The sequence below is a fragment of the Dipteris shenzhenensis genome, chromosome 4 (genome assembly GCF_047967505.1).
Source record: "Dipteris shenzhenensis isolate YYH24624 ecotype China chromosome 4, Dip_SZ_1.0, whole genome shotgun sequence".
Classification (NCBI taxonomy): domain Eukaryota; kingdom Viridiplantae; phylum Streptophyta; class Polypodiopsida; order Gleicheniales; family Dipteridaceae; genus Dipteris; species Dipteris shenzhenensis.
The window spans coordinates 33,845,734-33,917,822 of record NC_141599.1 but is presented as its reverse complement, the minus strand read 5'-3'; the positions used below and the strand labels follow the sequence as shown (position 1 = coordinate 33,917,822).

The following is a 72,089-nucleotide window of genomic DNA, read 5'->3' as shown; positions in this document are numbered from 1 at the left end:
ATCTCTCAATCTCTGAATCTCTCACATTCTCTCGTACGGATCACAATGCCTCAACAGAAGGTAAGGGAGCTCTGATACCATGACAAAATATGAAGAGGGGAGAGGAGATGAGGAGAGAGGGCACAGCTAGAGAGCACACCACAAATGGCTAACTGTACACTAGATTTAGTTGAAAATGTAGAATATATACAAACCCATTTAGGGTTAGGGTTAGGGTTAGGGCATCTAACCCTTTCCTTTATAGCACTCTATTGGGTTAGTGCTATGCACATATGATCCCAGGATGGTGCTATGCACACATGATCACATGATGCTGAGCGTGAACTCTCAACACCTCTCAGCCAACAAAACTAAAGAAATGCAAGAAGGAAAGAGTTATATGCTTTAATAACTATAACACGAATGATGATCTTGAAAACCACTACAAGGAGCTATGCACTTTTTTCTACCATACCACATTCTTGAACCATCTCTTGATGACATAAATACTACATGGCTTGACAAATACAATGATAACAAAGAAGTCATAGAAAAAAATAAAACACATTTTAACAATTATATGAATGATTCCAGTAATGATTGTACGAATTGTACAAATGATTCCAGTACTACAACAACCTCAAACCAATCCCACAATAGAAATTTAAATATGTACGACATTGCTGTTGATATGCCAAAAATAAGAAAAGCAAACCCAACACCAAAATCATTCCTCTTAACATATAGGCTAACTCCACAAAATGACTATTACACCACATTCGGACAATTGAACGAACAACAACGTCTAATTGTGAATGACATCATGTTAAAAAAAAGATTGGAACCAACACAAAAAATTCATCTGTTCTTGACTAGCAACGCAAGTACAGGTAAAACTTTCGCATTGCTACTCATTGTATAAGCGCTTCTAAGGTATTACTCACACAAGCAAACTACCAACATTGAATTGCCGAAAGTTTTGTTGCTTGCCTATACTGGTAAGATAGCCTTCAATATTGGGGGAATAACTATTCACTCAACACTCCATTTGCCTCTAATGGCATCCCATTACACAACCCTTTTAGCTGAGAAGCTCCAAGAACTATCACAACTTTACAAAGATCTCCAACTAGTGATCTTTGATGAAGTCTGTCTAATCGGCCATAGCATGCTAGTCGCTGCAGATTTGCACCTTAGGGAGATCAAACATAACCACATGCTACCATTTGGGGGGGTAGACATACTGTTGTGTGGAGACCTATGCCAAGCTAGCCCCATAAAAGATTCATGGATTTTTATGGAAAATTTAACAAACAATTCAATAATGTCTACCTATTGGGAAGAGAATGTACTCCTCTATGAGCTAACCACACTATGCGTCAAACAAATCAATAATATATACAAGTGCTAAACAAAATAAGAGTGGGAGAACACACTCTCGATGACATAACATACATAAACAAAAATTTCATTCACAAGCCTATACACAAACAAGACATACCTCACCTATTCTACACAAATGCAGCAAAAGACATTCACAACAAAGAAGTATTTGAATTGCTAACAACAAACCCATACATCATTCGGGCAACTGATAAAAAACTCAAAACATGTAGCAAAAAAATAGCAATACCAGCAGACCCAAAGAACACTGCTAGACTACACAAATTATTTCACTTGAAGCCCATAATGATAGTAGAAATATGCTGTGAAAATTTGGACATTTTAGATGGCTTAGTCAATGGTGCAGATGGAATATTCAAAGACTCAAGTGAAAATACAGAACCACATGTTCTTTGGGTCCTCTTCAACAACAACATCGGCAAAATGGCATGTCTCAACAACAAACATATCCACAACAACAAAATCCCATCCACTTGGACACCAATACATGTCGCAAATTCCAAATTGGGAAAAACCACTTGAATGCAATATCTAGAACACAATTTCCAATACAACCGGCAGTTGTAAGAATAATCCACTGTTCTCAGGGCCTATTTATGGACTCACCTGCATCAAATCTCATGGCCTTGCACACATGGCCCTATCCCGCATACGCAACCCCCAAAATTTGTTCATCATCAATCCAATAGAAAACAACACATCAAAGTTGATCCCAATCTTCTCAAAGAAATTAAGCGCTTGAAAAATCAAAGATCATGGAATACAAAACAAATTGACTTCTCCAACCATAATAACAAAGTTAAAACTTTGCAATCACTCAATACCAGAGCTCTAAAATCACACTTTCAAGATATAATTAATGAAAAAAGTCTACTAAATGCATGAATACTTTGTTTACTCCTCAAACATCCTCCACTTGCCAGAATTCAAATGTTTGCAAAGAACAAATGGCATTGGAATTGCAACATGTTACAAAAACGACCTCCATTTGTTAAGAGAACAATATATCAAAAAACAAAATTGTGAATGCTTACTAGCAATTTTCTCAACTAAAAGAAATGAAGAAATTGCTATCATCAATGTATACAATTGCCCTTCAACATCAGCCGCCACAGCACTTAACTCTTGCCTTCATGCACTACCAATCGATATACACACATCCACAAAAATAACAATTATCGGAGGCTCCAACACAAACTACCTCAGATCAAACAATGAAACAAAAGAACTCTCCACATTCATGTCCAAATGGAACATGACCCAATGAATTCAACAACCAAAGACAAAACAAGGTTAGAAGATAGACAATGGTTGGACAAATAAACCTAGATTGCACAAATTTTATTTAAAGGAGAGACGATGCACTAATTTATACAAACATAGAGAGACAGTAAATAGCTGGAGGGCTATTAAAATGTAAGTGACGGGAAAGGGCAAGAAGTTAGGGTTTGGCAGGGTGGGTTCTTGAAAACCCCCAGAAAGCTTCATGTCGCCATAGCCATTTTTCTCTCATCTATCTGCTGCTCTTCCTGTTTCCCCTTCCCCTTTCCATGTCGCACTTCGGTCGCTCCGGTCCTCCCGACATCAGGGATACTTACTCCCTCCTCGTCCTCAATATCACTTTCCGTAAGTCCCCCTTCCCCTCCCTCCTCTTTGCCTCGCTTGTACGTTTTTTGGCCTTTCCTTTGCTTGCTGCAATTCGCGCACCTCTGCTTCTTGGCTTCTCCTACATCGGCCCTGCTGCCGAGCTGCACATAGTCGGTAGCATGGCTCTCCAACGATTTTAAGCTCAATTTTGGACCTATCCCTTTTGCGGATATCTCCGTGCTTCTGCTTCTCCTTCCCTCAATGGCGCCGCGCTGCCGATGACGCCGCACAGTTTTGAGTCTCATAAGCTTGTGGATGGCGCGGGAATGATTTAGCCAGGTTTTGCGTGAATTTTGACCTAGGGTCTTTTCTTTCCAGGAACCAGTGCCGATGATCTTTTCCCTCTGTTCGACAGATACGGGAAAGTCGTGGACATCTTCATACCGCGTGATAGGAGGTGAGTGTGGGTGCTGTTGTTCGGTTTTTTAAATGTGGTTCCTCTGGAAAGCTTCTGGCGAGCGCTAAGTTTTCTATTCGCTTTCTTCAGGACTGGGGACTCTCGTGGTTTTGCCTTTGTCCGCTACAAGCACGCGGATGAAGCTCAAAAAGCAATCGATCGCCTGGATGGTAGGGTGGTAGTATGTGTGAATTGTTCTGAACACTCAAGCGGTATTGAAGACTGGTCTCAACTAGTCCCAAGTCTGAACCATTTTTCCTGCAGGACGGACGGTCGATGGGCGCGAAATTATGGTGCAGTTTGCCAAATACGGTCCGAATGCAGAATCGATGTGAGTCCAAATCCATGCATACTTTGTGTGGTGTGTGAGTGATATGTTCTATAACGCGTAACGCATTCTCATCTTTATAGTTTTGACGCTGCCTACGTAGCTCGCAATTAATACTAGCGTTGATCATCTATGTCGATTCCAATATCACCTTAACGGTGTTTTGGCTAATTCTAAGCAAGCTCTATGTTACGTATCGCCACGAAGATGTTCTGTATGTTCCCTTATTTTTGAAAGAATTATCGACTTGTAAAATTATGGTGGCTAGGAATCTTGGCTTCTGACGTGAATATGAAGCCATTGTGTTTGAGGAATGGATCTTCTGTAGTTTTTGACAGTAAGTATTGATCGTTGGTTACATGATCGAGAAAAATGGTCAGATTATGCTCTCCTGCAATAGAAATCGTCGCAGGTTGTGTTTGTGACCACTTTGCCACTGGTGCTCAATTATACCTGCTGGCTGAATGAATTGCATTGAAAGTTTTCCAATTCTGGACCTTTCGTACATTGTCTCTCTTCTGAATTTGTAGGTGTTTATTTCTGTAGGCATGGCATGTTGATCCAGATGACTGTTTGCCCTGAAGCTAGTTGAACTAGTTATATGTCGCAGCTGACATGTTCTCATATTTGCCAAGGTCTTTAAGAGTGCCTGCTTTTCTGTTTGGTTTGCTTTAGTATCTCTATCAGGAATTGGGAAACTTATAATGCACTGTCTTGCAGTCAGCGTGGCAGGATTTCCGAATCAGCCAGTCGAAGTCCAAGGCGATCAAGGTTGGTTCGAGTCCTCTTAATATGCAAAGGCTAGAAGCAATGCTACTGCAAAGTAGTTCTTTCATTGAGTCTCACTGATAAGTTATAATTCTGTCTTGTTGTTAGTGGTTTTGGTTTGAGCTCCCATTTCCTGGGTGTGGAGCTGTTTGTCTCTTGAAGATTAGTAGCGTAAGAAGTGATTGGTTGAGCAGAGGAGTGTACTGGTGATAAGTTAACTCTTTGGTCTCCTCCCTATATCTTTTGCAGTTTTATTTCTGGCATGTTGGATGTATGAGCATTTATTATTCTTCATTGCAGGTACCGGGATGATTACTATTATCAGGACAGAGATTACAGGAGACAGAGCCCTAGTAGGAGTCGGGACAGGTATGAACGGGACAGGTATCGTGAACGGGAGAGGGACTACCGTCGCAGGTACAGTCTCAGCCGGAGCCGGAGCCGCAGCCGCAGTCCCATTCAAAGCCCCAGCCGCAGTTTAAGCCGGAGTCCCAGTCGCAGCAGAAGTCGAAGCAGAGGCTATGAGGATCGTCCTAAGGGTTCTGGAAGCAGATCCATTGAAAGGAAAGGACAAGCTTACACGAAAAGGTATGGCTTTATATGATGGTGGTGTGATGATTCATTAGAAGGCACAGGATCGGATAGTCATTGACTTGGTGCCGCATTGCAAGGATGAAATGGGTCCTACTTGTACTATAGGTCCTACAGGTTTTGTTTTGTCACCAGTTTCTGAACGATTGAGTGGGGGACAGGACACTCTTAGCGTAATGAAGGTCTTTGTCAATCTTTCTTGAGGAATTTATAAGGCAAGTACTTATTTGGCATTCAATTTTCAGGGGTAGTGGTTTATCAAGAGACCGGAATCTTTCTCCAGCTCGCAGTCTGACTCCTCCACCCAAGACTCGCAGTCTTTCTCCAGTACGTAGTTCTCGTGGTGGGAGAAGTCTCTCTCCGGATGAGCGTGATCTTAGTCCCAGTCACAGTCGTTCTCCTGAACCTCGCTCTCGCAGCATATCACACAACTCAGATGCTGAGGTCTGATTTTAGTTGGAATACCCCAATCTCTTTTTGAACTGCTTTCATTCCGGTGAATTTGGGTATTCATCTAATCTCCTTTAAAAGAAGTTTGTTTAGCCTCTTAATTTTAAAAAAGAATTTATTCTATGTAATGCAAGTATGTATTCCTATCTGCATTTTGGTTATACAGGGTGTGATATGTAGGACTTTACTAAAGAGAAATTGAGCAGTACATTCTACAGTAGATGTAGGGGACAGTTGTAGACCCTTCCTTATCTTAGTTCTGCTGCCCTTTCTCAAGTTCAGTGAGTGATAAGTTTCTCTAACGCACTGATTCCCAATTTGTGCATCTGAGTATTTGGCTAGGCCCTTGAGAATTTGGAGGGTGATCAGATTTACTCGTGAATTTTGAGGATATTCTGCTTGTAGGAGAACATAGACGAGCCACCTTGAAAGAGCTATGACAGTCCTCTAAAGTCTTTTGGGATCAAGGGATTTGGTACCCTTCCCTTCTTGACACATCAATTTACCTTCGTTCAAAGCATTGGGCCCACAGGGGGAGGGCTGCACATTAGCTAGATGCTATTTACATTCCATGGAAGGTTAGTTGTTGCCTTCATTAACTGGGGCTTTGCCTAGAACCACACCCTTTATTAGGTGTCGAACAGTGAGCATGGTTAGCTAGACTGTACATATGCTAGGATCGTCTGTATCTTTTGATTCAATATGCATTAGGATCAGCTGCATCTTTTGATTCAGTATGCATATGGCTTCCCTGGTTTTTGGTCTAAAATCAGGCCACTCTTCTAGATTTGTGGGATTCTAAATTTTGGCCACAAATTCTAAATTTTGATAGGACCTTCTCATTCACTTGTTGGTTTTCCTTTGTATGTTAAGTTATTAACCAATGGCTGTTCCTTGAGGTCGAAGATAAGAATGGCCGTAGTTAATTGTAGTCTGTGAAGTGTATAACAATGTCTAATATTGTTGCGATAACTCTTTGCATCAGAATTGATTTCTTCTTGTTGTCTTTCTCAAGAATGTTTGGGTGGGTTGACTCGGGTATCGATGTGAACATCAGGGCTAGTTTGCTTATTAAGTTTATTTTACTTGGATTGCTTTTCTTTATATCAGCTCTCTTTTCTGGCTAGCCTGTCTCACTTGCATGCATTTCCTTCCTCTCTTCTACTTTTTGTTTTCATATCTTGTTTGTCAACTTAAATTGGATTTATGGTAGTCTCACAAGGGAACATGTAATTAATGTGATCATTTCTTTTGCAACTCAGTTTGATTTTAGGAGTTGCCTTTTTTGGATTCTGATGTTATCTTTGGAATCCTTCTTTTTTCTTTTTCTTGCAGGACCCCTAGAACTGCCGTACAAAGCTGTAGTGAATTAAGCTACGCCTTAAAGAAGTGGTATTTGGTTGCATGTTATAGTGAGTACGTGTTGTCATACAGCCGCCTGATGACTCACCTCGGTGGCGGACAACAGTTTCTCAAAATGATAAGCAGATAGCTGAATGTCCTGGATGGTTAGTCTGTCTTCCTGAAGCATGCTTTTTTTAGTTAGCTTGATTGTCAACAATGGTATGAGAGATGGACCTTACTGTAAGTGGGGTACTTCCCACTTGTTGCTGAGTAGATGCATGCTAAATTGGCAGTTTAAGGAGTGAGCGAGTTCTTTTTGTCTCCCTTGAGAACAAGGGACATAAAATTGATGAAGTATTTAAGACAACTAGTACTTTCTGACTTGCTGGCATTATGCACTGGGTTGTGGATAGTGTTGAGTGGGGCCGTGGTACTGCTGGTAGCTGTGGTGGTGGCCACTTGATGGTGAAGGTGGGCAGGGGTCGTGTTGTTTCACCTGCTGCTCGTGCTGATGTGGATGATATTGGGAAAGAAATGGAGCGGTTATTGCTGTGCATTTTGATGCTGGTTTTGATCTTGGTGTTCGGCAGTGCTTGGAGACCAATTGCAGCTGTGCGTGTACTTGTTTCATGTTGGGATGCACCGATTTAACTCAGTATGGAAAAATGAGAAACACTTATTGCTTGCTTTAACATTTCACAGACTGGCCTGTTGAGTTTGTCTCAAGGGGTCGTGTGAGTGTCCTTGTGAACTTAGGCAGAACTGGTGCTGTGTGCATGCTAGCTGTTATCAAAAGGTCTTTGTTTGGGGTCATCCTCCAGTTTCAGCTCTTCCCATGGTATCCCGATCAGGGAGAATTCATTTTGTTCTGTCTGCAATGATCTCTGCTTGAAGTAAAGTCCAGCCCCCCCCCCCCCTGGCCCCCCTGACCACAAACTCCCACTTAACAAAAAATCCTCCCTTCTGTCCCATGTGATTATTTTGGGGGTAAGTTTGCAAACCTGTTACACATTTTGTAGCAAGCAAGGCTGTCAAATTTTTTTAAAGGCTTGGAATAGCATATATCTGTTTTCAAGTTGATTGGGTTGTGTGCCACTATTTTCTTTATTTAACGAGCCTGAGATTAATAGGTTTTCAAATTAAGTCTTAATTTTTGTAGATGTATGAATCCGCAAAAAGGGTATTAACTTACTATCCTTTGGTACTGTCCTGGATGCATTTCTTCTCTTCAGCAGGAGTGACTGGTGGCATGTTCCTATGTTTTCTGCTTGGTAGTGACTCTCGTTGAATTGCATTGATACTATTTGACTGAGGATAGGTATGATAGGTATCAGTTAACATAATTTTGTTTTTACGTATTGGTTTAAAAATTTACTGTAAAAAAGTTAGTGCTTGTTGAAGTGGACAAACTGTTTTAGCTATCTGCCGCGTGCATTGGCTGAGGGAGGCTGCCGTGCTCATTATGTTTGCTTGCTGTTGTGTTAATTATGTTCGCTTGCTGCTGCTGTTTGCAGCTAATTCATAACTAAAGATGTTCCTACTTATTGTATAGATGATGCTTTGAAGAGTTGGATAAGAGCTAAAGCTATGAAAGGGAAGTGACTAGGCTAGCCAGTGTGCAAAATTTCAAGGCTCTCAAATTTGTAGTAGGAAAATTAGATTGGAATGGCAACCTCCAACTCGAGGTTACAATCATGTTCTGTACGAGGATATATTCATGTCAGGGTCTTATATTATTGTGATGTGCTTTTTCCTTCTTGAAAGGCTTCAATATAGATTTTTTTCCGTAAGTGTTGGCAGTCGTCACTGCAAAGCGAAATACTAGTCTTCACAGCTTGAATGAAGAAAATGTAGACTCCTTTTTGAATAGTCTTCTCCTTCAGTGCTAGTCCTTCAGTTTACCTCTGGAGTGTTGACAGAAACTCAGTATCGTGTCAGTGGGGATGCCATAGTAGCTAGCCCCCGCATGTTTTAGATTCATCTAGATAGCTATACTGATTCTACACAAATTGGATTGCCAAAGGTTAATTGGGTGCTATTGCCCAAGGTCAGTGTGTTCTGGCACGAGTGCTAAATCCAGTCTTAGAATTCTAAGATATTGATGATAATGGATGTTTGCTTGATTGTGTGCATGGGTAGGTTAGTGTGCAGATGCTTTTTAAAGAATATGGAGAACCTATGCATATTTCTGTAACTGAAGGGGTCTCAATCTCTGCATTTATTGAGGGCTTTCATTCGTCTCACCCATGGTGTCCCTATCTGCTTGCAGCCGTGCAATAAATGCTTCGGTTTACTTAGAAGAGAAGAAAACTACTTGTCTTCAAGAGGCTAAAGCTAATCAAGTATCTTTTGGGCAGATTAACCAACGGAGATCTCTAAGGTTTGCTTTAACAGCTGCAACAATAGTCGGACTCTGTGTGTGCCAAAGGAATACTCTAGTTGATAACACAGCCAAGGCCAGGGCTGACAAGATAGTCGGTAAACTTGAATGGTCACCAATAGGGGAATTCTCCACTGCATGTTAACAACAAACTTAGTCATCAGGTGGGCCTTATGAATGGCCCCCTCCACTCTATGCCAAACTGCACGGATCACAAGACATAGCTAAAAGATATGATGAATGTAGTTAACTGATTCCCGACAAATTGGGTAGTGGATTCATAGGAATTTTCTTTGAAAGGTTCTTCACTGATAGGCAACCACTGGCGGAGCATTTTCCACAGGTCAGGAACAACCAGGCTGAAACCACCACCTCCACCAAGTAGAGCCGCTCTGAAGAACCCATTTCTTTGTTTAGCTGACAAAATGGAGGAGCAGCATCAAATAAACTCCCATATGCAACCCTGGCAGAGAGTTTACTGAGGCATGTTTTACCCAGCAGCCACTCTTTGACCTTTTGGTCCTGTGATGATATGAGGACCAATCATTGGGGATGGATCTATGATTGTATGTAACAGAATGGCTTCCCCGTCTGTTAGAGAGAATTATATACTCAAAGATTCAATTGGCGTCTGAATAGAGATGTGAAGTGGGTATTTCAAACTCAGTGCTAGCCTTGGATAGGTGTTGTTCCCTGGGATGATCATGAAGTGCAAAGGCATCCCACTCAGACGTTCAACTTTTCTCTGTCATAACATTTACACACTAAGTGGGTGCCACATGGCCTGAGATTGTGAAATTATTCTTGGAGAAAGCTAAGGGTATTGGTTGATTGGGTCTCACTTGGTATGACAAGGTATTATCTGCGTTTCTTGTTCTGATATTAGATTCTAACGTATTTGTAGAAAGTTTGTGTGGCTAAGCTACCTTGGAGGGGATGTAGTGGATTGAGACGTGAAGCGTGCTTGCTGGAAGGGATTTAGGAGTTGGAAGCCCCCTCTACTTTATGCAACTTGAGAGAGTTAAAGAAATTGTGTGCATATTTCTACGGCCACCCTCCTCAGCTCAAAGGAAGGAGTGAAATAGCTCAGTGCGATTTCTTGAAATGCCAATAGGTAGCTATATGTCGTTGACGTAGCTAAAACATGCTGGAAAATAAGAGTGAGTGCATTCCTTCCCAATCTTCTCCTTGTCGGAGAATCCCTTGGTGTGACCCTCCTTTGCAACATTCCGGTCTCCTCTAATTAGCTCGTGTTTGCCAAAGATAGTAGATTTGAATCATCTCCAACAATCCCCTCTTTTGAAGCCACAGTAACTTGAAGTTCACCAGAAAAAAGATTGCCAATAAGCATTCCGAAGCATCCTTGAACAATGTGTTGGTTGTAATTTCTTTGTAAATTTTATTTTGTTGGTTGTATAGGATTCCTTTGCAAGGATTTCTCTTGCCCCTATGTGAGCAATCAGCAAACAGTAGAACCCTCGGCTCTAGCAAGCAAACCACAAACTCTCGGCAGCACCACACTTCAACTTTTGTAGAAGCACTATTGAGAGTGAAATTTTATTCTTGATCCCCTCGCCTTGCTTGGTCGTTTTAACCTCATTGTGCAATGGAATTGTAGGCATTTCCTTTATTTGCTCCTCTAGTGAACTCCTTGTTCTCCTTATTGAGATCCTCTTAGTGTAACAACATGGAGATGGGGCATTGCTAATTCCTTTATTTTCCTCTATTGGGCTTCTCCTTATGAGGCTTTTTCTAGGGTGAAGGACTATATAGCAATTCCTTCGATTGGAAGACCTTTGCTAACCACTTGTGAAGACATCGACTTAAATGCTTGACCATGGACTTAAAGTGAGCATATAACACCACCTCGTTACTAGTAGTGTTGTCAAAAGTTGGAAAGTCAATTGTAGATTTACCCTTTTGATTAAGAAGATTAGAATTTGGGATTGCTTTCCCTTGCTTTCCTATTGTTTTCCATTGAGAAAGCGCCTTCTTTTGCTTGGTAGGCATGTCATCCACTTCTTGAGTCAATTGAATGTGCATTGTATTTGACTTGAGGATACTAGATTTACTCTTTTGATGAAGAAGAAAAGATTTTAGGCGATTTCTCAATGAAAAATGATAGGAATGCAAGGGAAAGCAATCCCCCTTTTGCATGGTAGGCATGGCATCCACTTCTTGAGCCAGTTGAACGTGCATCGTATCCGACTTGGAGCATACTTGCTCCACAATTGCAACTTCATCACACTTATCTCTTGATGGCAACTTCGACAATTTATCCCCAAAGTTAGAGAAACATATGCAGCCCTTGTCGGGCATACTCTTTTAAAATGTTCAACCTTCTTGCCAATAGAGCAAGCGTTGAGAGAGGATGACCAAAAACCACTTGTTGAACAATTGACTTACCATTAGATATAGCCACTTCAATGACATCCGGATCTTCTTGACCGTGATCCCAGAGGACTCTTCCATGTTTCGACTTGTAGGAGTTCGAGCCGAATGAGGAATAAGCAGCACTTTTCGAAGAGCGGCAGCCACCTTCTCGATATAAAAGTCCATCCACGTTGGACAAACGTGGTATATTAACTCGTCAACATAGAAAGTAGGGCCCCACGGAACTACCAGAATTGAAAGGCTTACGAATATAAGCATCCGATGGTTCGCGAGATCTCTCGAGGAAGGTAAGCCAGAGCTTACCAGGCTTGCCAAAGGTGGAGTATATCTCTTCTTTATGGGGCATGTCCCCACGATGGATGAATTTTGCAATATAAATGCGAACTCCCATCGTGCTCCTACTCTAAGAGGTTTATCCAATGTCTTGGAAAAGACCATAATGAGATCATCTGCATCTTGCTTCGAACCAACCTTTGCGTTGCATATCCTTCGCTTTACATTGAATCTTTGGATGTTAAATAACCTCACAAAAAATCAGAGAAAATCTGTCATGGTGCTTCTTGGATAGAATACCAGCATAGGAGGGAATCGAGTCCTCCTTGTCCATTGCGAGAATTGTTGAGGACTCATAGTTGAGGTAGATACTTTGTTCCCACTCCAACCATTCATCACCTCGTTGACGTGCGTGAAGACTATCTCGATATGTGTGTAGCGGCTTCAAACCACCCCCTCCATGAGAATTAAGGGGGGTGTTTGTGCACAACAAGAAGTCACATTTGAGCTCAAGCGCATTCAAGAAGGTAAAGTTTCATAGATTAGGGAATTTCGGGTGCAGAACTTTACCTTGAGTGTCGACTTGGATGAAGTAGTAAAACACCAGCTCATAGGATCAATGCATTTATAAAAGATGATTTATGGCAAATGTTGAAATATGCATTGTGTGGGTTGAGTACGGGAGTGAATGCATGAATGTATATATGCACCCTCATCCCACCCATGCTTTAGAATCATCCCAAAATTCACATCGCTCATGGGTGGATAAGAGTGTTGAATGCCATGGATATACATTTTTGGAAAAAGTGGACAATTGCCTTGCAATTAATTAACGTTAAATTTACCTTTGGTAATTTGTACTTGTGTTAAAAAGATTGATTTCTTGGTTAGAATCGTTATTGATTGCTTTGCTGGCATTCCCCATAAATATAATACACATCTTTGTAATTGATACAAACCCTATGCCTTCTTCATGTTGTTGTAGGATGGTCTTCCCAATTCAATCCAAAATTGGTTTCAAATGGTTGGCATTTAGAAATGGCAAGGCCCTTTTGGAGCAAGAAGTTGACCAAGTCTTCTCATTATATCACAAACCCTCCTTTTTTCTCTTTAATTGCGTAAAGATGGGCAATTTTACTTAATATCAATGTTAAGGCTTGATAGTATTCTTGATGATGTTGTAAGATGGTCTTCCAATTCAATCTAAACATCGTTTCAAATGGTCGGAGTTTAGGAATGGCAAGGCCTTGTGGAGCAAGAAGTTGATCGGTTCTTCTCAATCTAAACATCATTTCAAATGGTTGGAGTTTAGGAATGGCAAGGCCTTGTGGAGCAAGAAGTTGATCGAGTCTTCTCATTATATCACAAACCCTACTTTTTTCTCAGTAATTGGGTATAGAATGGCAATGTTACTAACCATCAAAAAAAAAAAAAAAAAAACTTACCATCAACATCAAAAAACACATGAAGATCTGTTGTTGATGGAGTTTAGGAATGGCAAGGCCTTGTGGAGCAAGAAGTTGATCGAGTCTTCTCATTATATCACAAACCCTACTTTTTTCTCAGTAATTGGGTATAGAATGGCAATGTTACTAACCATCAATTAAAAAAAAAAAAAAACTTACCATCAACATCAAAAAACACATGAAGATCTGTTGTCAGCCCCTTTTTGAGTGCAACTTGTGTAAGCAATAGTTGTATTGACTTGTTGGGCCTCTTTTCCACACCAATAATTTAATTTATTTTTTCTTAAAGTGATACCATTTACCCCACCACAAGTAACCCCTTCCACATGATTACATGGCTTTTGTAGGTTGGTTTTCTCAATTTGATCCAAATAGGATTTCAAATGGTTGGCATCTAGAAATGTCAAGGTCTTGTAGTGGAAGAAGTCTACCAAGTCTTCTCATGATATCATAAGCCCCTTATAAAAAACACTTAATTGGGTTACGAATTGGAAATTTTACTTACCATCAATGTAAAAGCATTTTTATGAGTTATTCTTGTTCTCCGTTTTCTTGTGATTTTTACTTTGCTTAGGATGCATTGACTTGTTGCGCATCTTTTCCAAAGGGCTTAGATACATTGATGATATCGTTATCCTTCACAATCGTTTTGTGTCAAGTTTCTTTCATCCTTTAGCACCAAGGTTAACCCTTCTAGATACATCTACATCTTTTCTACACATTTATAGGACCTAAAACTCCCATTGATTAAAGTTTTCAAGTGAAATTCCATAATAAGAATTTAATTTAGAGAAAAACATGCAAATACATTGTTTGCACATGGACTTTGGGACATAGGTACACCAAGAATTTATTGTTTCCCAAAGTGATACCATTTACAATAGTGCAAATAACCCTTGCTACACGAGTCCATGGTTTTTTTGGGGATGGAAGCCCATTAGTCCCCTCATTAAGAAAATAATGTAGAACTCCATATTATTAAATCAAGCAATGGGCTTGGGAATATAAAAATTTGAACTACCAAAAGTAGTGGCGTTATAATTTATTGAGGTGGTCATGTTGAAGAGTTGTTAATCTATCGGTAAACCTCTTAAGATCAATTACAAGCATACATGAATATCAAACAAAAGACAAATATGTGATGCCCAATCATGCATAGTGGCTATTGATGTGTTACATAATGGGACACTAGCATGTTTAACGAATGCCTTTAAAATGCGTTATTGATTAAGATTAAAATCAAAGTTGATAATCTATAGCAGTTAAGAGTGCATAAAAAATGAAGATTCCTTGGTTTAGGATTGCTTTGTTAGTATTCCAATAAACTAATACACATCTTTGTAATTGATATAAACCCTATATTATGAAAGATTCTGTTGAAAGGGGTTGATACTCTTCTTGATGATATATCCTCTCTTTACGGTTGGTTTCGATAGCTCGAGATCCAAATAGGGTTTTAAATGGTCCTCTAGAAATGGTAAGGCCTCCTAGTGCAAGAAGTTGACCAAGTCTTGTGATATAACGAACCTACTTTTTTCTCATTAATTAGGTTACAGATTGACAATTTTACTTGCTTTGAATGTAGAAGCATACCTACAAGTTATTCTTGCTCTCTCCTTTGTTGCAATTTTAATGTTGCTTGGTATGACTTCTAGTTTTTCTTGTATTGCTTCTAGATTAGGATGTATTGATTTATTGTGCATCTTTTCCAAAGCCTTTAGATACAACGATGACATTCCTATTCTTCACAATCCTTTTGTGTCAAGTTTCCTTGATCCTTAAAAAATAATTATAAGAAGAATAATAGTTTCATTGGCCTTTAGCACCAAGGGTTGGCTATAACCCCTTCTCAACACATCCACTTCTATATTACACATTACTAGACCTAGAACTCCCATTCATTAAAGTTTTCGTGTAAAGTTCACTAATAATAGTTTAAGTTCAAGGAAAACTAAGAAAACCAATGCTTGTACATGGACAAACATATGTACACCAAGAATTTATTTTTTCTCAAAGTTACGTAGTACAAATAACCCTTGCTATGTGAATCGATGGTTTAGACTTATATATATTTTGGGATGGCGTGCCCACCAGTCCCCTCATTAAGAAGATAATTTAGAACTCCATATGATTAAATCAAGATTGGGCTCCGGCATATTGAAAACCAAACTACCAAGAGTAGCGTTGGCATAAAATTATTAAGGTGGCCATGTTAAATAGTTCCTAATCTTTGGGTATATCTCCTAATACAAGCATAAATGAATTATCAAATAAAAGGCTAGTAGATGATGCCCAATCACACATAGTAACTATATATAATGGAGCATATGAGACATTAAGATGTTTAACTAATGCCTTTAAAATATTAGAAGAAGGGGTTCCTTTGTAATGCAAAGCAATGAATATCACTTTCAAGAAATGAGAAATTGATTAAGATTAAAATCAACGTTGATGTTCTAGAATTGATTGCATCCTTTTTAACTCCCATAGACTAGGTCCAACTTCCTTTTGTGCACGTTATCAACCCTTATTGGGAAGGAGGGTATCTTCCCTCCTAGTCTCTTTATGTAATATGAAAAACATTTCTCTTTATACAGGTATTCTCTAGCTTGGGAGAAGGGGGGTTGGGTGTTTTAATTTAGAACTCTTTTGTTTCGAATTTCATTTTAATCACATTGTACATAGTCATCAACACTTCTGGTAAATAGAAATCCACGCTCGTGCATTCTTGTGAATGTATATAGAGACATTTTAAATTCAATATGCAAAGATGAATACTAAAGAAAGGGGGTTGATAATTGTGTAAACAACCAAATTCTATTTTCAATTTCCATGACTGCTCCATTAATTTTTTCAATATGTTCTTTGGTTTTAACCAAGTAACTTTCTTTTAATTTATTAAGTAGTCTATGCAAATGAATGTCTTCTCATGTATTTAAATGCCATTTACTTTTGATTGTGCCAAGGGTGAATTTAAAAATTAGCTATCTCTTAAAGTCCAAATTCTTGGTATGGTTGCCAGAAGAATTGGAATGATTTTAACTAAAGAGGCATGGTCAATGTTGTTTTAATGCTTGTTGAACAAAGTATTCTTCCATAGGAATAAAGAGAATTGCAACATTATGTAGCTTCAGTATAATAGTTCCTGTGTAGGTTTCGGGATTAGTTGCTTGGAACCCAACTGAGTGATTTTCACTAGTGGCTCTGCCAATTCCCGTTCACCAACTACATTCTCTATAAAATTTCTCGAGTAAGAATGTTGTTTCTCAGCTAACTTCTCGACCTTCATCTTTAGATCGACAGTAACTTGGAACACAGTAATTCACAACATTTCAATATTTGAAATTCCATTAGCCATGATTCCACATCTTGTGTGAACTAATCTTTGACCTCTAAGTCTTTTGGTCGACAGCTACTTGAGACCTTGCTTGAATTGGTGGGGATTTAAACTTCAGTGTGTCTCGTCTTGATGGCTATCATATTAGATCCCCAATCATGCAGGGCTTTGGTGCATTTATTCCATGGTCGTCCCAATAAAAATAGATATTTTCTTCCATAAGAATAACCAATAGACTAATTGTATAATGAATTCCACCAATAATAATTAGAACATCTTGAAGCATACCTTTGGGTTCGATCAAGTGTTGATCGGCCATGTGGATCCAAAATGGAGAAGGTTTTAAATGCTTAAACTTAAGGTGATGAGAAACGGCTTTAGAAATGATACCGAGATTTGCCATCAAAATAAAAGAAGGTCTGGGCTAGTACAAATAGTTAGGGGTTGCATAGACACTCGCACCTCAGCTCGAGGTAGAGCACTCACTCTAGAAATTGGACCACTCACTTTTCACTCACAAAAGCAATGAAGCAAGGAAAATATTCACTCTATTACAACCATCCATTACTTATAGCTCATTGGTTCGCTTCTACGAGGTGGTGCTATCAACCGGCTTCCTTATTCCTACCTGAGAACCTCTCTAGATGGCTAACTCCTATTGGACTTTCTACTTGGCATCTTGGTGATTGTTCCTTGTTGTCAGGAACCTCGTCGCTTGGTAGCCAAGGTGCCCTATTACGTGCTACCTAGGTTGGGTCTTGTTTAAGTGGGGGTCAACAAGTTTCCATTTTATGGTGAAGAATAAGGAGCTTATAATAACAAATACATCTAGAGTTTCTTCCAATAGATATTGGTGCCAAAAGACATAGGCTCTATAAGAAGAAGTAGATCTAAAACTTTTCTAGCACATATTTCATGATCTATATGAAGAGATATCACATGAGTAGGATTATATACAATATATGTTCTGGAAATTGAGGAAGACCATGCATGGTTATTGTGAGTTCATATTTACTTGGTGATCGACTCAAAGTATTAAACGAGTTGTTTCTACAATTCAAGGAACTTTTTCATGGAGTTATACAAATCTATGCAGGGTCCCACCTGAGGTTTGTTAGCATCAAATTTCACTCATCCCAGATGGCAAGTCTATGAGGCAACAATGGTACCGCATGAATCCAAACCAAGTCAAGGCTGAGCTTGACAAGATAATTCAAGTAGGCTTCATTTATGCAATTGACAGAAGTGATTGGACATCTCCTATTGTGTTAGAAGAATGGTGACTCGGGTTTGTGTGGACTATAGGAAACTGAATGCCCAAATAGTACCAGATTCACTCCCAATCCCATTTATAGATGGAACCTTGGAACAAGTTGCTGGTCACGAGATGTATTTGTTTATGGATGGCTATAATGGCTAGAATTAGATATCCCCTGCCCCTGAGTAGTCATTAAAGACTACATTATCTACAAAATGGGGTGTGTATGCCACCAAAGTCATGCCATTTGCTTGCAAAATCTGCCAATAACTTTACAAAAATTCATGGTAGAAACTTTATGAGACTACTTGACCAAGTTCATTGCTATTTTCTTAGATGATTTTTGGGTGTACTCAGTAGTGTCTACATATCTTGGATACTTGGGAAAAGTCTTTGACAAGTGCAGGCAAGTATTCGGATTTCTAGCTCTCCACTGCGCCCAGCAATGTTCCCATTCGCATGAGGGGTTCGTCATGGCTGGCCAAGGAGACTCAAGTGCCTAGAATATAGGAGATGAAGTTGGAGGTCTGCAGTAGCAGCATAGCGGTGTGGCTATGGCGGATACAGAACTAGGACCTTCGTGGGCTGAGGTTGACGGCTGAGGTTGGCAGCTATGGACTTGTCTCTCTCAAATTCAGCATCGGCTCCTCCTCCAAGAATACTTTGAGCTGCTACGCTCATTGGTGGTGTGTTTGCTCGAGCCGTCTGAGAGGCTATGTCGGCTGAGAGCTATGAGCTTTATGTTGGCCGCCCTAGAGCTTTGGAGCTATGAAGTCAAGGCTGGAGTAGCCAAGCCCTGCGGGTGTTGATCGATGGCTGAGAGAAGAGGCTTAGGAGTCGTAATGCTTTGGAGCTACAATCCATCGTTGGCTCAGGAGAGCTTGGCGTTGGTCATTTGCTGTGTCGTCTGGAGCTTCAATGAGGCTATGTGGGTTAGCGTCATTAAAGTCGAGTATTTGGGGTGCACCAGGGAATCGCTTATGGAAGAAGCTTGCTGGAGAGAGCAGCTTATGCTGTTGTGCGGCTATAGCGCTGTGTAGGAGCTTGAGCCTAGAGCATAGGTCGTAGGACTTGTGTAGCTTGTCGATGGTGAGGCATTGCAGACTATAGTTTAGATGCCCTTGCTTGTAGCGAGCTATTTGGAGAGTTGTAGAAGCTTAGTTTACTCCCTCTCTCTCTCTCTCTTTCAAGCAGTATAGGAGAGTAGAGATCTCTCCTTAGATCTCTCTCATAGAGATTTCTCTTGTTGAAAGAGCTACGAGACTTCCTATATCTATCTTTCTCACTCAAAGATGGAAAGAAATCTCACACTAAACCTTCAAGAAAACTCTCTCACTCAAAGAAGATCTCTCACAAAATCAGAAGAAAGTAATGAAGAACTCTCTCAAGTGTAGACGGAAATCTCTCAAAGAACTCTCGAAGGAGATGAACGGAAATCTTTATCCAATGGACGGAATTTTCTCTCAACGGAAGAGAATGCACAGTCAATCGCTCTCGATCTCTTAATCTCTCAATCACTCTCACAAGGATGGCGCGGATGGCGCCTCACTTGTCAAAGACTTTTTCTCATCACTATTATAGTCGTCGACTTTAGTTAGAGTCTCTTACTCCTCTTAACCTCTCTCAACTACAACAAGTGAGAAAAGGCAAACTCCATAGCAAGCTTCATGACAGGTAGCTCCTCTCAACAATCCTCTCCAGTGAACCAAATGCCACACTACAGTAGCCTCTCCAAATAGAGACCAAAGCTCCCACACAAGGCCAACTCCAAAGGCTCAGCCCATCAACTTGGATTCTTGGCTCTCCACAATGCCCAGCAACGTCCCCCTTCACATGACAGCAAGCTTCAAGCTCCAAGAAGCTCCAAGCACTCACCGGCTAGCTATTCAGTAGCCCAAACAGACTCCCATGACGACCAAGCAGTTACCTCAACTACAACCTCTCCAACACATGCTACGAGTACAAGGCACCTTCGCCATCGGTTGCATGCTCACCTCAACACCGTTGTAAACGACCTTGTACCAAGCTTTGCCTATGCTTCTAGTATAGCAATGACACAACCGACTCTAGCTCAGCGTGCACTAGGTACCCCAAAAGTAGTCTAAAAATCTTAGAGATGTGTGTTGTGTGTGTGCGTGCGCGCTTGGGGGGTTCACCTCTCAAAACTTTAGTGTACCACATGCATTCAAAAGGAGGGCTAATTTAATGCCACTTTTGGGAAAAAATTAACAGAATTATAATAATAGGAGGGGGTTTTGAAATCAAATTTAGAAAAAAATCCGTTAGTCCATCAGTAAAGAGGGATGTTTTTATTGGGGGGAAAATTTTAGTTGAGGGGTTTTTTAAATAACCCATGAATGGACGTGATACCTAGGATTTCTTTCTAGGGCACCTCCCGAGTGTGTGTGTGTGTGTGGCCCACCCCCAACCTAGAGGGTAAGACCATATGGTGGGGAGTATGCTTACCATGGGGAACTCACTCCCCACCTAATAGAATGCTAAATGAAATGTACAAGCAAGAAAATGGAAATGTAAGATAAGTGGCAAAAGCGTTCTTCCAAATTCACAAGAGTGTTACTGCACAAGCAACCAATAGTTAGAAATAAGAAGGAAGAGTATCCATTACTAAATTGGAAAACGATTGTATGGTACTAGCCTGCTGACCAAGGGCTAGTTGGGAGATTAGTATTTGTGTTGAGATTCAATAATCCTATCAACAAATGAACCATAAAATTGATTCATTCATAGAAGCTTTTAAGAAATAAAATAAATAGACATGCTATAGATATGGCAAGTAAATAATTGAAGAACTCAAATTATGATATGGCCAATCACAATAGGGTTTCATAAATATGTATATAAGTGCTGAATCCGTTAGGTAGTCCAGGTTCTTAGGTCAGGGTCCACTTACTTGCCACCATCCAAACAAACGTAGATGTCAAAACAACAAAGATTTGGGAGGGAAGATAGGTAATGCATGCACACCCGAGCTTATTATTGCTTATACCAAAGATCGAGACACCCATGAAGATTCTAAAGTAGAAATCACACAGTAAAAATAAGGGGGGTTGTAATCGACCCCTTACAAGTAAACACTTCAACGTCAAGGGTGGTATTCCTCACCCTTCAGACCATGGACCTCTGCTCTGCTCTCCCTCTTCATCTCCTCCTCCTTTCAGTGTCTCTCTAGCCCGGAGATGAAACTGCGACAGTGTCGGTGTAGTGTCATGCACCTGACCTCCTGCTGATTGTGCAAAGCATGAACTGGCAGGCGAGGTGGAAGTCGAGCCCCTCGTCGACCCTCTCGACCAATTGCTCCTGGGGGTTGGAGATCCTCAGTATGGCATAGGCGAGGGCGGCAGTGGGGAGCAAGACGAGGCTAATTGCAGGCGCAGTGTATAAGCTTGTGCTATCTTTTGTAATACAGCTAGCTGTCTTTCCTTCGGTTGTCTCCTTCTTTTATACTAGCAGATATATTATGCATACCTTTTTTGCCGGAATAACTGCTAGGCAGCGCTTCCTCATGAGGCACCAGCTTCACTGATTCCTCGCCCTGTATCTGCTCTTTCCCCCTTTTCCTAGCTCTTCCTATGTACGGGCCGGGAGTCACGCTTTTCTTTTCAAATCTGTACTAGCTGCATCCCAGGGACCTTTTTTTTAAATGTAATTACAAGCTGCGCCGCATACTCCGACACTTGCTTTTGTGAATCAGAAGGATTTCGACATTTCTTCTTCTGTCTCTCGAATGATGCAGGTTTTCTGCTTTGGCTTGAATTAGTTGCACTAGGCCTTTAGGTTTGTAACAAACAAACCTGAATTAGGAATCCAATTCCATGGGTTTTAATTTCAACTGAATCATCGTTCAGCAATATAAATCGGAAGATTTCCAAACATCTCGTGCACTGTTGGAAACACTATCTGAACAGGAATCTCAACAATTTTCAGATTTATAAGATAACGAAAGCTCCTCCCTTTTTCAACGTGATGACTGAGCTCTTCCCATTATGTTTCTTCCCTTTCTGAAATCAAGTGGCCTTATTTTGTGTTAATGGCTCGTGGATTGTGCGCCTACGTACGTAAGTAACATAATTAGGTTACGTAAGGACTGAGGGGTTAATTGGCTGAGTTCAAGTTCATGGAATCTGATATGATGTAGAGGGGCAGTACACCCCATCTTCTTTTTTGGGTGTTTAGAAAAGTTGCTCACTGTTGTAAGGGATGTTAGGAAAATTCTTACATGCACAATGTACATGATGCTTTTTCGTTCCTTTTCTATCACAGGTAATTGAATTTAAGATGATGCACAATGTTTGATTCTACCTTCACTTTACCACACGTTTTTGGCATGGATGAGTTGCATGATGAGCATCAAAAAGTTTGGACAAGGCAAGGTGAGAGACTCAAGGACAAGTTTAATTGAGATTATAAGATCCCCAACCTCTTAAAAGCATAATTCTAATGATGAGTTTGATATTTAAAACTTGTAAAAATGTCATTTATAATCTTTCAAATGAGTTTCAAACATATTTGGTTTAGATGATTGGGAAGGGTTTCTTATGTAAAGAGTTTTATTTTGTATCGAAATTGTACTTGTTATCTCTCACGTACAACTTATCGAAATTGTATTTCTTAGAGTCTCATGTTAAAAGCTATTTTTGACCTCTAGATACGCCTTTCAAATTTAATTTTGTCCCTTCTTATGATACCTGGAATAGAGGCCATGGAAAACCAAAACCAAAAAGTATCAATGGCTATTGTAGGTGAGATGGAGGGTTTTGAGGAGCAGTTGCCTCACAAGGAGGGCTGTCAAGCTTGGTATTTGTACATGTCTTTTTTTGGAGGAAGATGGGGAAGGTTTAGAAGATCGAGGATGCCTTGAAGTAGCCTTACTCCAACTTCTCCTAACGAGGATGCATTTCCAATAAGTGGGTGTGGGTGGCGAGTGTGGTGTTACAGTAGGAAATATGGAGCTTTGACTGGCAAAGGGGTGGCTAGGGATAGAGTTACGTGTGCATGGTCATTATATCATGGGTCGGGCGAAAGAATTTTCCTTTTTTATTGTTGTAAGATGTTTGCCAATCCCAAGGGGAGCTCCAACTAAACATATAATAAGGATGTCAAGAGGCCCCAAGTTTCCAAGGATTGTTCCTTTATTGACCAGAAAAGGATCAATACATTATTGGGATGCCACTCAATGCCAACTACGTACATAAGTAACATAATTAGGTTACGTAAGGACTGAGGGGTTAATTGCCTGAGTTCAAGTTCATGGAATCTAATATGATGTAGAGGGGCAGTACACCCTATCTTCTTTCTTGGGTGTTTAGAAAAGTTGCTCACTATTGTAAGGGATGCTACCAAAATTCTTACGTGCACAATGTACATGATGCTTTTTCTTTCCTTTTCTATCACAAGCAATTGAATTGAAGACCTTGTTTCAATTGCAAGCATAGGCACAACTAGAGTGTGTGTATTGAAAGAAGAGCAAATGCTATTGCTCCATCTCTAACTCCGAAGAGCAGGACAATGTTTGATTCTACCTTCACTTTACCACACGTTTTTGCCATGGATGAGTTGCATGATGAGCATCAAAAGGTTTGGACAAGGCAAGGTGAGAGACTCAAGAACAAGTTTAATTGAGATTATAAGATCCCCAACCTCTTAAAAGCACAATTCTAATGATGAGTTTGATATTTAAAACTTGCATTTATAATCTTTCAAATGAGTTTCAAACATATTTGGTTTAGATGATTAGGAAGGGTTTCTTATGTAAAGAGTTTTATTTTGTATCGAAATTGTACTTGTTATCTCTCATGTACAATTTATCGAAATTGTATTTATCAGAATCTCATCTTAAAAACTATTTTTTACATCTAGATACGCCTTCTAAATTTGATTTTGTCCCTTCTTATGATACTTGGAATAGAGGCCATGGAAAACCAAAACCAAAAAGTATCAATGGCTATTGTAGGTGAGATGGAGGGGTTTGAGGAGCAGTTGCCTCAAAGGGAGGTCTGTCAATCAAACTCTTTCTTTCCCCTTCTTTTATGGGCTGATTTAGTCTGCTTCCCATAGAGACAGTGCTCACAAAATTCAAAATAAGAGAAACTCAAATGCGGTACATAACCCAAACGGCATAAGAGTTTCATTCCATTCTGGCTCATATGGCCCAACCTGCAATGCCACAAAGAAGTGCTTGGCTGCTCAGTTATTGCAACAACATGATCAAATACCCTTGACACATGTAAGGGATACAAAGTCCCACACTTGGCACCCCTGGCCAAAAGCATAGAGCCCTTCTGAATTTTCCAACTCTGAAAGCCAAAAGTGGTGTGAAAACCAGCATCATCTAGTTGACCCACTGAAATAAGACTCTTGGTCAACTTAGGCACATGTTTCAAAATAAATGCAGACCCATTTGCAAAAGAAAACTTTATGTCACCTACTCCCACTATGTCACATGCATAGTCATTTCCAAGATGCAGACAACCTGTCTTTCCACTATCATAAGTGGAGAACCATTCCCTATGGGAAGTAACATGGAACGAAGCACCAGAATCCAAAATCCAATCTTGGGAATATGCATCATTTGAAGTGGTAAGCAACTTGGCAGATAAACTAGACATGAAGAGAACGTCATTGTCACTATCATGTGTGACTGCATTAATCTCCTCAATCTTCACTTTTCCTTTGTCCTCCCTTGGACTCTCTTCCTTTTGATTTGCACCCCAATTTGCATTCTTTTTCTTATCCTTTTGCTCTCTTTTTAGCTTGTAGCAATCCTTTTTCATATGGCCCTTCTTGCCACAGTGGTAACACTCAATGTTCCATGCCCTGGATTTGCTACGAGACTTCCCTCTTTCTTAGGACTTCCCCCTGAACTGTGATCTGCCCCTTTGCTTCTTGCCACAGTGGTAACACTCAATGTTCCATGCCCTGGATTTGCTACGAGACTTCCCTCTTTCTTAGGACTTCCCCCTGAACTGTGATCTGCCCCTTTGCACATTTAAGGCTGCATCTTGCTTGTTGCCATCCATAGACTTCTGTCTAATCTCCTCGGCCAACAAGCTACCCACAACATCATCAAGTTTCAGTACTCCACCAGGTGCAGAGTTACTGACAGCTGTACGGAAGGTATCCCATGAGGATGGCAATGAACATAAGAGAAATATTGCCTTAGTCTCCGCATCAAAATTCATCTTTTGAGCCTGAAGCTGGCTGAAAATAATATTGAATTCATTCAAGTGAGAAGCAATGGAGATCCCTTCCTTCATTTGTAGCTCAAACAACCTCTTCATGAGGTAAACTTTATTAGAGGCAGTTTCCTTTTCATAAGTGGCATACAGTTTCTTCCACAAATCTTTCGTAGTCTGCTCATTTACTACTATGAAATAAACTGACTCTGCAAGATGAAGTCTAATAATAGATTTTGATAATGCATCCAACTCATTCCAATCATCCTCAGACATATTTATAGGCTTAGCTTTAATCCTTGCCAAGGGTTTAATCTGCTTCTTTTAAATAAGCACATCCCTTATTTGTTCTTTCCACAAAGAAAAGTTTGTCCCATCAAGCTTTTTAATGTTAAAAACCTCCTTTTCAGACATGGAAGAGGATGCCATGATGCAGATGAAGCAAAAATCCCAAATGTTAGTGCCTACAAGAGAGAATCACACCAAATACCAGGTGCACCCAAATGTGTATGCCACAATAGAGTGAAATATCAAGAAAACTCATGTCTCAAAGCATCTGACTCATGTGCATATACTATGCATCCATATGAGCAAATCTGGCCCAAAAGAAAATGCCAACCGCAATGGTAATCCAAAATGCCAAAAAGTGCCAAATGACTCAAGCATAAACACCATCCACTAGCATATGCATTATTAATATCTCATCCAAGAGAGCATAGCACTATCAGTGCATCACCTGCAATGTGTCAAAGCTATCCCTCAGCAAAAAATAGCATCCATGTGCAAAGCATACATAAAAATAGCATCCCACAAGGCAATTTGGGCCTATCAGCGCATCCAATAAGGACCACAATCCATCCAAATGGCCTATAAATCATCCATTGCAACCCAATGCACACCACGAATGAGCGCACACTACTCAAACTGCAACCAGAGTGATCTGCATAAGGTATGCTCAAGAAATCATAGTCCCACAGTAATGACCGCTACTGAAAATAGAACTTGAGATGCCTCAAAACATGGGCGCCATTGCATAATCGGCAAATATCTCTCTTCTGCCGGAACTCCAAAATCCCAACCGATGAGTGAGAAATGGGAGTCAACACTTATCCACTGCCATGTGGCATAAATCTAAGGTTTCAAAACCTTAGAATGAAAAATGCATGATAAAGAGACGAAATCGAATACACAGAGATCTATAACTCTGAAAATCCTCCACCGAATCACATAAGAACTGATAGGTAGGGGTTTTTGGGCATCCGGAACGCAATGGGACAGACGGTTTTGAAAACCGTTGTCTCAATCACTGGGTCCAACACACGGACTAAAAAACGTTTTTGGAAACAGAGCTGTTTGTAAAGTCCACCAGAGTGTGAATGATGAGCAACATAGAAGTTTTAGGACCTTCTGAGTCCACAAGAACTGACAGATCTGCAAATAGTTGCTCCAAACTTGAGTTCCAACACCTGGGCAGAAAAATGCAAAAACTGACACAGTGAGTAAGAAATCCAATGAAATGATCCCAGATTCAAGAATGAAGGTGTTTCCAAGCTCCTGAAGTGAAGTGGACACCAAAAGCAAGCAATAGTTGCCTCTACAAGTCAATACAGAGTCTCTGTCATCGAACAGAACAGGGAAAAGCTCAAAAAACGACTTTTTCTTTGATAACACTAAACAGGCTCTCAAAACCACTTTGCAAAACCAAAGTGACTTTTCCAAAGGTTCCTCCAAGGTCTCTACACACTCGGATGCAAGTAAAGTCACCCACAAAGCTTTCCATAGAGCTTCTCCTTCCTCCCACAGAGCTACTGAGCTTCAAGCATTCACGCACGCTCAGCTAGATCACCCGGGCTCTGATACCAGTTGAGAGTGCTCTCAATGGAAGCAAGAACGGAAGAGGGAGAGAGAGAAACAGAGAGCCACACAAGTATTGGTGGGTGCAGAACCACCCTAATCTTCTTTTTCATTCATTTATATATGTATTTGAGTATTGTACATAACTAGGGTAAAGGCACAGTGACCTTTAACCCCCACAGCCAACTAGGCTACATGCAAGTGCGGGAAGGCATCCCATGACTGACCGCACTGAGGGTAGATGGAGCATTTCCTAGGGCAGCCCACTCTCGGGTTGCGGGGCCCCCCATTTGGAGCCTCAAATGATCCCGAATGGCTTTGGGCTGAACGGTAACCGTAGGCCAGTTGCTCTATTTTGCACACCAGTTCTATCATGTGGTCGATGGCCTGTTTTGGGACCAACCCCCAGTCGGCCGTTTTGGGTGGACTGGGTCAGTCACCCAATTGGGTCTAACCGACTACAACTGGTGTGGCTATACAAGAGCGAGCCCATGAAGCCCATTTTATCACTGGCTACAGCAACCCTGATACTTAGCATCCAGCCTCCGTCCTCTACTTTTTCCAACACGCCATCGAAGCTTCTTTCACAGGAGTGCACGGCTGGGAGGCAACGCCATCTATTGTATCAGTTTTACAGTAATCAAATTTTTGATTCTCCATACTATCTGTTTTTCTCTCTTGCGTACGAGATCCTGTTATCTATTGAGCACAGACGTTGTATTGTTTTTTTACATGGTATCAGAGCCTGGACTCTAGCAAGAAGATTTGGTAGTGTGTTTCTGTTTGCGAACAGATTGTGAGAGATGGCCCAGCCTGCAAGATTGCGAATCCCACCTTTAGGCGAAAGCGAAAAGTTGGACGGCTCTAACTATCCACTCTAGAAGTTTAAGATGAAGACCATCCTAAGCGCATATGAGCTTTGGGATATTGCTACTAGGGTGGATGTGAAGCCAGTTGCGAGACTGGATCTAGCCAATGCAGGACAACAGATAGTACTAACTACGGATGAGATTCTCGTGTGGACAAGAAGAAATGCAGATGCACTATGTTCTATTGTTTGTAGTGTAAGTGATTCCGTCATGGCGTTAATTCAACATGTCACCACAGCAGAGGAGGCATGGACGATCTTAAAAAATCAGTACGAGACCACGAATCAGATGCAGATTCAGAATCTGGAGACTCAACTCGCGAACGGGAAACTGTCTGAGTCTAAAGCGGCAGAGAAGTTCATCACTAGGGTGTAGAATCTGTGCGATCAGATGACTGCGATTGGCATCACCATCGCCAATGAGAATCTAGCACGAAGGTGCATACGGATTCTCCCACCAAAGTACGACGGTCTTGTTACGGCACTGAATACGTAGAACATAAATCCGCCCCTCAACTATGAGGATTTCAGTGCAATGCTTCTAGAGGAGGAGATGCATCAAAAGATGAGGACTGGAGAAGATTCAGCTTTCTACGCTGGATCAAAGAAAGGTAAGGGTAAAGACTTAACCCATCTTCTTCTGATGATAAAGACAGAAGCTTTGGGTGGTTCCTACTACTTCATGACACTGATCGATGACTTTAGTAGAAGGATATGGGTATACTTCCTGAAGACTAAAGATGAGGCTTTTAGTAAGTTCAAAGAATGGCATGTAATGGTCGAGAAAGAATCGGGGAGGAAGGTAAAGAAGTTGAGATTAGACAGAGATGGAGAGTTCACATCAAGTGAATTCAATAGTTACAGCAAAAGTCACGAGATCAAGAGGCAGAAACCCCCGCCACATACATCATAGCAAAATGGAGTATTAGAACGCAAGATGCACGTCATCTGCGAAATGGGTAGGAGTATGATGAAAGGGAAAGATTTGCCAAAGACTTTCTGGGCTGAAGCATGTAACACGGCAGTTTACATTCTGAATCATAGTTACACGCAGGCTGTGAATGGGGTGACTCCACTACATGCCTTTTCTGGTAAGAAACCTTCAGCTGCACATTTTAGAGTTTTTGGATGTGACTGTTTTGTGCATGTCCCTGATGCTAACAGGACCAAATGGGAACCGAAGAGCCAGAAGTGTATTTTCTTGGGCTACAGTGAAGAGGCAAAGGGTTACCATCTCTATAACCCTATTACTAAGAAGGCAATAGTAAGTCGCGATGTGGTCTTCTCAGAACTAGGAGGATGCTTCCTTCCTAGACAACCAGGACTAGGATATCCATCCAGTACAACCACCAACAGTAGACCGAACTCCCCCAATGGTGCTTGGGAGGATTCAAGATAAAGAAGAGGAAGAAGAGCCTACAGAATAGCAATGGCCACGACCATTCTTGAAGTGGGTAAAGCAGCTTTTGGACGGCAGAGAACCTCCAGCCATTGAGGAGGAACCATCGAAACACCACCGGTCCAAGAGATTAGAGGAGCAAAGAAGGGTGCAGGAACACTTGGTCTACCCTTTGACGATAGAGGTGATCCGTGCTGATGAACCCAAGTGTCTTGAAGAGGCACAGGGTGATGATAGGTGGATGGAGGCTATGCAGTCGGAGTATGGCTCCATAATGAAGAACAACACTTAAGACCTTGTGGATCGTCCACTGAAACGCAAGGTAATCGGCACCAAGTGGGTGTACAAGACCAAGTACAAGTCCGACGGCACGTTGGATAAGTACAAGGCTCGGCTTATGGCAAAAGGATTCGCACAGGTACATGGTTTTGATTATCAGGATACTTTTGCTCCCACAGCTCGACTAACCACAATTTGCAATGTGGCTTTAGCTGCCCAGGGAAGTTGGCCCGTGTTTCAGATGGATGTAAAATCCACCTTTCTGAATGGAGATCTCAAGGAGGAGGTATACATGGAACAACCACCAGGTTTTGAGATCCCCGGTTCAGAAGGTAAAGTCTGTAAACTGAAGAAGGCACTTTACAGGCTGAAACAAGCCCCATGAGCGTGGTAATAATGAATTGATGCCTACTTTGTACAAAACGGGTTCAGGAGGAGCCCATCTGATGCATTTTCCTGAGCAATTCTTTTGCGGGGTTTTGTCACAGCATCAATAATAGCTTCGGCAAATTTGTATATCTTCAGAGAAGGAGGCAAGTGTATGATCGTGGTCCTTTATGTGGACGACCTTGTCATAATAGGGAACCATGAAGAGAAGATCTCGCAGACAAAGCATTTGCTAGGAAGAGAGTTTGAAATGACAGACCTCGGACTGATGCATTTCTGTTTGTGGATTGAAGTTTAGCAAGAGCCAAAATAGATCTTCATCTCACAGTTGAAGTATGCTGGGGAGATACTAAAGGCATTTGGCATGGCTGAGTGCAAGACAATTGGTACCCCTATGGAGGTTGACGTGAAGCTCTCAAACGAGGATTCATCACCACTAGTGGATGAAGCAAAGCACAGAAGGCTTGTGGGCAACGTGATTTACTTGTGCAACACGCGACTGGGACATCAACTTTGCGACTGGTGTACTAAGCAAGTTTTCCAATAAGCCTCGGGAGAACCATTGGAGGACAGGGATGTAGGTACTGAAATACATCAAAGGCACACTTGATTATGGCATCACCTATACCAAGGGCAACATCTTGACCAGATTCTATGACTCGGATTGGGCAGGAGATGTGGACAAAAGCAAGAGATCAGTGACAGGTTACTGTTTCTCACTTGGATTTGGAGCTATATCATGGGTCAGCAAGAAGCAACCCACAGTTGCTCTTTCTTCTACCGAGGCTGAGTACAAATCAACATGCTTTGCTTCTTGTGAGGCAGTGTGGTTGAGGAGGATTTTAGGAGACATGGGTGCAGTGCAAAACAAGCCTATGCAGTTATCATGTGATAATCAAAGTTGCATGGCGATTGCAAAGAACCTTGTGTTCCATGTAAGAGCGAGCTCGTGAAGCCCATTTTATCACTGGCTACAGCAACCCTGATTCCTTAGCATCCAGCCTCCATCCTCTACTGTTTCCAGCATGCCATTGAAGCTTCTTTCATAGGAGTGCATGGCTAGGAGCAGTGCCATCTATTGTATCAGTTTTATGGTAATCAAATTTTTGATTCTCCATACTATCTATTTTTCTCTCTTGCATACGAGATCCTGTTATCTATTGAGCACAGACGTTGTATTGTTTTCTTACAGCATAAACATTTGTATATCCATTATAGAATTGGTTTATAAGCTGGATGGTCTTTAATAGTGTACCTTGGATTCTTTGTATGCCCTATTATCATTTGCGATGTTCTTTAGTTAAGGTGAAGTGATTAAACCTCTTTGGTTCAAACATGAAGCTAGCTCTAAAAGTACGTAATTTGTTCTCTAGTTGTTTTATGTGATCATGTTGTTTGAAATAGCAAAGGTCACATAAGGAGGATGCCTTTGCTTTTTTTAGAGCATTCTATCAAATTTGTATTCTTCTCCTTTCTTCTTGATTATGTTTTGTTTTGGCCTACTCAACTTTGTTGTTCTTTAGCAATGAGAGGCTTCAACACTCATTCTTTTTGGGCTACTTCAGCTCCTTTTTTGGTGAGCCTACTTACTAACTATTATTTAAGGAGGATTTATAGTTGAATGCATACAGTGCAGCCTCAAATATTTAAATATATTGCCATGTGTTTAGTTAACCACAGATAAATCAGCTGATACCTTATTGGGTGACATTTTTGGAATATTTATAGCAATTCTCTTGTAAGAGAATAATATGTTGTCAAGTTAGATATACTAGGTTCATTCACATGGCATCCTTTTCCCCTACATCTCGCAATCAATTTGCTTCCAATAATCAATGCATGCCTATTTTTTAATAGATGGGGTTTGATCCATATTTTGTAAGGACATTCTTTAAGGAGATTTTCCTTTCCATCAACCTATTTTTAAAGGCAAAAATGGTTTGCATAGGTGATTTTCGTGCACACCTATAGTAAAATTAACTGACAAGATAGGGGTTGAGGGGTTAGTAGATTGGAAGTGAGGATCCCCAAGAGTTGTCCCTATGTTCATCTATGGGAAAAGTTTCATAAAATGCCTTAAAACTCTCATGATCTTTGAATGGTGAAATTTACTCTATTTTCATGTCTTTTAATGTCTTTTAGGGGTGTCTTGCGGGCATCACCATTATATCCCATCAATTCCAAACGATTCGACCACTATTTGATCTACCTCATTGTATAGTTGTCATAGTCTATACCATTTTGAACCATATGAAGAATCTTCTCAACAATGTTGTGCTCAAATGAGGATTGATATGAAGTTTCAATGGGTCTAATCGATATTGTTGATTATATTGTACTCTTACCCGTTTCCCTTCTTTGAACTTGTTGATCCACCATGCTTTATAAGCTCCCTCGTTGCAACATTAATTTATTCAATATTTTCATTGCATCAATTGTGTAGGGGCATTGCTCGGGCATTATACCTAGATGTTGGTTCTATACATGCCTTGAAAATTTTCTTTATGTCCCTTCTTGCGATATGGGAAATAGAGGACATGGTGAACCAATACAAATAGAGGACATGGTGAACCAATACAAATAGGTGTCAATGGCTATCATTTTATATCTTGATATTTACATATCTTATTTTGGAGGGAGATGGGGAGTGTTCAAAATATTGAGGATGCCTTGAAAGAGGATAATCCAACTCCACCTAATGAGGATGGGTTTGCAATGCGTGGGAGTGGGTGGCACAAGTGGTGTAGGAAATTTGGAGTTTTGTGGTGGCAAAGAGGTGGATAGGAAAAGAGTCACGTGTGTAGGGTCATTACATCATGGTGAGACCGATAGGATTTCCCAATGTTAGTTTTGTGAATTTTCCAATCTGAGGGGAAGATGGAATTGAACATATAATAAGGATGGCAAGTGGCCCTGAGTTTCCTAGAATTTGGCCTTCATTGGCAAAAAGGCAACCTATGTGTTGGTTTGATTCCACTCAACTACCAAACTAAAAGTGATACTGTATAGTCTGAAGCTTAACAAGGTTTGCAACTAGTGGCGTTGACTCATTATTGCACATACGAAGCCTTCTAGGTCTTGAATGGAGGTTTTGCATGTGAGGGAATATCCTTGTCACATATCTTCATCCTATGGAATGACCATTGAAACATGGCCTCTTCATAAAACGTTGCTCCTTTAGGTGCATTCTAAATTTAATGCATGTCTAAGGTAGCCAGTCCACTCTATGATACCAAAATAATACTATATTCTTAGAAGCAAAAACCAACTAGCTAACTATAATAACATGTTAGTTTGTACCTCGTTTGTACAAATAGAAAGAAAGTCGGACGCTTCCTAGGTCAGCTTCCCTAGAAACTACAACAAGATCTGTAAGCAAATGGAGTGCATGATACGGTTTCCTACTATGAGTCATATAGTTAGGTAGATAGGCCTCCCATTTGTGAGCCCACTAAATGGGATAGAGGAGTGAGTCTAGACTTATGGTTAGGATAGAAGCTCAGACCATGTGTCAAGCCAAGCATATAGAAATGGATAGTTAGACCTAGGCATTGTTGAGCCACTAGAATGGCAATATCGTAGAAGGATACAACATGAGAGGGACCAGCTTGTAGTATCAAAGTTAAGGTAATGAAACCATAAGAAATATCAACCCATTAGAGGGAAAATAATAGTTAGGCTAGAAATGATTTTGAGAAAGTGGGGTGGTTGCCAAAGTTTCATGCTTACATGAAAATGCAAAAGGAGGAGCCCTGAAGACTATATGTCTCACGCTTCACGAGGACTCAATATCTCACAAGGCAACGGGTAGGGAATTGGCATTCTAAGGTTGGAGGGTTTAGGAATCTACATATGGGCCAACTTATCCCCTCCCCATGGTGACTCTGGTGGGTGGATGGATATTCTCACATGATTGAGACAATTATTAACAAAGGACTCTATGAGCCATTGAACACAATTTTCTCAATCATTGGTGGTATTCGTATCTAGAGTAGTCACCTAGGCATCACAATGGGAACAACTGTTGATCTTGAAATTTGAACACTCCTCCTCAAGCTCTACTCCATCTTCTATATAGCAAGTAAGCTTGTGAACCTAAGAAGCTTCCGTGTACCGAATGTCTTAATGAAAACATAAAAAACATGATCCTTGGTGGTGTCATAAATGAGCTCAATATATTTTATACAACCTTTTTTCTTCAACATGACAATGCACCTCAATATGCTTTGTTCTAGCATGATGAGTGTGTCATGTATTTCTAGCCCAATTAACACCTATGTAGCCTTGTATCTATATTTGACTCCTTGCTTTCAATAAGAAAGTGGATGTCTAGACCTCTCATGGGACAATGTTTCTCAAGGTGCTTCATCCATGGTGCCCTATATGAACAATAATTTTAACAAGCTATGTCTAATTGAAATGGGTGTTAGTGATGTTACTATAGGTGCCACTCTATTATACGATAGTTAGATTAGTTGCTCTTGAAATAAAAACGTTGCAAGATGATCAAATATAGTCCATGTCAATGATTTGTGGAGTATTGCAATGGAGAGAGTTTGCTTCTATTTTGCTTAGCAATTCCTCAAATTTACATATGTCTATTCTATCTACTTGTGTGCATAACTCTAAGTAGAGCTAGTGAGATCAATGGGAAACCTATTCCCTTGTTGGGTATTGAGGTGTGTGTTGCCATAGTATCTATGGCATGGTATGAGAGCCCAGAGAATCTACTTCAAGTGATCTACTCCATATCAACAAAAGCATCTCCTTAAGGAGACTCTGGCAAAACAATCTAAGTGTGCTAAGACTTTGTACTATTATTGGATAATGTTGAAGTTGATGATTGGGGCCCATATTCAAGTTGTAAAGATGGCCCACATATAGGTTGCAGAGATGGCCTTCGAAGCTTGGACAATGCTGAAGGACACAGGATTTAGAAGTATAAAGATGTAAGAGATTTTCTAGTGGCTCCTTTACTTGAAGTGGACATGATTTTAGGGAAGTCTTAGCATTATGAATTATGTATGATGTTGACCCTCATACACATCAATGTACCATTATTAAAGGGGAGAAGATCCTTAATCGAGGAGACAAAGACGTTTTGCCCATTCAAGTCATTAGCACTACCCAAGCGAAGTGAGCCTTCAGAAAGGGTGCGGGTTATGATTATATATATCATAAGGATGGAAATCAGCCTACAACAATTGAAGAAAAAGAAAGCGGGAATTTCTTCAAAGCTATGGTGACTGTTTTGCAGATGGTTCCACCCATGTTGTCCCCACTAGTGGACTAGAGGATCATTGTATTGAACTGGAACCTAGATGAATACCTCCATGTAAAGCTTCTAACCGAAGAATCACATAGAGTTGGAGCAAGTGGAGCATTAGATTTCTTAATTATTGGAAAAGAATTGGTTCGACCCAAGAGGTCTCCATTGGTGCAATGCCAAAGAAAGACGTCTCTTTCATAATGTGTATTGACTATAGGGCTCTAAATCAAATGACTCTAAAGAACTAGTACCCGATTTCAAAAGTGGATGATGTGGTCGATTTGTTGAAAGGCACCAATGTATTCAAAAGGCTAAATCTTAACTCGCGGTATCAACAAGTGAGGATGAAGGAATATGATACAAAATAGTTTTTTATACACCCGCTGGCCATTATGAGTCCTTGTTTATGACTTTTGGTCTTACAAATCCTCAAAAATCTTTTGAAGATTTATGAGAAGGGTTTTACACCATATACTCAATATGGTGGTTTTCTTTTATGACATCTTAGTGTTTAGTAAGGCCAACAAGGACCATAAGAATAGTTTGGACAAAGTCATGAACTACTTGAGGAAAACCAACTCTCCTTTAATGCCAAGAAGATTGAGCGTTCAAGGAAGAATCGATTATTTTGGTCATGCAGTATCCACAGTAAGGGGGTCATGGTTGATGCGAAGAAGACTAATATCATCAAATACTCAAGGGTGGCCTACTCGCAAGAGTATTCATGAGTTAAGATATTTCTTGGGAATTGTACCTATAATAGGAGGTTTATTTGAAAGTTTACCCAAATTGCTCCAACTTTCATAACGTCTTAAGAAATATATTTTTTAATGGGATGTGATACCTCAACTAGCATTCAAAACTTAAAGGAGGAAGTGGTAATCTCTGGTTAAGTCTTAGTGCTTCCTAATTTAGATAAAAGTTTTTTTGTGGTCTACACTAATGCTAGTGGTGAGTCTATTGAAGTAGTTGTTTTGCAAGGGGGTCCATCAATATAGCCTTTGAAAGCTATAAGCTTCAAGATATTGAACTAAAGTATAGCAATTATGAAAGGAAATTATTGGCAGTTGTTCATCCTTTCAAGCTTAGAAAGCATTATCTATATAGGGGAGTAAATACTGATCATCAAAGTATCAAGCATCTCTTCTTCCAGCCTACACCTCCAATCTTTTGGATAACTACATTAGAGTCTCAAAAAGAGAATGTAATAACAGATGCCATGTATTGAAAGCCTAAAGTCCATAATTAAAGAGAAGAGTATGTGTGACATGAGAGCACCTTATCTTCATGATGAGAATTATGTTGAAGTATATCAAAGATTACATCAAGGATTGGATGAAGGACTTGAAGGATATTCATTAAATGCTGGGATTATCTTGTTAGGAAAAAATATGTGTATACTTAAATCTCACTTAAATCCTACTAAGATTATAATGACTTACGCCCTAGCTAGTCAATTTTGTGAGACGTATTGTGATAGTTGTTCTAGTCCAATGTCTATTCCATCTGCTTACGTGCATAATTGTGAGTGAGATCTTAGAGCTAGTGAGATCCATGGAAGCCCTATTCCATTGTGGGGTAGTGAGATGTATACTGCCATAGTATCTTTGATAATGTAGACATTGATGAGGATACTCTCCAATATTTTTGAAAACAACAAGACTTGCATGGTTGTAAGCTGGTTTGACATTAATTTTTCGAGAAACCATACGAAAATTGGATATATAAAGAAAAGGAAAAAAAGTTATCAATGCTTGTCATGCATCATGTATAAAATGAGTTCCATGGTAATAGAGGGTGCTTTGATGGCAGAGGTCAAAGAGGGTGGATGAGTACTTTTTATCAATACTACAATCCATGGAAATGATGGTATTTGCAACTGTTGTAAAAGACCATGTGGCTTTGCCCACTCTAACCTATTCAGCATATTGCATGTCACATTCTCACACAAAGATTCTTACATATCTTGGCCACAAGAATTATGAGACCATGTCATTCTTGAATGTTTGATAGTTATCGTGGCATTGTCTAAATGATCTTCTATCTTAAATCATGCTAACTAAATTGTGATCCCTTTCAATGCCACATGATACTTCATGAGCTCCAAAGCCACATATAGTGATGTGTTTGGTTCACATGCTATGAATGGCATTTTATTGACTTTAATGGGCCAGCTACAAGATGCATCCCCACTCAAAATTGTTTCCTTGATCCATATAGCCAAAACCTAGTATCGCCAAATTGTAAGGAGTTTTAAAACAATGGTCTCTTCTAAAATGCATTTTTCTCCCTTTAGGTGAGGGCATCATACCATATTCTGTCCATTTGACATGAGTTAATGAAGGAAGACGGAGAGAGGGTCCTATGAGATGTGGAAAGTGCAGTGAACATAATCTCTACCATAAGCAGATATGAAGGAGCTAATAAATGGAAAAGTAATTTACCTCCATGGCTGTGGCCCTGCTATCAATGCCTTAACTAACTAATCTCTACTTGAGCAGGTACAGAGGAACTGATAATTTGCTTCTAAGGCTTTGCCTAGTCAAACCCTTGAGTATGGGTAAAGGATGTTATCTATGATTGGCTTCTTGCTAAGTTAGAAGGTCAATGTATCCCATGCCACTTTGGTTGTGTCTCAAGAATAATCACCACTACTGAGCAATGTGAATAGTCAAAAATGACTAATGTAATTGTGATAAATTTCAATGGGTGTGATATAAAGTGGCATGTATAATATAGAATCAAGAGGGCTGTGGACTTATGGTTGATTTGTCAAACTTACTCATGTGCCATGTGGATGGCCCCATGTGTGCATTGAATAGGGTGGTTGATTTGTCAAGCTTATTCATGTGCCATGTGGATGGCCCCACGTGTGCATGGAATAGGGTGGTTGCGCATAGCCCATGCATGCAGTATATTATAAGGGAAAAGTATGATGAAGTGGCAAGTACTTTTGTGCCAGTTCACCTAGATGCTTTGTGTGCATATTAAAAAACGGAAAGAGCCCAAGGAGGTGAGTCATCCACTCTCGGCCTAGGAGATAGGATATTTATGTGGAAAAATAGCTCACATGGAAGATACCCTTACCCACCTTGTGCATGTGGGGTGCCAATTAATGAGGGAATAATTGGCTATAAAATGAAGACTCTTGCTTGATGGACACACTCCCACATTCATCAAGCAAGAGTACTCATTTAGATGTATCACTTGGCGATTGACACACGACTAACTAACCTAGTTTGCAAGAGCCCCTCCCCCCTTAAAAGAGAGGATTCATTCCTTTAGAATAGTAAACCTTGAGGAATGGGTGTGCTGCATAATATTTATCATTTAGGACCTCACAAGGGAAGCCTATTATAGTCTATATCTCTCAAATCTGATTTCTCTTTCTTCACATACATCTATCTCTTCTTTGGTTCACAATATATGGTACCCTCATAGATTCAATCACTGCCATCCTAGATAATTCTTGTTGAATTTCTTCAATTTGCACCTTTTTATTCATTTTCTGTGTCTGCATCAATAGGCATATGCATTTTAAGCAGAGGGTATCCGTGGAAGTTATTATTCAAGCTATAGATCTTCCGAGAGTCTCTTGATCTGTTGAAATTTGCATTTTAAAGTGTAATACCTCTTTGAATCCCCTATCATGTATATCAATGGAGTAGGATTTTCTTGCAAGAGCTCCTCTCCTAGAGATTTTGGCTTTGTTGGAGATTCTTCTTAATTATAACCGACTAAATTGCATGTTTTCGAAATTTTTGTGACAGGCACTTTTTTCGAATGGTTTCTAGCCCCTTTGAAAATGCCAAAATTTTTAGAGAAACTGGGGGTGCTTCCTCCAAATAGTCTTCGTGATCTAGGGTGGGTACAAACAATATAATAGGACCTTCATGCTTGGAGGGCATATTTCAAAGCTACTGGAGAATTTATTGCACAATTAGATTACCAAAAGTAAGTGTTATATAATTTTAGTACATTGGGCATAACTGTTGTGAAAAGCAAGCGGAGAGCAACTAAGTCAATTGACACAACTTGAACAAGCTGCGAGTATTCAACGAGGAAATTTACCAAACTACTTGGTTTAAAAAATTTATTTTGCATATGGTCCTTTTAGAAAACAACTCTTGTAGCTTATTGCAAACTGGCTTCTCAATTCTAGGCTTACTGGTCTTCTTGGTACACGCCCACATTCACAGTTGGGTGCATGCCTTGGTTGTATCTATTAGGTAGAGTAAACTAAAGTTGACTCCTCGTCACTACATAATGTTGCTTCCTCAAGCTTCTCATCTACTTGCAACTTTGTCAAAGGTGCCTTAGTCTTTCCCAAGCTTCTTAGGCTACTGTTGTGGGCTTTAGAATACAGGGATGCGTTTACTATGAATAGATCTTTCCCAAGGCTCCTTAGCCCTAGCTTTTATCATACATTGACTAAAACTGCAAATGGAATCTATTCGTGGATACATATATCGCAGCTCACGCTCAAATCCTTTCAGTCTTATTCGAGCCATGAATATAGATGATGTGCAAATGCTCAAGCGTCATGATCTGCTTGCGAGGGGAGATGTCATGATGAGACTCCATAAGACTTATGCCTTCTATTCTTAGCTTATTGGAAAGATGGTGCCTTGTCATGGTATAACAAAGCAAGAACTTTCAAGCTTCAGTTTTCAATTCATATGTTGGCGGGATGTTTTGCATGATCTAAACTTGCTCAACAAAAAGTTTCAAGAAGAAACATTAATTTGACATTCCTTGGGAGTAGCCATTGATGTAACTATTAAATCTTTGCAAAGGAATTTATTGCAGGATAGCTTCTTAAAGGGTACACATCTTGCCAAGTCCATTGGTGGGACCATGGATCACCAAAGAGACGAACGAAATGTGGTCGTGTATCAACAATTACAATATGATCAAATTCCAAGCAAGGACAATAACGGTAACACATTGGATACAGGAGTGGACTTGGATAGTTACACTACTATTGCCAAAGAGTTTGCACAAAAGTTCATTGACTACTAGTTTTTTTCAGCGGCACGTTTTAACAATATGTAGGGCAACGATATGGTTGGGGCTATAACCATTGCAGCTTTTTGGGTGTCCTAAGGGATGTCTTGGTTTTTAGGTCCATAGTTTTGAAGTTAGCTTATTTGGTCAATTTGACCTTTCAAATTCTGGTTAGTATGAGCTTTAAGTGTGCATTAGTTATTAGTAGTTTAAGAGCTTCTAATGTGTTTAGGGTTTAAGGTTTTTATTTGCTTGCGGAGGTCCTAAATGTTCTTGCCTTTTGTTGTGGAGATCCTAAATGGTTGTCTTTTGTAAGGTATTTCTCTCTAAAATGGAGGCTCTCTTTACTCGTGCCAAAATAATAGGCTATTTATGAAGCTACTTTATACTTAGACTTATAATGATAATGTCACTCCAAAAGGAGGCCTTGAAGCTACTTTACACTTAGACTTATAATGATAATGTCACTCCAAAAGGAGGCCTTAGTGGCATCCCCACCTTGTTTTGTCTTTTGAGATACGTGCAATGTCAATAAACGCATCTCCTTAGGCATTAAAGGTATGCCTCTCTAGTAATCGCAGATTCTAAGCTTACGTGGAGATTACAAAAAGGTAGCCGCTCAAGCTTCTATTATTCGAAAACACTTTGTCGTTCATCAGATTTCAGCAGTCCATAGTGAAACTATATGCGGTGCAGAAGAGCCAAAGCCTCCGAATCAGGGAAGAGCACCAAAAACGCCAAGTTCTAGGTAATATGCCTTTGCTCCTTCTATTTTCTTCTCTTTTTCAAAACAGACTCCTGGGAGTGAAAGGTTGAAGCATCTCTTGGGCAATGCATTGGCACTATCCAAATTCATGAATAATGGGAGTCACTGATTCCCCTAGTTCAGGCTCGTTGTTTCCATCTGGCACTCCCCAAATACAGTCTATCCTTTTCTGTTCTTTAGGCATAGTGCATACTTTCAAAGCGCCTTCATCATTTTTTTCCTGGAGAGACAATCCAATGATTGCCTTGCAATGTTCTTTCCTCTAGATATAGCAAGACTCCATTTATTATGGTAAGCATATTCTCAGTCATTTTTCAACATGAGCTGAAAATCTGGAAGTTGAATTGGTTCTTTAAATATGTTATTTACGACGCTTCTCCTCATACCCCTCATACCCTCAAGTCCAATTCAGTTTGTGAATGTATAGAGACTTTTTTTTTGTAAAGTATTCATTTCAAAGTCTAAGAATCTAGTGGCGAAACTTATTTTGTAAAGTCCAGTTCATTTTGAGAAGGCATGACGTACTTTCTTTCCCGCAAGTATTCATTCTAAAGTCAAAGAATCATGTAAGCACAATAGTTCTTTCACATATGAGAGGCACTTGCGAAACTTATTGTATATAGGAATGATGGGGAAGAACATGCACATTTTTGCACTCTGCTTACATAATGAGATTTGGTTTGTGATAGATCTAATGAGTTGCTTTGATTCAGTCCAAGGTCAGGAGGGAGAGGGGCTGCTCAGCTTGATCCAGCAATGGTAAGGGTCCCAGATTCACCTTATTCTATTTGCTTCCTGCTCTCCAAACCTCTATCAAACCTTTTCTGCATTGTGGTCTTACTATGGGATATAAGGTGCTTTTGCCTACTCTGCATCACTCTCTTCATTTATAAACTGCAAAAGCAGTGTGTAATGCTTTGTTAGACTCAGCTGGACATAGCTTGGCATTCAGTCAGTGTCAAACATCTACGATTATTCTAATTTCACAGTTTTCCCCCTCAGAATTTCAGTCTTTGAGACTCAATAAGGGGAATCAATGAAACATTACAGCATACAATTATTCTAATTTCACAGTTTCCCCCCTGAGAATTTCAGTCTTTGAGACTCGATAAGTGGAATTAATGAAACAATACAGCATGAGCCAAGATGGGCACTGACTTGATGAACTAAAATATGCTCATTGCTCTGCAAATGACCATCAAGATGGTTAAAAATGCATTATTTATTTTACTTGTACCCAAGCATATTTACCAGATTCTTCCAGATATTATGATTAAGGATCTTGGAGGATGTCCCAGGGTAGCTGTGATCTGCCAAGCACTTAGCCAACCATTTCCCATTTAAGAGATTGTTCCCACTTCATAGGATGGAGAAAAGCAAGACTAGAAACTTGCTGGTGATAAGCCTGAAGTCAACATGAGGTCTAGATGTTGATCTCCATGAAAGTCATGGATTATTTTTCTTCTTTAAGGTAAGTAGGCTGGCCTTCTCACGAGCATTTCAAAAAGACAAAATGGAGCTGCTTGAAGGACTGATCATAGTTGTCACCTTTCCATTCTTATCCAAAACTGGAGTGATTGCATTGAGGATGCTTAGATTACACTTGGCAACATCCCATCCACGTTCAAGGTGGGTACACGACCGACTGGAGTGACTGTTGCCCTTGTCAGACGCAGGATTAGGGCCCGGAGATAGCACAGATCCACAGCCACAACCATAGGGGGACGTTAGCATTCTATATCAGATTTCATGACATTGCTCCCTCACCCTTGACGGGGGAGTTGAGAGACCACAGTGATATTGAGGCTATACATGATTCATTTTCTTTGTATCCGGTCATGTAGTGATATGCATTTCTTGCTTTATATGGGAGTGGATGCTAGATTAGTAGCGCCACTTTACCAAGTTGATTGTTGTATCAGGTTTTTCATAGTTTCATAGACCCATCGGTTTTTTGAAGACTTTAATAAACTTTACTCTCTCTCTCTCTCTCTCTCTCTCACACACACACACACACACGCACGCGCGCGCTGCACAATCCTCCCGCCCCTTTTGCGTTTACGCAATTAAATTCATTTACCTTCTTGAAAAAAACTTTTTCAGACCTTATCCCTAACCTCTCTTGCATTCCCTCTCTCCACTTTAAACACCTCTAAATTTCCCTCTATCCCAAAAATTTCCCTAATTTCTACCTAATTATTTCTCCTAATTTTTTGCCTTATTTTCCCTAAGTTTTTCCTAAAAGTTCTCCTAATTTTTTGCTACCCCCCCTCTTTTTTCTCCCTAATTTCCTTTGTTTTCTTAATTTTGCTAATTTTTTCTTAAGTTTCCCTAATTTCCCTTCTTTCCTATCTCTCCCTAATTTTTCCTCTCCCTAATTCTCCCTATTTTCCTCCACTTTTTCCTAATGTTTCCCTTATCGTCCTCCATCTTCCCTATTTTTTTTCGTAATTTTTTCTTAATCCCCTGCTAATTTTTCCTATTTTACCTTGTTTCTCTAATTTTCTCTTAATTTTTTCTAATTATTCCCATTGACCCTTATTTTTTCCTAATTCTTGTAAATTCCTTCATCTCCTCTTTCCCCTATCTATTTCCTATGTTTCCTAAAATTTTCTAAAATTTTTTCTTTTTTTTTTTGTATTTTTCCTTATTTTCCTTAAACTCTTTCTTATTTTTCCCTATTTTTCTTAAATTTTCTTAAAATTTTCACTTTTATCCTTTATTTCCTCCCCCCTATTTTTTCTATTTCTCCCCACCTATATTTTGCTATCTTCCTTTAAAAAAATTTGCATTAATTTTCCCTAATTTTCCATTTCTACTTTTTAAATTTTATAATTTAACCATTGTTAATTATATCCTTGATGGATGTACCTTTCTCTTTCTTGCATGTGAGGATAAATGTTAGTGGCTTGTACAGCTAATATTACCTTTCTTACCTCTCTGCATCCTAGTAGAAGTACACGGCATTATACTTACCTCTAACCTTGTAAAAATACAGGGCATTCATTATGACTACAGAGCTTGGCCCTTTCATTCAACATGATTTGAGACCTGCTCTCCTGATTATCGAATTGCATCCTAATAGGGTCCTAGCTTGTTTATTTTCGGGACAATCGTAAGGATGCTGAAGACCTATGTTTTGAAGGAACAGAAAACTGGTTATCCAGGTTTTGAGTATGGGTTTCTTCAATGTTGCATATCCAGTAACAGCCTATGGATATTCATGGTTGCTCTACTATTATTGTATGTCCCCTCAATATGGGGTATTATTGGGGATGATGGATGTCCCCTTGAGTACCAGTGATGAATCCACAACTTTTCTAGAGTTAGTTTGAGTTTACATTTCCACAACAAGAATCATTTTTATGCATTTTTTTTCATGATGGTAAACAATCTTGGGATGAGTTTAAGTAGCGTGCACCAACAGGTACAACGATGAATTGACAACTTCAGAATGCATGGTTGATTTTGGTATAGCAAGCCAACACAATTAGCTGCATCCTTCCCACTTCATAGGATGGACAAGTGTGATACCTGTAAATTCTATGATTCGCACAAATGTCTCCCAACTGTATGTGATCATCCAAAATAATCATAAGCTTTTATTGGAAGACAATTTCAAATTCAAACGTTCAATGGCAACAAGAACTGCGATGAAAACAAATTGAAAAAGAAAGCTAAGTAGTCAATAAAGTAATGTATTAGTCTTCAACTAATGAATTATGACATCAACCATATACAAAGGTCCATTGCACGCACCTGGCTCTTTACAGAAAATATTATTAACTCAAGCATTTCATAACTCTTTGCATGTTTTTCTGTCAAAACCGTTTGAATGGCAATATCGAGTGCATGGAAATACTAGATTTTAGGGAGACTTGAACTCTATTATTGCCTGTTGCTAAGTAAGCTGACAATTGTTAAGGACAAAACAGTGTGCCATGGTGAAAGGTGGTGAAAAATCGTGTGAATACCATGATGTCCTTTAGAAATTGGAGGCAGATAATATCCTTTAAGGAACAGAGAACTGGTTAGCCAGGTTTTGAGTCTGGTTTTGTTATAAAGAATTTCTTCAATGTTCCATACCAGTAACAACCTATGGATATTCATGGTTCCTGCCTTTATTTTTGTACATTGAAGCACATCTGAGCTTTCATATTAGGTTACCCTCAGTATGGGATATTTATTGGGAATGATGGATTTCCCCTTGAGTAACAGCAATGAAGCCACAATTTTTGTTTGATTTTATACTTCGGTGACGAGAACAATTTTAATGTGGTTGTGATGGTATACAATCCGTATTGTGCACCCGACAACAGGTGCAACAATGAATGGCAATAAATCTTTTGGACTTGGCTCTCCTATTTTGAAAAATAACGTTAGTACTTGCAAGACTATCAAAACAGTTTAACTACAGCTCTGATGTCTTTTAAGTTCAGCACATAACCTGCATGCTTCCCGCTTCATAGGATGGATAAGCTTCCTACATGTAAATTCTGGGCTACACAAAATGTCCCCCGAAATCATCCAAACTAGTTAAAAGCTCTGATTGGAAGATAGCATTCCAATATCAATCATTCAATGGGAACAGGGAGTGCAAATGAAAACACATTGAAGAACATAGCTTACAAGTGAAAAAGGTAACATATTAATGTTCAAGTAATTACGTATGACATCAACCATATGCAAGGGTCAGTTTTCCACCACATGCCTGTTATTGTCATAGAGATTATTACTAACCACAGCAGTTCAGAATATTCTTTGCTTGTTTTTCTGCCAACCATCTTGAATGGCAATAATGGGGTGCATGGAAGATGAGAACTTGAAATTCTATTACTGCCAGTTGCTAAGTAAGCTGACAATAATGAACTGTGATGACAAAAGGTCAATTTTCCCTTTCATCCACCAGTCTCATCATAGTTAATTACAAACTAAAGCATTTCAGGATACCCTTTCCTTTGTTTTCTGCTAACACCATCCTGAACATGCTATATGGCGTTAATGGGGTGCATGGAAAATGCTATTAAAACTGATGAGAACTTGATTTTGTATTACTGCCTGTTGCTGAGTAAGGTGACAATTGTTTAAGGAAGGAGATTAAAAGAGGTACGAAATTGCTTTGCATTAAGTCAACACCATACTGTACAGGACAATTACTTAAAGGATTTGGTAGGACATACACAGAGATAGAACATAGAAGCCATTTGGTGTATCCTAAAAGCTAGAATGAAAAGTTGATGCATGATATTCCTTTGAACAGAATGCTCTGCACTTTGCCTCAAAAAAGGTTTAAGCGCCTTCTGTAGACAGTTGCAGGTGTATCTCTCAACCAACCATCTTGCATGTGTATCGCTCAACCAACCTCATGCAATACTCTCGACATTACTGTCCTCAAACATCAGGATATTGGGGAGAGATCAAGATATCAAAAAACCAAAACATCTCAAAAGAAATCTCTGGTACCAGAGATTGCTGTTTAAGCTAACTAGAGGGTCGTGAAGTTCTAGATTGCATGTACAAGTCATTGCGGGTGGCTACGTAAATGTTGAGAAAATCTAAGCCATCTTGGTAGTGTACATTGCCATAAAATACATTTTACAACAATTGTACAACCTGCACGTAAATGTTTCTGTGCAAGTCAGTGAGTAAATGGGGAACTCACAACAAAGCCTCTGTTCCCATCGATCCCTTGATTGAAAGGGTCACAGGGTTGGCAAGTTTTTCATATACAACTCGCTGCATGATAGTTAACGCGTGACTACATACTGACCCACTCGTATCTTCCCCTCAGCGGTTTGTCGTTCGCAGGATCAAAATTGTATCTGCAAAGAAAGGACCTTTCTTTAGAGGACAAACAGAACTTTCTGAGGCGAAGTATCAAAAGCAAATGATGTATCACCCTCCAGGACTGGGAAGCGGTCGCATTACGAAACAATCGATAAAAAACGAGTGCGGTGATGAACACCTACCGCTCGATAAATCGTCTCCGCTCTTGTTGCTCTGCTCCCTCGAAGAAAGCCTCAATTTCACTCGAGGACGGAGCCTCGTTCGCCCTGCCAAACGGTGGAGCGCTCAAAGATCTGCCCTGCCCACGCCGTGGACGGCGCGTTCTTGAGGTGGATCCAGGAGCTTCGACATCACGGATGTAGCTATCCGGGGTGCTTTCGCGAGTGCGTCTCCTAGGTGACACTTGACTGCAAGCAACATACACCAGTGTTACTGTCGATCGATTGTGCAATCAAAACAGTTGAGCTTTCAATTCACAAACCGAAGCGCGTTACATCGAAGATGCGCTACCTGTATTTGTTGGTGGTGGAAGGTCCAGCGATCATTGGACTTTCTCCAAAAAAGGGCTCCACCTGCAGCAACAGTCCGGTTAGGGGAAAGGAAAACGCTGAATTCCAGCTACGCATCGCAACAGTGAAATGGAAGAAATCCTGTAATCACACGTTGAGACGAGCTTCGCATCGCAACAGTATAGTGCCAAAATCCTGTACTGAGAAAAAGCTGGAGCTGCTCATACAGAACGCCCTACCTCCACGTTGCTCGAAGGACCCGCTCCCCTCGACAAGACCACTTCTGTATCTACTTCCATGCCTTCTTGGCTTTTCAAATTTGCAAGCTCCTGCCTCTGATGCCTTGTCAATATTCCTGGAGGTCGTCTTTGAGATATGGAGGCCGAATTGCTCCTCGACTGTGCAGACTCCGTTGGGGTGACTCTCCTTGGTATCACTCCGCTGCTTACAGAACCCTTCACGGAAGATTGCACCTGTGCAGGAGGCCTTGTATGACTAGCGTCGCTACCAGCATCAGACGCAAGACGAGGAAAGCCGTGCCTGCTGCTGCTAGCATGGCGTAGCCTCAGTCTCGACGATTGGTCGGCGGACATATCAGAATTACTGACGGCGGACGGCCTGCTGCATTCCGACGAAGATTTGCGCAGGCCCCTGGCGGGCTGAAAAACATCGTCCTCCCTACCAATTGAGCATCTCGCAACCTTTTCGAGCCTTCTGCTGCGCAGCTCCATGTAGTTCTCGCGAGAATCATGGCATTCGGATTGATGAGGATGCTTCAAGCTTTCGCCTGAACTGCTCTTATGAGCCAATTTGCGGTCCTTCTCTAGCGCGAGAGCTCGCGCTCGGGTCCTGACGCCCAGGGAGCTCTGCGATACCTCCATTCTGGCCATCTTCCCGACGCCCTTCCCCTTCCTCATGTATTTTCCCATACTGGTCTGCCTCCCCGGAGACGGAGCCACGGTTGCAAAGATAGTATTCCCGTCCTTCACTTTCTGTGGTCGCGGCAGGAAGGTTTCAAAGTTCGGTACCGCAACGGGCACCACATTTGATATAAAGGCGAGGGGTTGGCGAAGGCGACCTCGAAAGTCGGCTGAGGCAACAGGAATGGGAAAGATTACAGGGCCGCAAACGGGAAGTTAGCGAGAGGGGGCGTGTAAAATAAGCCGAGGGAGGCGGAAAGCTCGGGACAGATCGAATTTGCTAGGGTCCCAGCTACAAAGAAGGTCGGGCAGGGAAAGAGGAAGGGCCGTAATGAAGGCGAAGAAGGTACAAAGCCAAATTTTTCAGAGGGAGATGGGAATATTCGCAGGAGGAGGAAGAAGAAGAAGAGGGGAGAAGAGCAAGGAGGGACCTTGAGGGGAGAATCTGAGTGAGGAGAAGTACGCTGCTGCAGGGGAAGCTCACAAGGACGGGGAGAGAGGCAGGGGAAGAAGCTCTGAATTTTTTCTGTTCGAAAACTTTTGCAGAGATTACGAAAACAGAAAGCAGTAGCAGACAGAGAGGATGGACGGGAAGGAAGAAGATATACCTGTGTTTGCTCGACACGAGGCTGGCTATGGCGGAAGTCGAGCTCTGTTTCTGTAGATCAGAATCAGATCATTGCCTCGTTCATGAAAGCTTCTGCTCTCACGAGTCTTATCAGCAACACCACACCTTCACAACAAAAGCTTCGCAAGCTCCTGGCTATGGCGGCCTCCCTCAGACTTCACCCCCCCGTTCAAATACGAACATCGCTTTTTGAACTAATTGGAGACGATGACTACGTGTCCTCCCCTCCCCCGTCCGATCGACTTTCCAATGGCCCCGATTCCCTCTCTCCGCATTAGGTCTAATCCCTCTTTACAGCCTTTAATCTCGCGGATTACGGTTTAATCTTGCTAACCACCACGGGTCGCCTTCTCGTCCGTCCGATCGAGATCACAACGGCCCCGATTTGGTCCCTCCCGATTAGGTCTAATCATTGGTTAGATCGGGTTAAGCTCTCTGATTACGATTAATGTCAAGGATTACGATGTTACCCGGAGAGCCGCGGATCGATTCTGAGCCGTCGATTTGGGGTCGGGGCAGATCCGTGACGTGGCGGGAGGATTGGACGGCTACGGCTCGTCCGCCGCCCCTGCATGCGACTGCCTTGCCGCGCACGCACACACAACGGGTCCCGTTTCGGGCAGGGCGAGGCGGGCGGGCAGGCGGGCGGGCCGGGCAGGCCGGGCCGGGCCTCCACCGACCGGCGGGCAGTTACTGCCCGGGCCGCGGCGCGCGCTGCCTCCTCCGCGTGACGGGCAGGGGGCCGTCATTGTTTAAAATTTTTTTCAATTTATTTAAAAATAAAAATAAAACCACCCGTCGCCTATCTTACCGTTTGCCGCCGGTGACCGAAAAACGGCCAAAGGGCCCCCCCCGCCCCGGGGCCGTGGGTCCCGCCACCGTCTTAGGGCCCCATCTAATTGGGCCCCACTCCGTTTTTTTCACCAGCTACATCCAACCTCGGATCCTCTTTCTTGTTGGATTTGACTGAGTGGGCCCCGCCCCCAATACCACCCTCCAGAGCTGTTTTTCAATAAGCGGTTTTCCAAACCGCCGCCATTTTTTTAAAAACTGGAAGCGGTTTCCCGAAACAGGTTATTTAGATTCCCCAGGTCTTTTTGTTTTTTTTAAAATCCTGCCCCCTGTTTTTAAAAATTCGGTTTCCGTTGTCCGGCCCTAATTTCACGCCTGCATTCGCTGGACGGTAGCTAAAACCGTAGAATTTGAATTCCTTATTTTGTGAAGCTCACCTAAGGACCGTTCCAGAGGTGAAATAATCAGTCTTCTCAGCATCATTGTACTCGACGAGGATGCTAGCCATTAATCTGGGTGTCCTTCCAAAACCAAACCCAACGCTTCCACCACTCAACCTCACGAATGATGCCTCACATCTGCATTTGCTTATTAGACCACCTGAAGCATTTCCATGGCCTTTCGTCTTTGTTCTTTGTGCTCATCTCTTTGAAATTCTCCCAATCCATTTATCAAAAAATTTAATTTCACTAGGCACCCAGATAAATCTGAACTCGAATTCTGATATTTTAGTACTACTGGGATTTTCTAATTACTACTTTTTGTTTTAAATGCAAAAAAGTGATATATATTTGGGGGGTGGTCAAACCTAAACGGAAGACGATTACAAATTTTGAATTTTATCAAAGGGAGAACATATTTTGGGTTTGAAAATTTCATGACACATTTGGCAATTCTATGATGTCAAATGCAATTATAGGTCTCTTAGCCCTTCAAAGAGTTTTACAATCTCCCTTTCCACAACACACCTCGAGGTTCAAAGCCAATTTCCATCACACTATTAGAATCTCAATTGCTTAAGTTTTTTTTTTTTTTAACAAGCTATATTTATTAGAAGGGATGGTCGGTCCCATGGAAAAAGACCAGATACAAAAAGTGGCCCATGTTTCGGGTGTGTAACCCTCGGCCAGTACTTAAAGCTAAAGATCTACCCTACCCCACTAGGAGGTGGGCCAAAATTTCTTAACCTTAAAAGGGGGTGGGGGGGTTTTTATAGTAGCAGGAAATAAGGCTGGTTACACAAAGGGGACCACAAAGCCAAAAAGTGTATTGAGGTGTGCCACATGTCCATATTTGATGGGTAGTGTGAGACTCCTTAACTTAAAAAAATTTAATGGGCCATTACTATGCCTAGAGGTGTGGGACTCCAACTCATCGCCTCACGCCATGTGCTAAATACCTTGACCACTAAGGCAGAGGCAGTGCATATGCAAAGCTGCCCACCCGCAACCAAATTATTAAAAGGTGGGCGGGAGTGGTTTTGATATGTAACTAGCCTTAACCAACAATGTATGAATCCTATGTAGAAAGAGCATGCAACCAGCTCTCATTAATCCTTGTGTGGAATCAGAGCAAGCCTTCACAAGGACCTGTTTTGGCAATGCGAATTGAGCATGCCATTGCTATACTTTCAACCTTGGAAGTAGCGACAACCCATGTAAGGTCCCTTGTGAAGGTGTTTTGGCAAGAATGTGTTGGAACTTATCTACATCGTGCTCAATTGACGGGAAAGTAAGGTATGATCCTCTAGTTCACTTTAAACATTTCCATTGGGATATTCGCCAAAGTTTTGGTTGGAGGCTGGAGATATGGATAAAGAGGCATGCCTGGCAATGGACAAAATTTCTCCAATCGTAACAGCCTACACTCCTCGAGTCGTCGAGTCCAGCTTGATTACAGTTCAGGGGAAGTGTGTGATGCGTGTTTTTAGGCTGTGGAATTGATTGAACATGGATCTATGGGGCCCTTGCTTCGCCCTACCGGGTACGCGACGAGCATCACGATGTCAAACGCCCTCGGGACCCCCGCGGTTTTCTTGCTCCTGCGTGCGAGACAAGCACGAGCATCGCTGCGGTGCGCTCGGCAGTTTGGGACAAAGAATGGGGGGAAGAAGTTGAGGAAAGGTGGCGTCAGTTTACCGAAAAGGAGAGGTGGGGGCGATGGGGAAAATTTTGAGGAAAGATGGAGGAGTCGCAGTGTGCGAACTTTCTGTTGCTTGCCGTGGTGCGTTAGCAGAAGAAAAGAAAACGCACGACGGCGGCAAGCCAAGCGAGCGAAGGGACGAAGGGACGAAGTTGAAGGCTTTGAAGCAAGCAAAAGCAACAAAAGCAAGCGAAACTTTTGGCAAAAAGAGAGAGAGAGAGCGGGAGCAAAGCCTGCGAGCAGGTGCTTGCACCCCGTGAATCGTGAATCGTGGTGCTACAGAGAGCAGAAGAGGTTTAACTTAAGGGACGGGCCATCAGAAGAGAGCAGGCGGCTAGGTGCAAACATAAATGTTAAACACAAAGAGACGCGAGGTCAGAAATTTTGCAGGCTCCCACGAGGGGTGGCGGCAGATGCAGGCATTGACAATTTCGAGCGAGCTTCCAGCTGCCTGCTCTGCTAATTCTAATCCCAAAGCAATGGATTATTATGATTTATGGTTGGGAGGATGGGAAGCAAGGAGGCGATTCTTGAGGTTTAGGGAGCACAGCGCGTGAATTGATTGAGGTGCAGAGCAGCATCTCGAAAATTCACCTTGTAGGAGACGAAGCAACAACAAAATATTTCACGAAGGTCGTCTGTAGCATCAGGGTTCACGATTTATTACTGGGTGCAAGCAAGCACCTGCTCGATTCTCAGTAGAAGAATCCTCGCAGGTGTCTGCTAAATTCTTTCGATTCAAACATTGTAAATTGCAGCCAGTTGCGAGGTCGCACGATTCTCTGGCAAAGAGGAGAGAGAGAACTGAATCACTGATGAATGAGCTTCACATGCATGTAGGAGATTTTAATGGATATGGCGGCATCCCTGCAGCTTTGCGCAGGTTGCCGATTTTTGTTATCTGAGTGAGCCTGCCAATTTCCCAAATATACAAATGTCACAAAGCATCTTTTGGGATCAGAATTCATGGCGTTTTCTTCTTCTTCTTCTTTCTTCTTCTTCTTCTTCTGGACTGTTTCTGCTTTTACTGAATTTCAATCTTCTTCTTCTTCAATTGTTGTCTTCTTCTTCTTCTACTTCATCTTCTTCTTCTCCTTCGTCTCTGCTCTGCATAAGAGAAATGACTTACAATGCCGTTGCTCAGGCCCCCACTCCTTCCCTCCCTTGACCCTACTTCCTTCGGCTTTCTCTCGCTTTTCTGTGATTCGATGACTGAGTGAGTACTCCTCCTGCTGCAAGCGACACCTTCCCCGTCCCTACAGCCATGATTCATGATCCCAGGTTCGCAACCAGCCCTGCTGGTCCCCCAAGCGCACATCCTCCCCTTCCCCCGCCAGACATTTATAGAAAAGAGCTTGTGGGTCCTTTGTAAAACGAATCGCGCAGGCTGCTGCCGCGCACTCGCACCTTCTTCGCGAGTCCGGACCAGAGGAATCGTGCCCGTGAGCCTTGCTTCCTGCGCAAACATCCTCTTGTTTGTTATCTCCAGAAACGCCCACGAACAAACCAATCTCGCCATAATAAAAAGACACGTCTCTTTTCCATATAAAAATGTCTGTCATTTGAGACAAAATAGGCGGTGCACATGATGCAGCTTAAGCAAGGTCCATTAATCATCAGGACAGGGCAAATCCCCAAGATACAACGCGCGCGTGTGGCTAGAATAAGCCAATGACACCAGGCTTTTCTGTACGCATCCATCGAGAGCGAGGATTGCTGAGAGGCTACGCAGGGCCCCAGGCAACAAATCGGTGAGGAATGTATACATGATGAGTGTAACCTATCGCAGCAGGATTGGGTGTTGATGGAGAGAGTTGTTGCTTGTGCACGTTGACCTCAAATGCGGATCAAGCTTGGAAATACCATCTTCTGCAGAAATGGCAAGGAGCAGGAAGAAGATTGTAGGAGCGCCAAAAAAAATCTGAGATATAGGATTTGTAGCGATAAAACCAAAAAGTGGATGATGAGGATTTTATGTAGGTCTATGATGTGGTATACTAGGTAGAATAAGCTTGCCCTTCACAGTTCACACACATCATAGCTTACCCTTCAAAGTTCTTTGATGATTATAGCACCACACACATCATCGTGCTTCAAATGTCGTCTTCTTCTTCTTCTTCTTCTTCTTCTTTAGCTCTTTCACCCTTCAAACATTGTAACGTTCTTCTTCACAAACCTTCAAAGGATTTTTTTCTTGGAGGTTACATCGGTAATCGATTATGACTTGTCAAAACTTCTCCACTTTCCACTTGACAAATTACCCTCACTCCATAACTTTGATTGTTGCTAGAGGTGGTGAGTTTAGTCTTCGCTTACATGAAAGTGACTTGTGGCTTCCCCCCTCTCATCAATTCTAAGGCACCCCCATGGCCTCTACCCACCTGTTTATCCCCTTTCCATCTCCATGTCATCTACCCCCATCTCCTTTTACATCCCTTGTTCCTTCCTGTACATTCATACCACCTTGCTCCCTTGCTTTCCGCAATGATCTCATTATCATGCTTGTGGCATTAACTTCACAATCTAAATGCACACCCCAAGACTTGAAAATGCATGACAAAATGTAGAATCATCGAGGACATGCAACGTTGCATGTCTTTTGTCATCACACTAATTCAAAGGAGAAGCTCAATATGATAATGTAGATGCCATGCTCAAATGAGGGAACATATGATCTTTTATGAGAGCTTAGTATAGACATATTCTCTTATACATCACATTTGAAAAATGGAAGGTCTTTTACAAACTTGTTGAATTAGAATATCCTTCTTTTTCATTTGACAAATAGGTGGCATGTTACAACTACAACACATCAGTCTCCTCACCTAATTCTACCACATGTCTATCATGCAATGTGTAAAAGGAATTAGAAAGAACGCATAAACATGCCATGGTTGTTACACTCTATACCATGTTTTATGTGCATCTTTTTACTTTTCGATGAATTTTTTAAACCTTTAAGAGCATTATCTTTCATCTTAATATTTGAACAACAAACCCATCGCATTTATTTATACAAAGATAGGAACATCCATTAGATAGGAAACTCATACAATCTTACATGCAATAGAGAGGAATCTCCTCTTTTTAAGATCATGATGACGATTGATTGGACTTAAGATATGGAATTTTTATGAAAAGCCTCAAAGCCTTTATAATAAAAGAGCTCTAATGAGCATACTATTGTCGTGCATGAAATTGTTCTCTTCTTATTTTAAAGCATGTCAGCCCATTAGTTCATTTCACTTTATATCTAGAAATTGTGCAAGCATATAATTTGTCAAGAATCTCCACGTGCAAATGTACGAACCAATGCAAAAATATAAGATTTTAGTACATGGATGTTTTATATAGTATGCAAAAAGTACGTAAAGTTAAAAATAAAGAGCACTCAAAACCCTCAAGTATAGCTAATTGTGTGGCACATTGTGCACACCTTTTATTTAAGCAAAAAACATTTGTAAACACACAAAGAGCACTAAACTCACAATTGATTCTTGGGACTTTAAATTGCACAACATAGTGTTATCCCAAGAGGACTATATGTAACCCTTATCCACTCATGTGCATATATAGCCCTTTTCCCATCATTTGGAATCTAGCATAGAGCTAGTCACTCTTGTGTGCACTCCATCTCTTCCAGCGTGGACAAGCTTTCCTCATACATGTCCGGTCCTTCAAGCCACTCCATGAAATCTATGAGTGGTGGTTGGGATGTCAGTTGTTTGTGAGCCCCATCCCCATCCCTGTTCATTTTAGGAATATTGCCGTCATTTTCATGTTTTGTTAGGCTTTGCAAAATCCAAAGCCTAAATCTTTCACTTTGATGTTGAAGAGGAAGTTGAAATGGAAATTTTGGCTCAAAATTCTCATGATTTCAGTTCATAGGGAGCTTGTGATATGCTAATTTAAAGTATTTAGTGTTCGTGTATGTTAAATTCATTATGAGTTTTGTAAGGGACTTGTGAAAGAAACACAAAAGAAAGAGGAAAAAGAACTTTGTGTGTGTGTGCGTGCGTGCAAGAGAGAGAGAGAGAATTTCCTAAATAAAGGAGAGTGTAGAACTCCAAGCTCCAAGTTCTAGGATTGCATTAGTTTGTATCTAATTCATAACAAGAATTAAAGGAAAATCAATGCACTCAATGAATTCATTGGATTGATGAAATTATTAGTTTCTTGTATAGTTGATCATTTAGGCGTTCTGAATTCTCAAAATAACAAATAGGAAGAACTTGTTTAGCTTCAAATAGATGTGATTTGTAAGAGGAATCGTATAGTAGAGATGCTTTCCAATTGTATAGTAGATTTGTAAGAGGAATCGTAGATTGCGTGCTAACCTAAATAGTAGAGCACTTGGAGGACTCATTATGAGACCTTCACTCATATGAGCAATAAATGATTACCTACCCTAATAATGTGGTGTACATTTGGTACATATAATTTTGTAATAAAAGCTTGCATGTTTATTTATGAAGCTTCAATATTATAAAGGAAAAAAATTAATTTTCAAGCAATAGTCCATACGGAATTGGCATAAGTTTGGGATCGCCATGCTTTAAGATAGAATTGACATTCTTAAGGTGTTCTATCATGTTTGTGATCTTAAGAATGCCTTTGTTAGACTTTGAGATGTTGCGCATCATTGGAGAGATAAACTTGAGGGCCCCTTCACAAAACCATAGCACAATGAGTAGTATTTATTGTCATAGGAGTGATTGGGACCACATCTGGACTTTGGATCCATGGGTTGAAGTAAAGAAGATGTTCTAGCATTACAAAGAGTTATTGAAGGCATATGTAGAGCAATGGTTCCACGATGCATTGGGAGGTGCAAATCCTTGGGAGCATCATAAAGTTGTTGTGGTGCCTAACTTCCTTAATCTGGGATCATGTCCCAAGTTGCACCCCTCAGACTTGACTAGCCGTAAGATAATACATTCTCATCTATGGCCTCACTTGAAACCTCTAAGGACCCATCCTCTCTAAGACTAAGACTTCTTATTTAGCCTTGCCTCCCTAGGTTGTGAACCAAGTCTAATAGGGATTTTTGGACATGTCCATAAATCTGAGACATGTACCTCTAATTACGAGTTTATTCCCTTTGGAGGTTGGAGCCTCCCTCCTTTCTCATCATGCAATTCTTTCCAAGCATTTGTGCTCTTATTTTCTCCTTAAAGATTGCTTAGACATCATGCACTGCACAACACACATCATCAAACCTCAAGCTTCTTTTATCTTTTTCTTCTGTTCTTTTGTTCATCTTCTTTACCTTTCTTCCTCTTTTACCCTTCCACTTGCCCTAGCTGAACTTTTTCCCTATCATTTACCTCTAGCTCCCATCTCTATTCACATCCCTCGTTACTTCCTTTACATGCATGGCCACTTCCTTGCTCTCTTGCTTTCATCACCACACATGGGAGTCCACAAAAAAATGTAGAATCATTGAGGTCATGCAACGCAATGCCTCTTATGTCAGCACACTAATTCAAGGGAGAATCACAATATGATAATGTAGATATGTCATTATTAAATGAGGGAACACATGATCTTTTAAGAGAGCTTAGTATAAATATATGAGAAATATATTCTCTCATACATTGTTGTTGAGGAAAGGAAAGCCTTTTACACACTTGCTAAATTAGAATTCCCTTCTTCTTCATTTGACAAGTAGATGGTACATTATAGCTACAACACATCAATCTCCTTTACCTAATTCTACCACGTGACTATATGCAATGTGTAAAAGGAAGAATAAAGTACACACAAACATGCCATAGTTATCGTACTCTATCCACGTCTTATATGCATCATTTAAGTTTTCATTCAATGTCCTTGAACCTTTCAAAGACCAATAACTTTCATTTCAATATTTGGAAAAACAACATGACACTTTTTTACAATATTTAAAAACACTTGATAAGTTAATATTCTAAAACATAGTATCTTACATGATATAAAGGGTGAACCTCCTACTTGAAAGATCATGATCAAGATGGATTGGACTTAAGATATGTAAAATTTCTTAAAAGGTTCCAATCCTTTACAACAAGGAAACATCTCAAGCTAAAACATGAGCATACTATTGTTACTGATGACATGGTGAAATTATTCTCTTTTTAAAAAGAATGTTATCCCATTATTTTATTTAGTTTTATATCTAGACTGTAATTGTGCATGTTATGGCAAGCAAAGAGTTGTTAAGGATCAATACATATGAGCCACATATGAGCCAACAAGAAAGATGATGTTTTAGTTCATGGATGTTTTATATATGCAAAGTTTACATGAAAGTTCACTCAGAACTCTAAAGTGTAGCTCATTGTGTGGCACCTTGTGCACACCTTTTTTTCAAACCAAAAACATTTATAAACATATGCTTTATTTTCATCACTATGGCTAGCCATGAGGTTTTTACGTGACTTGACATCCACCTTTCTCACACGATCATCATGCATGTGGGTATCAGATATGCACCAACCATATGTCCCCCATTCGCTACACCCTCCATCACATTTTTGCAACATCCTTCCTATCCCTCATTTATACCATCCGTTGCATGTATGGTTGTGCCAACCACCACACCTTCAAATTTATTTCCCATTTTTGGACCATCTTTCCCCAATCACGATGCACTCTCTCTCTCTCACTCACTCACACCTACATCTACAACCTTGCGATTGCCACCATCAATGGTAAGCCATAGTGCCAACACATCTTGCTCGAGCCATAGTGCCGCAGCAATCTCAATACATGATTCTCCAATGGTTAGTTAGCACCAAATGTATCTATGGTCATAGGCATGGGTGGAAATGCTAGCAAAATGCACTATTGGAGTGAGCTCTTGTGAGCCTATTTTCATATTTCTCCAAAATGCACCAGATTTTACAAAATGTGCACATCTATTACCAATACTTATACATTCTTTCCTTTGGGCATGATACAAATTAGAATCATCAAAGGTATACTTTGCTTGCTAGTCCACCCATCAAAAGTAAGATTACAACCATATGCAGGAATAAAATCTAGGACTTTTTTTAAAGACATTCATCTATGGTCTTTTTTCTTAAGACATTCACCTACTACCTTTTCTACCTTGTCAATATTATGAACCATCCACATTTTTTATAATTTGGTAAGATAAAACTGATGTGATAGTTGATCTCTTGACATTAAAAGATATGCCAATTTTTATACATGCTTTGGTCCATCTCAAGTGTTGTTTATGCAGTTACTATCTTAGAAATATGACTTCCATGGTAAATTGTCCCCCCTTTTTTCTGTTCATAAGAAGGTTATCATGGCATGCACAAACTTTGGGTTGTCTTGTAATGTTTCCTCATTCTTAGCATGTGCTCATTTATTGCTTGCATTGATAGGATGCATTGACTCCGCATTATCATCCACCTTAGTGCAATCATCATCTATGCCATCAGTCCGTAATAAGGGTTTACCACTCTTCTCACATTTTGTAAATATGACTTATATAAAAATGACACATCAGTTGGGGGGCATGCACAAGACAGCCAAATGCCGAGAAATGTTGCTTTATCTGAGTCGCATCAGTAGGGAATTTGTCCCACAATATTTGCATTCTACAAACGATTTTGATGTAGAAACTTGTCTCAACTTGGTTACATATGACCAAATCTTACTCCACATTATGCTTTCAAATTTGCTACAAAAACATTAAGAAGAAGATCTTTTACAATCTCAACAATGTCATGCGAGAGCTTGTGTAAAACATAGATTCTTTCAAAAGCACAAATGCAAGAATTATTTTGTAAACAACATTCATTGATATGCACAATTGAAAGGATAATATGCAAGTAAGAATTACATGTGCATTCACATATAAGAATGATTTTATTAATTCATGTACACAAGTAATTAAGCCCTGGACTTGATTGGGCTAGTAGGAGGAAAAGAAAAACCAAAAGACAGGATGGATCTAGCTCGAAACTTTAAACTTACTCGACCTATCAGGGCTAAGAGGTGGAAGAATTATCCAATACTGTTTGTAGTTTTTTGTCCTTAACCCTACTCAACCAAGGGAAGTGATTTATGGAAATCCCTGTGCAGGGCACTAGAATCAATCAAAACTCGATTGCGCTTCTCCGAAAAAGGCACTTTTATGAGGCTGGACTCCATTTGGGCTTCATCAATTCATAGAAATGCTTTACTTAGCAACACAAATTTTATGAGCTTGCTTCCTTTTCAACAAGGGCCTCCAATCTTAGGGACAATTGTGGCAAAGGGATCAATTTAGATGGAAGACCTTGCTAGAAATAAGGAGAGAATTCAGACTTACCAATCAAGATGCGATGTTTGTCACTGTTAGACTAGCTCTTTGGGAAGGAGACACACTGTGGAAGGGGGGCTCAGTACTCAATTACACCTTAGAGTTTAGCTGGATACTCTCCCCCCATTTGCTTTTGAGTCCTACACCCTATGACTCTATTGAAGATATGATCCCTGTCCTAAATTCTCGGTGGAACACATTCGACTCTACGCTTTATTGGAAGTAGAGATTTTGATATATTTGGGCTAAATCCATTCTGGAGAAGATATCAACCTTGCTCTGGCTTGTTCTGCTAAAGGCTGTTTGGACAAATGCAAGGGGGCTGAAGATTGGAAAAGGTGATGGCAAGTCCCGACGGTGTCCAGGAGCTTAAGAAGATGTTTTTCACGTATTGGTAGCATGCTCGTCAGCTCGAAAAGTCTGGAAGAAAGTGCATATACAATTAGGCGAGCCAATCAACGAATCTATGATAGCGACCTCAAACTGTTCTTCGCAGAGATCAAGAACCACAAACTAGAGCACCACCAAACCTTCAACCAAGAATGCCATTTCAAGGGATCCATCTATTATGAGACAGACTCAGACTGATTTAGTTATGGAGCATCATTTGGATGATTCATGATGTGTAGACTTGCTGTTCTAAATGTATTTTTGCGAGCATAAATGTATATCTTATGAACTGCTTATAATATAAAACTTTTTTTTCTTTTAAAAAAATCATCTTAATCATCTAAAGAAAGGTCATCTCTTATTGTCTAATGGTCCAAAATTAATTGGAATTAGGGTGGCTTCATTCTAAGCTACTTGTTGAACTCTTATCCACCTCATGAGTAACTTTAGAGGTTTCAACTTTGTTCACCATTAATTTTTTGCCTTCAATCTTGACAAAAAAGTATTTTCTTCATCTTCAAAGTATAATGTCTTAACTTCTGTGTTGCATGGATAATCAATAAGCATAGTCTGCTCTAAGTCAAGTATATCTTGACTTGACATGCAATAGCTTGCAACTATAGAGCAGGATTGGATAGCACATTTTAGATCCTAGCATTGAAATACCATTGTGGATTGTATGGATAATGCTTCCACCTTAGGAGAAACATTTGGAATCTCTAAAAGATTTTGCACAAAAAGGGCCCCTTTTTAAAGAAACTAGAGAACTGCTTCACTCATGAATAAAGACTTTTCTAAAATGTGGCAAAAATATATATATAACTCCAAACACAAACCTAGAAAATGTCCCAAGAAATGACATGAATTTCAAAAGAAAATAAGTTCAACATAATCATGGATCTCAAAAGGAAAGGTAATTGTGTTATTATTGGAAGTAAAGATCATAGAGTATATTTTTAAATCAAATAAACTATAGACAAGTGATCATCAATAAGTAACAATAAAATGTATTTCAATACATATTCAAAATGAGGGAACACAATTATTGAGTCATCTTCAACGGAGATGAATGCACTATCAAAGACAAATCCAGAAGATGTTAGCTAGTAGCAAAAGGTGTGAAGGAAGGACGCTTGTACAAAATGCTAGCTATAGTACCAGAAAAGCATGCCATGTCAGCTCAACCACAACAGATGCCACTATCTGCAAAATGGCACAAGAGATATGGTCATGTCAATTTCAAGTACTTGTTAGATCTCAGGAATTAGAATATGGCAATCGGGATTCCTAAGCTACAGTTTCTTGGAAAAGTTTGTGAAGCATGCTGCTTCAGCAACCAAAAGCAAACCAACTTTGGTAGAAGTACCTCTCGTGCACGAGGTATTCTTGATTTGATACACCCAAACCCGCAGCATCAATGGTTCACTTTACTACTTGACTTTCATAGAGACTACAGTAGATATTGTTGGGTCTACTTTCTGAAAGAGAAATCTGAAGTGTTTTCTAGATTTCAAGAATTCAAAGCCATGGTAGAAAACCAAATAGGCAGAAAGATCAAAGTTATGAGATCAGATAGAGGAGGTGAATACATGTCTTCAGCATTCATGAACTTTTGCAAAAATCATGGCATTCAAAGACAATTCACTTGTGCAAATACTCCTTAGTAGAATACAAGAGCTGAAAGGAAGAATGGGACTTTAGCAGACAGTGCTAGAGCAATGCTTAGTGAAAAGCATCTTCTGAATTAGTATTGGGCAGAAGCAATAGCCACTACAAACTAATTGCTTAATCGGCTTCCTACTAAACTGATTCAGGGTATGACTCCTTATGAAGCATTCACTGGACATAAGCCACATGTTGGGCATCTCCGCATATTTGGTTGCATAGCATATGCCCATATACATGATGATCATTGCAAGAAATTGGATGCAAAGTCATGCAAATGTATCATGGTTGGCTACAGTGAAGAAAGCAAAGCATATCCATCGACATACTCCCATTTGTCCTGAAGTACAAGAATAATCTCCATTCGGTATTTCCATGTATCGTAATTGGAGCCCCATCAACTGCAAGGTCATTATCTCTAGAGATGTAATCTTTGATGAGGAATCAGAATGGAAAACCTCAAATACACAGGAGATGGAAGCATCGACTTCATAGTCATCTACAGAACATGTTGATGAAGAAGTGCAAAAATTTCAAGAAACAACCCAGGCAGAGCCACAGCAGCTCAGAAAGTCCACTAGGGAAAGCAGACCACCAGCCAGATTGACATATGCTAAGAAAGGCAAAGCAATTCAGGTTGAAACCACCAATTATGCTCTTATGACTACCATCATGGCTACAGAAGGGCTAGTGTACTTCGAAGATGTAGTAGACAAGCCAGAATGGCAAACTACTATGAATGAAGAAATTGATGCTTTGTATAAGAATAATACTTTGGAATTATGCGACCTTCCACTAGGAAAGAAGGCCATAGCAAACAAATGGGTATACAAAGTGAAGTACAATCCAGATGAAAGTATTCAAAGATACAACGCCAGACTAGTTGCAAAAGGATTTGCACAGCAATCTGGTCAAGACTATGATGAGACTTATGCTCCAATAGCAAAGATGGATTCCATATGGTTCTTAATATCACTAGTGACACTCAGCAAATGGAATGTGTACTAGCTCGATGTCAAGAATGCATTTCTCAATGGTTATCTAGATGAGGAAGTCTACATGCAACAACCAGCAGTTTATGTTGAACCAGGAAAGGAGAATAAGGTTTGCCATCTCAACAAGAGTCTCTACGGCTTAAAGAAAGCACTCAAAAGTTGGTACAGTAGAATCGACAAGTATTTTGCTGATCAAGGATACATGAAATCCAATGCAGATCATACTCTTTACTACAAAGTTCAAGGGGAAGTCATTACTATTGCACTTTTGTACGTAGATGATCTGATTGTGACCGGAAGCAAGGATAGCTTCATTAGAAAACTAAAACAAGACTTATCTATAGAGTTCGACATGAAAGATCTTGGACTTATGCACTATTGTCTTGGAATTGAGTTCTCGAGAGATTCAGATAGCACATTCATGAGTCAGCTCAAGTATGTTGATAGTCTCCTGAAGAAGTTTCATATGGTAGATTGCAAGATTGCAGCAACTCCCATGGAACAAAGTTTGAAACTTACTAAAGATTCAGAAAAGCCTACAGTCAATGACAGGTACTACAGGTAGCTCATCGGATCTCTTATATATCTGACTATCACATGGCCAGATATTTGTCATGCAGTAAGTTCACATGCACAGTTTATGGCAAATCCAAAACAGTCTCACTGGAATGCAGTCAAAAGAGTATTGAGATACATCAGAGGTACAAGACATTTTGGGATAGAATACAGAGGAAGTCATCCATGGTTGCATGGATACTATGACAGTGACTATGTCGAAGATCATGAGACTAGGAGATCGACATAGGGATATGCGTTTTTCCTTGTTCAAGGTGCTATATCATGGTTGTCAAACAAACAGCCAACTGTTTCTTTGTCTTTGACTGAAGCTAAATATAGGGCACTCACTACAGGTGCATGTGAGGCTATATGGCTCATAAGACTATTGTCAAAAACATATTGCTTTGATGAGTCAAAGCCAACAACAATATAATGTGATAATCAATTGGCTCAAGCATTGGCCAAGAATCTAGTATATCACTCTAGGACAAAGCACATTGATGTCAGAGAGCACTTCATCAGAGAAAGAGTGTTACTTGGTGATATCACACTGCAGCATTGTGATAGCAAAGAGAATGTTGCAGACATCTTTACCAAACCACTCGGTAAAGAGCTTTTTGAGAAACACCGACTAGCTCTTGGTTTGACATAGAGGAAGGACATTGCCATTAAAGGGGTGTGAATGGAATGTAATGCTCAGTCCTTCTTCGATTCTCCAGAATCATTATCTTGAGGGAAGTCCTACTTCATAATGTTGATCTTGAGGGAAGATGTTGAGAGTTCACGCTCAACATCATGTGATCATGTGTGCACAGCACCATCACGTGATCGTATGTGCATAGCACTAATCCAATAGAGTGCTATAAAGGAAAGGGTTAGACCCCTTTAGTGTGCCCTCTCTCCTCAAGTGATGTGTGCATAGCACCATCACGTGATCATTTGTGCATAGCACTAATCCAATAGAGCTCTCTAGCTATGCCCTCTCTCCTCATCTCCACTCTTCTCCTCTCCCCTCTTCATATTTTGTCATGTTGCACTTTACATAGTCCTTGCACGATTGTCTCCTTAAGCGCAATTTGCCACCCTTCTTGTAAGCATGTTTGATTGGTTATTTCTCTACCATGATGACTATGGGAGTCTGTAGATTGTATAAAACCTTGAAGTAATCTTCACTTCTTTGCATTCCGTTTAGACTGGCTTGACTTTGGTTCCCTCCCTTACTGGAGTCTCTACACCTATGCTTCTGTGCCTTGCTATTCCATGGTCACCTCATAGTCTTTCTCTCGGTTAGGTTTTTTTATTACTGCTTGTTGCTCAATTTTTTTCCCATTCGCTCTCACCTCCTGCTTTTCCATGGTCAAAGTTACAATATTTCTCTCAGGACTGCTTGTTCTATTACCACTTGTTGCTCATTGTTTTTCCTTTCGCTCTCAATTATTCACAACATTTCATTAATATTGTAGGTTGCCTACATGCAAACACTTGTGGTTTATGTCTACTGTTGCTATGTTCAATAAGGAAGAATTTTGATAGCAAAAGTGAGAGGGAGAGAGAGAGGAGTGCACACGATATAGCTACCTGTACACTATTGACAATGAACATGAAGATATACATGTGAACCCCTTAGGGTTATGCCCTATGTGGGATAGTGCAATTTACACTATCTTGAACACCCCCTCTTAAATTGCATTGGGTAAGTAGAGGGTGCATGTACAAGACCTGTATGTGGATTTTGTTTGGTGCATATGATAGCATCCAAAACTGAAAAGAAATCAGAGTAGTATGTGCATGTGTGAGCACAATGACTACGTAGCAGAAGCATGTACAATGAGTACAACTTATGATCCTATACATAAATGTGCATTTCCCCCTCTTAAGTTGTGGTTCATCCTTCACCTTTGCGAATAAAACCCAGAAGATAGGCCAAAAGGGAGAAGAAAGAAATATGTAGAAATTCAAGTCCACCTGGATCAAAGATTGGTCGATCAAAAGATGACTACATGAAGGTTTGTATGTATGGCTGTGTGCGGAACATGTCAAAGCTAAACATGTCATGAGTCACCATGGACTGTGCAGCTGCTCTATAGAAGAGGCATAGAAGAGGCATCCAAATGTGAAGCTAGTCCATGTAGCTATGGCGATGTAATCTGGTAGGTTGTGACATACAAGGGTGTCACCAACACAAAAGAACTGACAGCAATGTGTGGGGGTTAAAGATCACTGTGCCTTAACCCCAGTTATGTACAATACTCAAACACATATATAAATGAATGAAAAAGAAGATTAGGGTGGTTCTGCACCCACCAAAACTTGTGTGGCTCTCTGTCTCTCTCTCTCCTTCTTCCGTTCTTGCTTCCGTTGAGAGCACTCTCAACTGGTATCAGAGCCCGGGTGATCTAGCTGAGCGTGCGTGAATGCTTGAAGCTCAGCAGCTCTGTGGGAGGAAGGAGAAGCTCTGTGGGAAGCTTTGTGGGTGACTTTACTTGCATCCGAGTGTGCAGAGACCTTGGAGAAACCTTTGGAAAAGTCACTTTGGCTTTGCGAAGTGGTTTTGAGAGCCTGTTAAGAGCTTTCAAAGAAAAAGTCGTTTTTTGAGCTTTTCCCTGTTCCGTTCGATGACAGAGACTCCGTATTGACTTGTAGAGGCAACTATTGCTTGCTTTTGGTGTCCACATTACTTCAGGAGCTTGGAAACACCTTCATTCTTGAATCTGGGATCATTTCAGTGGATTTCTGACTCACTGTATCAGTTCCTGCGTTTTTTGCCCAGGTGTTGGAACTCAAGTTTGGAGCAACCATTTGCAGATCTGTCAGTTCCGGTGGACTCAGGAGGTCCTAAAACTTCTATGTTGCTCATCATTCGCACTCCGGTGGAGTTTACAGATAGCTCTGTTTCCAAAAACGTTTTTCAGTCCGTGTGTTGGACCCAGTGATTGAGACCACGGTTTCCAAAACCGTCTGTCCCATTGCGTTTCGGATGCCCAAAAACCCCTACCTATCAGTTCTTGCGTGATTCGGTGGAGGATTTTCAGAGTTATAAATCTCTGTGTATTCGATTTCGTCTCTCTGTTATGCATTTTTCATGCTAAGGTTTTGAAACCTTAGATTTATGCCACATGGCAGTGGATAAGTGTTGACTCCCATTTCTCATTCATCGGTTGGGATTTTGGAGTTCTGGCAGAAGACAGATATTTGCAGATTTTCTTGCTGAGTCCGATTATGCAATGGCGCCCATGTTTTGAAGCATCTCAGGTTCTATTTTCAGTAGCGCTCATTACCGTGGGACTATGATTTCTTGAGCATACCTTATGCAGATCACTCTGGTTGCAGTTTGAGCAGTGTGCGCTCATTCGTGGTATGCATTGGGTTGCAGTGGATGATTTATAGGCCATTTGGATGCATTGCGGTCCTTGTTGGATGCGCTGATAGGCCCAAATTGCCTTGTGGGATGCTATTTATATGGACGCTTTGCATATGGATGCTATTTTATGCTGAGGGACAGCTTTGACACATTGCAGGTGACGCACTGATAGTGCTATGCTCTCTTGGATGAGACATTATTGATGCATATGCCAGTGGACAGTGTTTATGCTTGAGTCATTTGGCACTTATTGGCTTTTTTTTGGGCCAGATTTGCTCATATGGATGCATAGTATATGCACATGAGTCAGATGCTTTGAGTTTTGAGTTTTGGTGATATTTCACTCTATTGTGGCATACACATTTGGGTGCACCTGGTATTTGGTGTGATTCTCTCTTGCAGGCACTAGCATTTGGGATTTTGCTTTATTTGCATCATGGCATCCTCTTCCATGCCTGAAAAGGAGTTTTTCAGCATTAAAAAGTTTGATGGGACAAACTTTTCTTTGTGGAAAGAACAAATAAGGGATGTGCTTATTCAAAAGAAGCAGATTAAACCCTTGGCAGGGATTGAAGCTAAGCCTGCAAATATGTCTGAGGATGATTGGAATGAGTTGGATGCATTAGCAAAGTCTACTATTAGACTTCATCTTGCAGAGTCAGTTTATTTCATAGTAGTAAATGAGCAGACTACGGAAGATTTGTGGAAGAAACTGTGTGCCACTTATGAAAAGGAAACTGCCTCTAATAAAGTTTACCTCATGAAGAGGTTGTTTGAGCTGCAGATGAAGGAAGGGGTCTCCATTGCTTCTCACTTGAATGAATTCAATATTATTTTCAGCCAGCTTCAGGCTCAGAAAATGAATTTTGATGCGGAGACTAAGGCAATATTTCTCTTATGTTCATTGCCATCCTCATGGGATACCTTCCGTACAGCTGTCAGTAACTCTGCACCTGGTGGAGTACTGAAATTTGACGATGTTGTGGGTAGCTTGTTGGCCGAGGAGATTAGACGGAAGTCTATGGATGGCAACAAGCAGGATGCAGCCTTAAATGTGCAAAGGGGCAGATCACAGTTCAGGGGGAAGTCCCAAGAAAGAGGGAAGTCTCGTAGCAAATCCAGGGCACGGAACATTGAGTGTTACCATTGTGGCAAGAAGGGCCATATGAAAAAGGATTGCTACAAGCTGAAAAGAGAGCAAAAGGATAAGAAAAAGAATGCAAATTGGGGTGCAAATCAAAAGGAAGAGAGTCCAAGAGAGGACAAAGGAAAAGTGAAGATCGAGGAGATCAATGCAGTCACACATGATAGTGACAATGATGTTCTCTTCATGTCTAGTTTATCTGCAGAGTTGCTTACCACTTCAGATGATGCATATTCCCAGGATTGGATTTTGGATTCTGGTGCTTCATTCCATGTTACTCCCCATAGGGAATGGTTCTCCACTTATGATAGTGGAAAGATAGGTTGTGTGCATCTTGGAAATGACTATGCATGTGACATAGTGGGAGCAGGTGACATAAAGTTTTCTTTTGCAAATGGGTCTGCATTTGTTTTGAAACATGTGAGACATGTGCCTAAGCTGACCAAGAGTCTTATTTCAGTGGGTCAGCTAGATGATGCTGGTTTTCACACCACTTTTGGCTTTCAGAGTTGGAAAATTCAAAAGGGCTCTATGCTTTTGGCCAGGGGTGCCAAGTGTGGGACTTTGTATCCCTTACATGTATCACGGGTATTTGATCATGTTGTTGCAATAACCGAGCAGCCAAGCACTTCTTTGTGGCATTGCAGGTTGGGGCACATGAGCTAGAATGGAATGAAACTCTTATGCCGTTTGGGTTATGTACCGCATTTGAGTTTCTCTGATTTTGAATTTTGTGAGCATTGTCTCTATGGGAAGCAGACTAAATCAGCCCATAAAAGAAGGGGAAAGAAAGAGTTTGAAATGCTTGATTTGGTGCATTCAGACGTATGTGGTCCCATGCCTACACGGTCATTAGGCGGCGCCGAATACTATGTGACATTCATTGATGATGCAACTAGGAAAGTGTGGGCTTATGCTATAGCTCGGAAGAGTGATGTATTCCAAGCATTTCAGAAATGGCTGGCCTTGGTTGAGAATCAGTCAGGTAGAATGCTTAAATGCCTACGGACTGACAATGGTGGAGAGTATATCTCTCATGACTTTCAGCATTTCTGTGATACTCGTGGGATTAAGAGGGAACTCACATCCCCTCGTACTCCAAAGCAAAATCCAGTTGCAGAAAAGATGAACCGTACCATTCAAGAAAGGTTGCAATGCATGCTTTCCAATGCAAGTCTTTTTGGTGGTTTTTGGGCTGAGGCAATGAAGACTGCAGTGCATGTGATCAATAGATCACCTAGTAAGAGTTTGGATGGTGGTATTCCTGAAGAGGCATGGAGTGGCAAGAAGCCCTCTTACTCTCATTTGCGTATATTTGGGTGTGAGGCATATGCACATGTGCCAAAAGAGCTTCGAAAGAAGCTAGATCCTAAGTCTAGGAAATGCATCTTTCTAGGTTATGGTGAAAGTGGAGAGATGGGCTATCGTCTCTGGGATCCAGAAGCAAAGAAGATCATACGCAGCCATGATGTGGTCTTCAATGAGAAAAAGATGCATAAGGCACCCATGAGGGATGTGGAAATGAGAAAAATAACTTTCCAGGATGTGAATCCACCTACACATGTTGATAGACAGCAAGCTGTCCATGCACCAAGTGTGCAAGAAATGGTACCACCAAGTACTCCCACAGGTACACAATCAAGGGTAGATGATGGATCATCTATTGGTGGAAATGATGAGCCAAATGTGGCTGATATGCAAATGGGACAGCAAGCTGAAATGCCCTTGAGAAGATCATCTAGAGTGTCTAGGCCGCCTGATAGGTTTGTTCCAGGGGTAGACTATGTGATGCTTACTGATTGCGGGGAGCCTTCTTGCTACAAAGAGGCTATGATGCGTGAGGATCAACGCAAGTGGGAGTATGCTATGCAATCAGAGATGAGTTCACTTATGAAGAATAAGACTTGGGACTTGGTTTCTTTGCCACATGGAAAGAAAGCATTGCCATGTAAATGGGTCTACAAAATGAAGGTCACAGGTGATGATGTGCCTAGGTACAAGGCCCGTTTGGTTGCTAAAGGGTTCAAGCAAGAGAAGGGTGTGGACTTTGATGAGATATTCTCTCCAGTTGTGAAGATGACCACACTTAGATGCATGCTTGGACTAGTGGCAGTAGAGGATATGGAGCTTATGCAAATGGATGTCAAGACAGCTTTCTTGCATGGGGATTTGCATGAGGACATTTACATGGTGCAGCCGGAAGGCTTTGAAGAAAAGGGCAAAGAGCATTTAGTTTGCAAGCTGAAGAAGAGTCTCTATGGTCTTAAGCAAGCACCTAGAGAATGGTATCAGAAGTTTGATGCTTTCATTCGGTCCCAGGGTTTTAGAAGGAGTGAAATTGATCACTGCCTCTACACTAAAAGGGCTAAGGATAGTAGCCTGATAATCCTGGCACTATATGTGGATGATATGCTATTGGCTAGCAAGAATACTTATGAGCTAGATGCATTAAAGGCCAAGTTGCATGAGGCCTTTGATATGAAGGATTTGGGATTTGCAGGTCATATTCTTGGTATGCGCATCACGCGTGATCGGAGTAGGAAACTCCTTTGGCTTTCACAAAAAGAGTATGTTACAAAAGTATTACAGCATTTCAATATGGAGGGGGGGAAGGCAGTGAGTACTCCATTGCCTCCATATGTGAAACTGAGTCATACAGATAGTCCCAAATCAGATGAGGAGAGGGCCATGATGGCCAAGGTTCCTTATGCATCAACAGTTGGGAGTCTTATGTATGCTATGATAGCTACTAGACCAGACATTGCATTTGCAGTGGGAGTTGTTAGCCGGTATATGGCTAATCCAGGAAAGAGGCATTGGGAGGCAGTTAAGTGCATCATGAGGTACATGAAGGGTACCAAGGAGATGTGCATTTGCTTTGGTAAAGGAGACATGCGTGTACTTGGGTACACAGATTCAGACTATGCAGGGCATGTGGATAGTAGGAGATCCACTTCTGGTTATGTGTTCACCTTTGCAGGTGGTGCAGTGTCGTGGATGTCTCGTGCACAGAAGTGTGTGGCTTTGTCTACCACAGAGGCTGAGTATGTGTTGCAGCCACAGAGGGTTGCAAGGAGGCTATATGGCTTGATCGGCTAGTGGGAGATTTGGGGATTCATACAGGTGTACCGACATTGCATAGTGATTCCATGAGTGCTATTCAGCTAGCACGGAATCCGGTCTTTCATGCAAAGACCAAACACATTGAGGTCATGTACCATTTCATCAGGGAGGTACTTGAGGACAAGCGCATAGAGCTTGTCAAGGTTCATACAGATGATAACCCTGCAGATATGCTGACGAAGAGTCTACCTAGTCAGCGGTTTGAGTATTGTCGTGTATTGATGGGCATTGGATAGTATGTTCACTGGTCGTTCTCCCTTAAAGGCACATTGTCCTTTAAGTGGGAGGTTGTGGGGGTTAAAGATCACTGTGCCTTAACCCCAGTTATGTACAATACTCAAACACATATATAAATGAATGAAAAAGAAGATTAGGGTGGTTCTGCACCCACCAAAACTTGTGTGGCTCTCTGTCTCTCTCTCTCCTTCTTTCGTTCTTGCTTCCGTTGAGAGCACTCTCACAATGTGCGAGGTATGCTGCAGTAACGTAATCTCTGTCGAATGATGCAGGGTCAAAGAAGACCGCATAATCAGTGTAGACAAAGTGATCCAGGGGCTGAAAGTCTAGGGCCGAAGGTGCAAGTATGATACACTGCTCTGTTGAATAAGAGGCCCATAAAAATGACAAGGTATGGCAACCCGTCAAATTTGGATGCTCAACTATCATGAGTTGAAGGTCATCTGGCGTGTGCATAGCTAAACATCCATCAGCGTGGGATGTAGCATCTGTCATAGGCTC

The 72,089-nt window shown here is 40.8% G+C and overlaps 2 protein-coding genes across 6 annotated transcripts; one reads left to right on the top strand and one right to left on the bottom strand.

Annotated features, from left to right (window-relative positions):
- Nucleotides 1-2,810: 2,810 nt before the first annotated feature.
- On the top strand, nt 2,811-7,950 carry LOC147902753 (uncharacterized). 3 transcript variants are annotated; one of them, XR_015540898.1, is made up of 9 exons: nt 2,811-3,009; nt 3,349-3,427; nt 3,518-3,597; nt 3,692-3,758; nt 4,476-4,526; nt 4,824-5,111; nt 5,360-5,558; nt 6,900-7,072; nt 7,322-7,947. XR_015540898.1 is itself a non-coding variant. In XM_087373760.1 (8 exons), the coding sequence occupies exons 1-7, from the start codon at nt 2,934-2,936 to the stop codon at nt 5,562-5,564; spliced, it is 846 nt and encodes a 281-aa protein (XP_087229886.1). In that variant the 5' UTR covers nt 2,811-2,933; the 3' UTR covers nt 5,565-5,585; nt 6,920-7,950. The 3 variants fall into 3 exon arrangements, 2 of the variants coding, with proteins under 2 accessions (XP_087229886.1, XP_087229884.1); XM_087373760.1 differs by having other exon boundaries at nt 5,360-5,585; nt 6,920-7,950; XM_087373758.1 differs by having other exon boundaries at nt 6,900-7,949.
- A 38,293-nt stretch (nt 7,951-46,243) lies between these two features.
- LOC147902752 (uncharacterized) lies at nt 46,244-49,032 on the bottom strand. Of its 3 annotated transcripts, XM_087374041.1 has the most exons (6): nt 48,863-49,032; nt 47,574-48,424; nt 47,336-47,397; nt 47,008-47,232; nt 46,805-46,860; nt 46,244-46,774 (listed from the first exon to the last, which is right to left on the bottom strand). In XM_087374041.1, the coding sequence occupies exons 2-6, from the start codon at nt 48,261-48,263 to the stop codon at nt 46,761-46,763; spliced, it is 1,047 nt and encodes a 348-aa protein (XP_087230167.1). In that variant the 5' UTR covers nt 48,264-48,424; nt 48,863-49,032; the 3' UTR covers nt 46,244-46,760. The 3 variants fall into 3 exon arrangements, with proteins under 3 accessions (XP_087230167.1, XP_087230166.1, XP_087230168.1); XM_087374040.1 differs by having other exon boundaries at nt 47,574-49,032; XM_087374042.1 differs by having other exon boundaries at nt 46,244-46,860; nt 47,574-49,032.
- Nucleotides 49,033-72,089: the final 23,057 nt, after the last annotated feature.

Coding starts and splice junctions, on each gene's coding strand:
- LOC147902753 (XM_087373758.1), top strand. CDS start 2,934: ATGTCGCACTTCGGTCGCTCCGGTCCTCCCGACATCAGGGATACTTAC. Junction 3,010..3,348: donor CGTCCTCAATATCACTTTCC/GTAAGTCCCCCT, acceptor TTTTCTTTCCAG/GAACCAGTGCCGATGATCTT. Junction 3,759..4,475: donor GGTCCGAATGCAGAATCGAT/GTGAGTCCAAAT, acceptor ACTGTCTTGCAG/TCAGCGTGGCAGGATTTCCG.
- LOC147902752 (XM_087374040.1), bottom strand. CDS start 48,263: ATGGGAAAATACATGAGGAAGGGGAAGGGCGTCGGGAAGATGGCCAGA. Junction 47,398..47,573: donor GTCCTTCGAGCAACGTGGAG/GTAGGGCGTTCT, acceptor CTGTTGCTGCAG/GTGGAGCCCTTTTTTGGAGA. Junction 46,861..47,007: donor CGGAGACGATTTATCGAGCG/GTAGGTGTTCAT, acceptor CTTTCTTTGCAG/ATACAATTTTGATCCTGCGA.